At 42.1% G+C, this 72,089-nt stretch overlaps 1 protein-coding gene across 6 annotated transcripts; it reads left to right on the forward strand.

Annotated features, from left to right (window-relative positions):
- The first annotated feature begins 1,553 nt into the window (after nt 1-1,553).
- LOC106933925 (nesprin-2) lies at nt 1,554-21,714 on the forward strand. 6 transcript variants are annotated; one of them, XM_015013468.2, is made up of 12 exons: nt 1,554-1,690; nt 12,079-12,292; nt 13,643-13,793; nt 16,313-16,495; nt 16,662-16,796; nt 16,864-17,058; nt 18,512-18,827; nt 18,946-19,046; nt 19,927-20,142; nt 20,341-20,487; nt 20,739-20,794; nt 20,867-21,714. In XM_015013468.2, the coding sequence occupies exons 2-12, from the start codon at nt 12,096-12,098 to the stop codon at nt 21,039-21,041; spliced, it is 1,872 nt and encodes a 623-aa protein (XP_014868954.2). In that variant the 5' UTR covers nt 1,554-1,690; nt 12,079-12,095; the 3' UTR covers nt 21,042-21,714. The 6 variants fall into 6 exon arrangements, with proteins under 6 accessions (XP_014868954.2, XP_014868956.2, XP_087867624.1 ...); XM_015013470.2 differs by having other exon boundaries at nt 20,870-21,714; XM_088011498.1 differs by having other exon boundaries at nt 16,873-17,058.
- Nucleotides 21,715-72,089: the final 50,375 nt, after the last annotated feature.

Consider the following 72,089-nt stretch of genomic DNA (forward strand, 5'->3'; position numbering starts at 1 on the left):
TATGCTACGTCAAAGCTGTGCTACAGTAAAGCTATGCTACATTAAAGCTATGCTACAGTAAAGCTATGCTACATTAAAGCTGTGCTACATTAAAGCTGTGCTACAGTAAAGCTGTGCTACAGTAAAGCTGTGCTATAGTAAAGCTGTGCTATAGTAAAGCTGTGCTACAGTAAAACTATGCTACAGTAAAGCTCTTCTACATCAAAGCTGTGCTACATCAAAGCTGTGCTATAGTAAAGCTGTGCTACAGTAAAGCTATGCTACATTAAAGCTATGCTACAGTAAAGCTCTGCTACATCAAAGCTGTGCTATAGTAAAGCTGTGCTACAGTAAAGCTATGCTACATTAAAGCTATGCTACAGTAAAGCTCTGCTACATCAAAGCTGTGCTATAGTAAAGCTGTGCTACAGTAAAGCTATGCTACATTAAAGCTGTGCTACAGTAAAGCTGTGCTACAGTAAAGCTATGCTACATTAAAGCTATTCTACAGTAAAACTATGCTACATTAAAGCTGTGCTACAGTAAAGCTATGCTACATTAAAGCTGTGCTACAGTAAAGCTATGCTACATTAAAGCTATTCTACAGTAAAGCTATGCTACATCAAAGCTGTGCTACAGTAAAGCTATGCTACATCAAAACTATGCTATAGTAAAGCTATGCTACGTCAAAGCTGTGCTACAGTAAAGCTATGCTACATTAAAGCTATTCTACAGTAAAGATGTGCTACATCAAAGCTATGCTACAGTAAAGCTATGCTACATCAAAGCTGTGCTACAGTAAAGCTATGCTACATCAAAGCTATGCTATAGTAAAGCTATGCTACGTCAAAGCTGTGCTACAGTAAAGCTATGCTACATCAAAGCTATGCTATAGTAAATCTATGCTACGTCAAAGCTGTGCTACAGTAAAGCTTCATGTTTCTGGGCGCCGCCATGTTGGAATCCTGACCTTCTACTGGACACCGTTTCCTTGGCTGTGATGTCACACCTGGCTGTGATGTCACACCTGGCTGTGATGTCAGACCTGGCTCAGCGTCCCCAGGTAAGTGGAACACACCTCAGCCTCCGCAGCTCCGTGTTTGCTGAAGGTTTATGATTAACTCTGAGGTAATAATGATGCATTATGGGTACGAGCCAACAGAACCGCTTGACCCTGAGATCACATATTAATGTGTTCCTGTTTGCTCTCCTGGACTTCCTGTTTAGAGCTCAACAGCTTCAGGCCGCGTTCCATTTAAAACCGAACGCAAAAATACAAAGTCACAGAATAATTGAGACAGGAGCAAACGTTACATTTTGCTGAGAGCCATCACTAAATCAGCAATAATCATCTAATATATTGATCAAAGTTCATGTTATTACCGATCCGATGTGACCATTGAGGTTTATGGCCTTGATTTGAAGGATCTCAGGGTTTGTCCCTGGTCCAGGGAAGTTTTTCCAGATCTGTGTTACATAGAAGCTGAATGCTGCTTGGCTGTGGATCAGAAACGGGACGCGACCGCAGCAGCTCCGTGATGCAGGTGAGCTGCAGCAGGTGTGTGCGTCAGGGGGCGGGGCTTGTGGTCTACCTGGGACAGGTAGCCTCAGGTTTCCTGCATCTCTGTTCTTTCTGCTGTTCGGTTCGGATGGTTCTATTCAGCTGAGATCTTCAGACGGACCGGCTTCCCGCTGTCAGCTCAACCAGCAGGTAAACTCTGATGAGGTCACTTCCGCCTCCTCCTCACCTGTTCGGCTCACAGTTTGGACCTTTGGACGCTCCGAACCTGCTGCTTGGATCCGTGAAACTGCGCATTTAATCCGCGCAGCTCAGGAACCGGTTTCGGTCTGCGCGTGCAAGCGCCAGGTCTGACTCATATATGCGCGCGTGCACGCGGTCATTCATGGACAGAGGATCCAGTGTTTGAGACAGAAACAGGAGACACGCGGTGTGAGCTGCTCTCCTGTAGGAACACATCATCATCATCTTCATCTTCATCTGTTTGGCCTGAATAAAGTCAGTTAAACTGTAATAAACAACTTTCTCAGCTGCACAAAAAGTTCTGCAGATTAAAAACTGGCAGAAATGATCAAATATTGCAAAACAATCACATAAAAAAATAATTATAGGAAAAGAGGAAAAACATGACTTTTTTTTTAACTAACCCAAGTGACAAAAAGCCATAAATATGAAAGGAGTGGAAGATGAAAATGTTGGTGATGAGATTTATGATGAGAGGAAAACTGAGCAGACATTTTTCTGACAAACTGTAATAAATTTGAATATGAATAGAATGGACCAGAGTTAGCTGAAAATCGGTTCTGGTTCTGGACCGTTTGGACTCTTAAGAAGGTTCTGAGCAGATTCTGAATGATCTGATGTGAAGCGGATCAGAACCAAGGCTGGTACCGTCCACTAGCAGAACCCAGCTGGAGACAAGAACAAGAACCATGACCCAGTGACGGTTTCCAGCAGGAACAGATGACCTTCAGGAGGGTCAAAAGGTCAAACCGGAGAACAGAGACAGCAGAGGACGGTTTGGACTCCATGCAGAACCAGAACCTGGTGCTGGTTGTGAAGCTCGGTAGTGGCAGTGTCATGGTTTGGGAATCAGAAGATGGTCACCAATTGAGCCTAAAGTGGAGAGAAGTTCCTGGAATGGCCTAGTCAAAGCCCAGCCTTCTGCAGGTTTACTAGACTTTTCTGTTTCTGCTGCTGGGAGCCGTTTATTCTGGTGGTTTATCAGATTTTATTGATGATATTTATAAACATGTTGGCTTTGAATTAAGGATTCAGTTCTACAGTGTAAAACTGCTCCTATCTGGATGCAGGGTTTAACCCCTCACCTGGTTGCCATGGCAGCAGCTCATCATTGCTTCAGACTCAAACTTGGAAAACTCAGATTTAAAGAAGTTCTGGTTGTTATTAAAATAAATGAACATAATTCAGGGGCTGCTCACTCAGGAGTGTGTCTGTAGCCTGGTGATGGTGGAAACGGTTCTTTAACGGTTTTAGTTACACATAAAATAAATAGTTATTTCCAAAACCAGTCAGTTAGCTTTAGCAAAGATGGTTAGCTAAACCTGTTAGCTTTAGCACAGATGGTTGCTGATGAAAAGTAAAAGTGGTTAGCTAACAATATCATAAATAATGTCTGAGTTCCTCTTTTAATACTTTAGGCATTAAGAAGGTCGTTGTTTTATGAAACTTTTTGGTTTTTAAAAGTCATAGTTTAAGGCTTTATTCATGAGGTGGTTCCATCAGATTCTGCGTCGCGCTGAGGTTTCATCTCCGTTAGCTCCTGAGGTTCTTTCCAGATCTACTCTGTTCTCTGCAGCCTCCTGCTTCCTGCTTCCTGCTTCACTGGTTTAAAACTGATCTGGGTCATCAGATCAGGATCTGTTCAAGACTTCCTGACTTCTTTCACGTTCCACTAAGCGTCAATAATTACCTCTGGTATTGTTGTTCAGGTTCGGACTGAAATAATGTTGGGCTGTTTGATTTTAAAGCTTTTTAAGGCTCCGTAGTGAGAACTTTGGCCGGCTCACATTTCACCATGGCAGGTTGTGCTGATTCTTTCTGTTATGATGTAAACGCGGCTCAGCTTGCAGCGAGGGAGCCTTCCTGCTGGTTCCTGCTGTATTTTCACTCTAATGGCTGCCTTTGTGTCGCTGCTGAATAGATTTCAATCTTCAGTTTACTTTGCTTCCGTCTGGTTTGACTCGTTCCTTTATGAATATGAAGCATTAATCCTCCCAGCACAGCAGGGTGGAAAAGTTTACATCATTATAGATTCATTTTAAGTGTCATTTCTTTTATCTTTAACACAAAAAGTCCAGATATTACACAACAATACGAACCAATTCAATGTTTGGCTTTTTCTCAGCTGAGTTTTTATTGGCCTGAAGTTTCAAAATGAGTCAAATACTGGACTAACATTAAAATGTCAAAACTAGAGGTGGGACTCGATTAAAATGTTTAATGTTCATTTCAAGGTTTGCAATTAATTATTTCATGTTTTAACCAAACTATAGAAACAAAATAAGCAACATTTTCAAATCAAATTTTTCTGCGACATTATTGAATAAATAAAATATATTTCTTTAATCTTCAGGTTCTTCATCAGATTGGAACAAAGTTAATCTTTCCAGAGTTTCTCTGATCATTCATGAAGCCTCTTTGGAAATGTGGATGCTAACATTAGCAGCTACATGTTAGCATTGATATGTTATTTTAGGCAAGCAGAGCTTCTGCTAGGCTAACTGCTTCTAGCACAACTTGAACACAAAAACAGTTTTTTTCCCATCAGATCGTTTTGAAGCAGAAATTAAAGCAGCTTCATGCTGCTGTCAGCGGATGAAGCTGTGCGTCAGATTTACTGCTGTACCAGAAACAAACCAATAGAAAAGTTCCAGGAAACTGAGCTGCATAAATTAGCCTCCAGTTGGTGGTTTGATTCCCTCTAAGTTTTTGTTTGGTTGCTTTTGTCTTGGATGTTAAATAAAAGGTGAATTCAGATGTTCAGGTGAAGGTGAAGCTGACTGAAATGATACAGATAGCGTCTCAGTGTCAGAAATTTAAAGGCTGATTCTGTAAAACTGTAAAAACCTTCCTGAGTCTGTCTCAGTTTACCCTCCCAGCACTGACATCATCTCATGTCTCATAGAAGGACAGAGACACTTTTGTTCTCCATCTCACTGCTTTTGTTCAGGGAAGACAAAAGACCAACACTGGGGGGCAAATGAGGAAGAAGAGGATGAAGAGGAGGAGGAGGAAGATGATAGTGAGGAGAAGGACAGACGATAACTTTTAGCTTGCTAAAGCTGAGCTAAAAATGTTTGGAATAGCAGAGGAGCCTCTGCTGCTTGTAACTAAATGAACGTCAAAATGAAAAATTTTCTTCTTGAAATGTTTCATGACAACCAGAGGAAATTATATTTCATGAATCATTTTTACACTTTAACCTGATGAGTCAGAAAGTCAATTAGATTTAACAAAGATTGACTAGATCTAATTCATTAATTATATTCCAAGCTTCACATTGCAATAGTTAACTGGCTGTTGGTGCTGGTAGCAAAGTCTCCTTTAGCCTGTTGCTAACCGTTGCCATGTTGTTTGCTGGGTCGGCCAATCAGACGCGAGCTGCTGGTCATCAAGGCTTTAGTTGATCTGAACTTCCAGATCAGATCAGATGGGTCCATCGTGGTCCAGATCCTGGCTGGCACCAGATGGGCCCCTTTTCTTTATGGTCCATGGTCTCTGCTTTGGTCTCGGACGTTGTCCGCTCATCCAGCCAGGCTTTACCATGAAGCCGTTAGCCGTCAGTGGTTGGAAACGGTAAAACATCTCTGTGTTTCTGTCGGATGATGTCTGAAAGTTTTCTTCTTTACTCACAGCGGAGCGTTTCTGCATCGCCTGAGTTCACCCTCAAAGCTGCGAGTTTTAGTCGCTCTGTTTCATTTGGTCTGGAGATTTTCCCTGCATGGTGAAACCCGCCAGGGAGGAAATGACGAATCTTTAGGTTCAAAGTGAAATCAAACCCTCAGAGTGTGAAATGCTGTGGAGCTCAGAGAGGAAACGGAATCGAGACGAACAGAAGGCCGGAGACGGAGGACTGGATCAGCAGCTGGAGGGGATACACATGCTCCACGTGCTCCACATGCTCCACGTGCTCCACGTGCTCCACGTGCTCCACGTGTTCACGTGCTCCACGTGTTCACGTGCTCCACGTGTTCCACATGTTCCACATGCTCCACATGTTCCATATGCTCCACATGTTCCACGTGTTCCACGTGCTCCACGTGTTCCACGTGTTCCACATGTCCACATGCTCCACATGTTCCACATGTTCCACGTGCTCCACGTGCTCCACGTGTTCACGTGCTCCACGTGTTCCACGTGCTCCACGTGTTCACGTGTTCCACATGTCCACATGCTCCACATGTTCCACGTGTTCACGTGCTCCACATGTTCACGTGTTCCACGTGTTCCACATGTCCACATGCTCCACGTGCTCCACATGTTCCACGTGCTCCACATGTCCACGTGCTCCACATGTCCACGTGCTCCACATGTTCCACGTGCTCCACATGTTCCACGTGCTCCACATGTTCCACGTGCTCCACATGTTCCACGTGCTCCACATGTTCCACGTGCTCCACATGTTCCACGTGCTCCACATGTTCACGTGTTCCACGTGTTCCACATGTCCACATGCTCCACATGTTCCACGTGCTCCACATGTCCACGTGCTCCACATGTTCCACGTGCTCCACATGTCCACGTGCTCCACATGTCCACGTGCTCCACATGTTCCACGTGCTCCACATGTTCCACGTGCTCCACATGTTCCACGTGCTCCACATGTTCCACGTGCTCCACATGTTCACGTGTTCCACGTGTTCCACATGTCCACATGCTCCACATGTTCCACGTGCTCCACATGTTCCATATGCTCCACATGTTCACGTGTTCCACGTGCTCCACATGTTCCACGTGCTCCACATGTTCCATATGCTCCACATGTCCACGTGCTCCACATGTTCCATATGCTCCACATGTTCACGTGCTCCACATGTTCCATATGCTCCACATGTTCACGTGCTCCACATGTTCCACATGTTCCATATGCTCCACATGTTCACGTGCTCCACATGTTCCACATGTTCCATATGCTCCACATGTTCACGTGTTCCACATGTCCACGTGCTCCACATGTTCCATGTGCTCCACATGTTCCACGTGTTCCACATGTCCACATGCTCCACATGTGAACACGCTGGGACAGGATAACCTCCTGGACATGCAGCCAGGTGGAGCGGATCTAGGCTGGAAATGTTTTAGCTCAGGGGTTTTTCATCCGTCCTTCAATGATAAAGTTTTACTGCAGCAGCAATAAGGAAACGCTGATCCTCCTGTTGGCATGGCAACTGGAAACGAGCCGAGGGTAACTTCTCTGGTTTGGGGTAAAAACTGATCCCGGTTTTGGAAAAATCCTCACACCAAGATTCCCAGCAGAACAAATGAGCAGATAAACGTCGACAGCAGAGCAGACTTTGATGCAGTAAAAGATTTTATTCATTTTAATATCAAGGCAGTTCAAAGTGCTTTACCTCATAAAAACATCAGAATCGTATTGTGCAGTCACTCTGTCTCCAAAACGGATCCAATGCTGAGTAAATCCAACGCGTTTCATTCGGATACCTGAGCTTTTCCATCCGGTAGGACTGAAACACAGAGCTGAACTTTATGACAGTGAAATGCTGTTCGCCTCCTACTCTGAGGTCTGCTGCAGACTGAAACGTCAAGCAGCGTCTGAGGACTTACTTTAACTCTGTCATCGGTAATTAGCAGACCTTTACGACTTTTAGATTCCTTCAAAATTTCTAGACATTACGTTACTAACAGGAGTTTTTTCAATAATGTCACAATGGACAAAAATCACATTGATGTTGATTATTGGCAAAATTTCTATAATAAGACCAGGGGCCTCATGCATAAAACACTGTGCCGTTTTCAAACTAAAACTCAGCGAACGGAAAAATTTAGAAAAATGCGGCGCACAAAAAAATGGGATGCATAAAGTGGCGGCGCACCTTTCCTTTACAAATCCTGATTTGGGGGAAACAGAGCAGCTGCCGATTAATGTAAAATAGTATAAATACCTGGAAGTCTGCTGCCATGTGAAGCAGTAACCATGGCAACGGCCTTGTTTATAGCAGTATGAGTATTTGTAATAATAATTATAATAATTAATATATATTTTATTTCAAAACTGCTTTCAGGGCACAAAATTTCACCTGACAAAAATAAAAATAAGTAAAGCTGTCCGGGTCGGACCTGCTTCAGCAGAGCGCCCGGGTCGGACCTGCTGCAGCAGAGCGCCCGGGTCGGACCTGCTGCAGCAGAGCGCCCGGGTCGGACCTGCTGCAGCAGAGCGCCCGGGTCGGACCTGCTTCAGCAGAGCGTCCGGGTCGGACCTGCTGCAGCAGAGCCTCCGGGTCGGACCTGCTGCAGCAGAGCGCCCGGGTCGGACCTGCTGCAGCAGAGCGCCCGGGTCGGACCTGCTGCAGCAGAGCGCCCGGGTCGGACCTGCTGCAGCAGAGCCCCGGGTCGGACCTGCTGCAGCAGAGCGTCCGGGTCGGACCTGCTGCAGCAGAGCCTCCGGGTCGGACCTGCTTCAGCAGAGCGCCCGGGTCGGACCTGCTTCAGCAGAGCCTCCGGGTCGGACCTGCTGCAGCAGAGCCTCCGGGTCGGACCTGCTGCAGCAGAGCCTGCAGCCGGATTACAGACCAGAGAGGCTCTGAATGTGGACGTTTGCTCTGCAGACAGGAATCAGCAGCAGAAGCTGCATTCACAGAGTAGAGCTGCTTTCTGTCCATCAGGCGCTTTCACAAAGCGGGCGGCTCCACTGGAGGACGGCTGCAGCTGGACCGGTACCGGTACCGCTGGTACCGCTCTAAGTTCTGCTCAGAGCTCCAGGATGAATCTAAACGCTGATGGACCATCAGATGGATCTGATCTGTGATCAATCCTCCATCAGAGCCAAAGCTCCTCAGGTAGCGGCTCACCTGGATCAGCTGCTGATGGACCTGATCGTCTCCTGATCAGAACCGAACCTGGTGGATCCATCTGCTGATCGGCCTGTTTTCTCTCCAGTCAGAATGAAATGAGCCTCAGATGCTTTCAGACGATGAGACAAACTGAGGAAGTTATTATTCACTCAGAGGGAAGTTTTACCTTCATTTAGTTTCTTTATTTTGTGTGAGTGTTAGCTTACTGTCTGAGGATAAATGTGGCTCAGATTAATCGTTTAAACAATAAAATATTAAAATCATAAAAAGCATCTGGTTTGATTCCTGGTCTAATAACTGAATCAGGTATCAGTGGATTTATGTGAGTTTTGACTCTTTATAGTTTATTATTGTTCACAGGAAGTTTGTGTGGCTGCTGCACATTTTCACACCAGGTAAAAAGTGTCTATATTTACGCAAACTTTGACACAAAGTTCATTTTTATACCGACTTGTGCATAAAATATGGCGCTGCACATTTTTTGTGAGCACACAGCTTCATGCCTGAGGCCCCTGATCAGTGTCACTTTTGTTAGAAACTACAGATTTAACTAAGACACATGTTGACTCTTTAGGCGGAGGGACATCTAGTGGTGAACTGGCATTTTGCAGCCAGTTGAACTCCTTTATGCATAACCTTTGACCTTTCAACCAAATTGAATGAAAATCAGGCAAAATATGCAAACTTCAAGGCCAGTTCTTGGTTTGACCACAAACTAATGATTGTGCTAAAGCCCTAAACCAACATGGTGTTTAGCAGCAGCTTCACATTAAACCAGTCAGATTTTACGTTTTTACTAAATGTTTCCTTAAATATCTTAAAACTTTTAAACCTGGCATGTCTGCTGTGACCTGTGAGTTACAAACCAGCAGAGACTGAAGTTTTTCCCTTTGAGGGATCTGCTTTCTGGCAAAGTGCTGTGGCTCTGTCTCCACGGCAACCACTCTGACCATATAAGGCCAAGCAACAAACAACCTGAACAGGAAGTTCTCTGCTTACTGTAACCAGCAGTAACGCAGCAAACAGAGGGCAGAGTAACAGCAGAAGGAGAGCAGAGAGAAGCTGATGCCATCAGGGCTGTGGGGTGGGGCAACAGCAATGGGCAAACTTCTGACCTCTGACCTCTAACCTTAGGTCCAGTCCTCCAAAGCTGCCAACTCTGGAGAAGACTTTAATTGTTCCCATCAATTCAACCCGACTCCAGTTTGTCTGTCTATAAAGTCCAGTTTGGTTGGTGAGGTATGAACGCTAACTGACCTCTGACCTCTGGTCCTCCAAACCTCGGTCTGAGTTCGGTCAAAGTGAACTCTGGTTCAGTTTGAATGTGAACGCCAAGCAGACCAGAGACTCCTCCAAAAGCAGGAAGTGGACTACAGCGCAGGGCATTCTGGGTAAATCCAACCAAAGCTAACATGCTAGCCTAGCGCTAGCAGCAGAAATGGCTCCTGGTCTTTAGCCTAAAGAGAAATCCTCCAACACTAAAATCCTCCATCATGTTTCCATCTGGTGAAGCAGGAAGTTGCTCTCAGTGCCTTCAGAGGTTTTTGTGTCGTTTCCTTCAGTGGTTCTTGGTGCAGCGCCCCCACAGGCCAGGAGGGGAACAGGTTGGTTTGACTCAGCAGAGAGAGAGAACCACAGCAGCTGGAGGTGGAGCAGATGATGGAGTTCTGGTTCCAGTAGAACCGGGTCGACCGGTCCATCCGGTAAATGATCTTTGATGCTTCCCTGCTCCAACATCTGAATTTCCTCCTCAACATGGATTCTCCACCTTAGTGACGATCCTGTTTTGGGATCAGTTCTCAGTGGAAACTTTGTCTCGTTTTGTTTCTGAGTAATCTGAGGAACGCCCCAGTGACCGGCCCAATAAAACATGGAGGACCAGGCCTTGGCCTGTTGGCAGGAAGCGTTTGATTTACGAGTCTCAGCTGAAGGTTGTCAGGCGGACACACACCTCCACACATACTTCATGGAACTGATGGGGATGAAAGTAGACGACTCCAACCCGGAACAAAGACTAAAGTTTAGTGAGATCATCTGATCTGGGAGCACCTTGGAATACTGAAGGATGGTTGGATGGTTGGTTGGATGGTTGGTTGGATGGATGGTTGGTTGGATGGTTGGATGGTTGGTTGGATGGTTGGTTGGATGGATGGTTGGTTGGTTGGATGGATGGTTGGTTGGATGGATGGTTGGTTGGATGGTTGGATGGTTGGTTGGATGGATGGTTGGTTGGATGGTTGGTTGGATGGATGGTTGGTTGGATGGTTGGATGGTTGGTTGGATGGTTGGATGGATGGTTGGATGGATGGTTGGTTGGATGGATGGTTGGTTGGATGGATGGTTGGTTGGTTGGATGGATGGTTGGATGGTTGGATGGTTGGTTGGATGGATGATTGGTTGGTTGGATGGTTGGTTGGATGGTTGGTTGGATGGTTGGTTGGTTGGATGGTTGGTTGGATGGTTGGTTGGATGGATGGTTGGATGGATGGTTGGTTGGATGGTTGGTTGGATGCATGGTTGGTTGGTTGGTTGGTTGGTTGGATGGATGGTTGGTTGGTTGGATGGTTGGTTGGTTGGTTGGATGGATGGTTGGTTGGATGGTTGGTTGGATGCATGGTTGGTTGGTTGGTTGGTTGGATGGATGGTTGGTTGGTTGGATGGTTGGTTGGTTGGTTGGATGGATGGTTGGTTGGTTGGTTGGTTGGTTGGATGGATGGTTGGTTGGTTGGATGGTTGGTTGGTTGGTTGGATGGATGGTTGGTTGGATGGTTGGTTGGTTGGATGGATGGATGGTTGGATGGTTGGTTGGATGGTTGGTTGGCTGGTTGGTTGGTTGGATGGATGGATGGTTGGATGGTTGGTTGGTTGGATGGTTGGATGGTTGGTTGGATGGTTGGTTGGCTGGTTGGTTGGTTGGTTGGATGGATGGATGGTTGGATGGATGGTTGGATGGATGGTTGGTTGGATGGATGGTTGGTTGGTTGGATGGTTGGATGGTCAGATGAAAATGGTCAACATTGTTTAGGTGTTTTTATTTAGATTGTCCGATGGTCCCGTTTTCTGGATGTTCCTGAATGTGCCATGAGAGTGTTGGTAGGGAAGTCTCCTCTGGGTCGGAGCGACCCGTCAGAACCGGCAGGTTGGATCATCTCATGCTGTGCAGCATTTGGACCGGCTGGATTTGGACTTTAGCAGGTTGTTCTTCAGAACCAGAGTGGTTTTCCTTCAGGCTGAATTCAGATTCGAGTTTGGATCCGCCTGCTGTGACATAAAGTTCTGGTTCTGGTCCACCAGTTAATTGCATCAGAATGAGAGATTAGAGTCTGCTGTCACGTTTTAAAGAGGCCCTGCAGAATGTTGTCTTGCTGAAATTGGTTCCACATGTAAACGTTCTGCATGAGTTCTGGATTTGTTTGGTACCGGGCAGAACCGGGTCATTTCAGACCAACTCCTGGACCATCACCTCCAGTACCAGGTACAAACAGTTGGGATGGTGACATGACTTCCTGTAGCATTCTCCATCAGGTGGATCAGAGGATGAAATGATGTCTGGACCGAACCCATCCTCACAGCACCACTCAGACCCACTCTGCTGCTCCGACAACAACGCCGGGCCTGGAGACGAGTCCCTGGAGTCAGAACCGCTGCTGGATCTGAACCAGCAACCCGTCCTCTGCAGCTGGACGAGTCAGGGAGACAGCAGCTGGAGCCAAGATGGAGAACAGCCGAGATACGGGCAGTGAGTCCATTTCTTCACTGATGGTCAGTCAGTCAGTGAGTCAGTCAGTCAGTGAGTCAGTCAGTGAGTCAGTCAGTGAGTCAGTCAGTCAGTGAGTCAGTCAGTGAGTCAGTCAGTCAGTGAGTCAGTGAGTCAGTGAGTCAGTCAGTCAGTGAGTCAGTCAGTGAGTCAGTCAGTAAGTGAGTCAGTCAGTCAGTGAGTCAGTCAGTCAGTGAGTCAGTCAGTCAGTGAGTCAGTCAGTGAGTCAGTCAGTCAGTGAGTCAGTCAGTGAGTCAGTCAGTGAGTCAGTCAGTGAGTCAGTCAGTGAGTCAGTCAGTCAGTGAGTCAGTCAGTGAGTCAGTCAGTCAGTGAGTCAGTCAGTGAGTCAGTCAGTGAGTCAGTCAGTCAGTGAGTCAGTCAGTGAGTCAGTCAGTCAGTGAGTCAGTCAGTCAGTGAGTCAGTCAGTGAGTCAGTCAGTCAGTCAGTGAGTCAGTCAGTGAGTCAGTCAGTAAGTGAGTCAGTCAGTCAGTGAGTCAGTCAGTCAGTGAGTCAGTCAGTCAGTGAGTCAGTCATTGAGTCAGTCATTGAGTCAGTCAGTCAGTGAGTCAGTCAGTGAGTCAGTCAGTCAGTCAGTGAGTCAGTCAGTCAGTGAGTCAGTCAGTCATTGAGTCAGTCATTGAGTCAGTCAGTCAGTGAGTCAGTCATTGAGTCAGTCAGTGAGTCAGTCAGTCATTGAGTCAGTCAGTGAGTCAGTCAGTCAGTCATTGAGTCAGTCAGTCAGTCAGTGAGTCAGTCAGTCAGTCAGTCAGTCAGTCATTGAGTCAGTCAGTCAGTCAGTGAGTCAGTCAGTCAGTCAGTCAGTGAGTCAGTCAGTGAGTCAGTCAGTCACGTTTCAGTAATAAAGCAGTTCAAAGTGTTTACATCATAAAAACGCAAACATTCAAACTCATAGAATCAACAACTGGGAAAAGCAGGAAACATTTTGCCATCGTTACACATCAAAATGTTGATCAATGTTCCAGTTATTATTAATCAAAACAACTCTAACCAGCTGGTGTTTAGTGTAAATTGAAAGAAACTCAGTGTTTTGCCTGTTTTGCCGTTTTCTGGAAGTTTGTAGTTTATGAATGAATGCTGATGCCTCAACGATCTCCTGCAGTAAAGCACAAACATATTCCTTCTGAGTTGCTGGTTGCCTTGATTCATTGAAGAGAAACAAATTGTCTTTGGTAAATGTGAAAATCTGCACAAAGACAAATGCGCTTCTTAACGCTGAGAAGCGTTAGGAATTCATTTCTGAACTACGGAGCCCCACGGTTACTCTCAGAATATTTACAGTGTTTGGGTTTTCTTTGCCACTCCTTCCTGCAGGTTGGACAGGAAGTGGGTCCTCTGGCACGAGTTCATGCAGGAACACACCCACCTGGATGCCTGGCTGCGATTGGCTGAGCAGGCCATTAACAGCTTGAGCCCCGCCCACCTCACCTACAGCGCCTCCAAGGAGGAGCTGAGGAAGTTCCAGGTACTGCAGTGGGACAAAGTTGCTGAAAGGTCCTGATTTCTCCTGATTTTAGAAATTATTCTGATGGAGTGACAAACTATTATGTTTTCATTGAAAAAAATGGTTCAAATGAATTATTAAATATAAATCTAACATACATCGACATGGCGAGCAGTGGAGCTGCTGCTTTATGCTGATGACTTTGTGCCATATGTTCAGGGGCACCGCCAGGAATCTTGGGCCCCCTGACAAAAAATTAGATTGGGCCCCCCCGCGAAGCTGCTGTTACAATTTTTTGACCCATAAAAAGTGTCACAATTTTAAAGGCTTCCAATTGCCTTGCTTTATTTGGCCCAATACTGATAACTAGCACAATATTTACTGCTCATGAATTTAACATCCAACAGTCCACATCAGGTATGCAAGTAGGTTGTTTACATTTTTCTATTAGTTTTAGATACTGAAATGTCTCTACCAACAAGCAACCATCAAAAGCAACATGCAAAATACACATAAAACAATCCAGACTTCTCAAAATGTTATGTAGTTGCATTTTATTCAAGCTGCAGTACATAACTTTAATAAAAATATGTTTTCTCCATATTTGTTAAAGCTGTCACCATGTTGTAGCAGTTTGTTATGAGACAGATAATCTGTGAAAACAATCAATCTCCTCCATCTGCTTCCTGAATTACTATTACTGGTTAAAGTAATGAACCGTTCTGACCAAAACAACCAATCAGAACCAGGAGGAGGGTCTTAGCGCTGTCAATCATCCTCATTCACTCTCTGCTAAATGTGCTAATGGGGGAGAAACAACTTATTACAAGAAACTGTTTATCTGCCATCATTGGTAGCTATGCTAACTGAACTGAGCATTTACAACAGGCTATGCTAGTGGCAGAATAGCACAGAGCAAGGGGAGGAAGGATGAGCAGCAACATGAGATTGTGATTGACAGCACTAAAACTCTCCTGCCTCTGATTGGTTGTTTCTAGCACTGAGAGAAAGCAGAGGAAATAGATTTTCACAGTTTACCTCTCATACCAAACTGTCACAACATAATGACAGTTTTAAAATATTTTTTTTTATAAAAGTTACATACTGCAGCTTTAATTTCACTCAGGAGAGAACAGGTCAGGAGGGACGTGGGTTAGAGCTGCTGCTGACTGACTCGTCTGTTGTTAAGTGGTAAAAGGTACAAGGGACAAGTTAAATATATGAATATGTTGGTAATTTGTTTCCTTAACTCAGTGTTTCCCAAACATTTTCTTCGGCACCCCCCTATGGATTACAAATGGCTGTCTGGTTGAAACCAGCTTGTGCAGGGGGGTGGGGGGCATCGACTTTTTGGGGGCAAAATGAATGTACGTAGCTGAAAATAGACACCAACATCGGTAGCCTACAAGGTACTTGTTAAGCTTAAGGTTCTGTATTGATATTAGCTAGTCATCTTTTAGCTAACATTAGCTAGTCATCTTTTAGCTAACATTAGCTAGTCATCTTTTAGCTAACATTAGCTAGTCATCTTTTAGCTAACATTAGCTAGTCATCTTTTAGCTAACATTAGCTAGTCATCTTTTAGCTAACATTACCTGCATCCAGCAGCTTCACTCAACTCAGTCGGTTAGTTTGGAGGGAAAAACTGTGAAAAGTTCTTTGCGTTTTGCTGGTTTGCTGCCGTGATTCTAACACAAACCTACGTAGCTCCGCCCAGCAGCAGCAGGTCTCCTTCACAGGTGGAAACCCAGCGCGAGCGTCGTAGCGCTCATGTTGCGTTTAAAGGCGGCTCGGAAAAACAGGTTACAACATGTTAACAACGGATTAAACAGTTTTAACTGCTGATAAAAGTGACAGAGGACACAGATATGGGAAGTGAGGAAGCCTCTACTGTATCAAACTGACAGGAATAACAGAGAGTTGGTCATTCTAAGGTAAAAACCCAGCGCATACAGTGTTCATGTTTTGTTTTGTTTTTTCATCCAGACGGCTTCCCGCGCCCCCCTGCAATGACACGGCGCCCCCCCTAGGGGGCGAGCCCCACAGTTTGGGAACCTCTGTCTTAACTCATTTAATGCTAGTGAAATGGAGGCAAACAGTAGTCTGTAGCTAAGCTAACTGTGCTAAATGGTTGATAATCTCACACAGTCTACCCACCTCTTGGAGAAAAACTGGGTTATAAATTCACACTGGTCTTTTTCTCTCTTATCTCTCTTAGCAGCATAGTAACTGCCACAGTCGTTCTTGTTTCCTACTGTCTGCTGCTGAAAACGTCACCGTCAAGCAGGAACGAACCATTTCATGCAGGGGGGTTGGGGGGGTTCAGGGCAAATATGGATGTGTGTTTTTTGGTCTTGGAGAGGGAACATAAAAGTTTTACTGCTAAAAACAATCTTTGAAAATACAATATGATTAATTTTGTAATTGACAGGACCTCAATATTTTTTAATTTTTATGAACTAAAAATAAATAAATTGTGGAGGGCCCCCTGTCGGTCAGGGGCCCCTAGAATTGTCATCACTTTTACCCCTATGACTCAGAGGCTGCGGAGAGAGGCGGGATCCCAGCTGATCCGGTTGGACGGCCTGACCCGGAGGAACCGGATCCTTCCTCGGCTCTTCCAGGGCGCCGTCCAGGTTCGGCTGCTGGGGGCGGCACGGGAATGTGGGCGGCGATGGGACGAAGTGGACGCCAAACTGGAAACCATTACAGGACGACTGCAGGTCAGACTGAACTCTGACCAAAACCAGAACCAAACCACCTGGGTTCAGTAATAAATGATTTATTACTGAATAAAATAATAGAATTAATATCAAAGGAAAGCTGGAGGTTTTTTCAGATAGTTTTTGTGTTAAATGAGTTTTTTAGTGTTTTTATCTCTGTCTTCAGCTCTGTGTCTCAGAGTGGGAGGAGTTTGAAGCAGAGAGGGAGGAGCTTGCGCTCTGGTTGGCAGACATGGACGCTCGCCTCACAGAAATCGATCACATGACAGGAAGTAACTGTGAGAAGCTGAGAGAGCTCCAGGTGAGTTCCCGATGGCCCAGAGCATCACAGTAACACAACGGTCGGAGCATCATGACCTCTCCATCAGTCCTTCCAGCAGGTGCTGTGCGAGAACTCGGGTCGGGTCAACGACCTACTGCGGCGCGGCGAGGAGCTGATCCAGCGCCGTGAGCCGGCCGACGCTCGACGCGTGGAGAGCTACCTGCTGGAGCTGCTGCGCCGCTGCAGCCACGTCTACGACAACATCGCCCGCACGCACACCCGGCTGCTCAGCACCATGCTGGTAACCATGGAGACACTGAAACTGGGCCCAGGTTCTGGACTCTCAGGTTCTGGGTCTGGAGAGAATCCAAACTGGGACCAGTTCAGTTGACATTAAGTTGTTTGTTGGAAATTTTTGATGCGAAGGGGTGGCAGGATATGCCAGTGTGTATGTATAAAAAAAATTCCCTTCTCGCCCTCCGTGGGTGGTTTCTCTCTCTCTCTCTCTTTCATCCTCTGAGCTCGGGTCCTCTACCAGAGGCCTGGGAGCTTCAGGTTCTCCTCCAGTATCTTGGCTGTGCCTAGAACTGCACATTTCTGGACTGAGATGTCTGATGTTGTTCCTGGGATCTGTTTGAGCCACTGCTCCAGTTTGGGGGTGACTGCCCCGAGGGCCCCGATGACCACAGGCACCACTGTGGTCTTCACCTTCCAGGCCTTCTCCAGTTCCTCTCTGAGGCCCTGGTATTTCTCCAGTTGCTCCTTTTTCCTGATGTTGTGGTCACTTGGTATTGCTACATCCACCACAACGGCTTTCCTCTGTTCTTTATCCACCACCACAATGTCCGGTTGGTTCTCCATTACCATCTTGTCTGTCTGGATCTGGAAGTCCCACAGGATCTTAGCTCGGTCATTCTCCACCACCTTTGGGGGTGTCCCCCACTTTGACCTCGGGGATTCCAGTCCATATTCTGCACAGATGTTTGTGTACACCAGTGTTTCCCAAACATTTTCTGCGCCCCCCCTGTGGATTACAAATGGCTGTCTGGTTGAAACTACGCGTGTGACGGGGGAGGGGGGGCTTCGACTTTTCTGGGGGCAAAATGAATCGTAGCTGAAAATAGAGGCAGCGGGGGTTGATTAGCTGATTTAAACAGCTGCTCTACTGATGACGTGGTGGCGGGTTGACCTGTTTAATGCTAACGGAACCAAAACACACCGAACTGCGCAGCACATGCTAAGGCTATCAAAGCGGGCTAACCACAGTTAGGCTAGCATAACTGACCCACTGCTCACTTGTTCAATGTTTTCTCTAAATTAAAACTTTTTCCTCACCTGTGAAATGTGAAACTCTTGAACCTTGTTATCTATGGCTGTCATGGGGTTGAATTAACTGCTAAACACTTCGTCCATTTTTCAGATTCTTTGCGTGATTGTAGTATTTTCTTGACCAAAGGACAGCAATGGCGCACGTCATGTCCGGTCCAGTAATATATATCCATCCATATCAACGCTGCTGCCCGCTACTCAGGTGTCAGGTTACATTAAGGTGCATTCAATGTTATCGGAAAAAAGATTTTCCATAACTAGTTATTGAATTCATAGTCGCCAGCTGGGGTGGCAAGGCTAGGCTCTCATTTGCCACCCCAGTAGATCTGGCCCTGCTTCCTTTGTATTTCTTGGAGAAAAGAGGGCGGGGCAGACATGTCCAAACAGAAAGATGAAGATTCATCCTCATCCTCTTCCTCCTGCAGGTGTTCGAGGGTGACACGGTTCTGACCCGGCCTGCAGATTCTGGCTATCCTTCAGAGTCTGTCCTCCAGTCGGACCTGGACCCATCCTCGGTTCCGACCCCTCTCAGAAGTGAACCTTCAGAAAACCACCAGCTCTTTCCTTCAGATTTCAGACAGTCCATGAACGCAGCACCGACCGGGCTCGCCCATCGACCTCCGACACCTCCGTCATCGCCTACCCATGAGCACCTGGGGCTGGAGTGGGACCCTTCGGTAGACATCGGCCGCTCACTCTCTCACGACGATGCAGACTCTTCCTACTTCAGCGTCTGTACAGGTACTGACCCGACCCAGTTCCTCTCCAGTTCAGAACCCGTGATCCAACATGGCTGCCTCGATCTGAGGTTCTGACCTGAGGATGATGAAGGTCAGCTTCAGGACGCTCCTCTCTGCAGGTCTGTGCCAACCAGATGAGACCAAGAGGTGGAGCTACCTGAGCTCCTTCGACTCCCGCTCTGACATCAGTGCTGACATCACAAACCAGGAAGCAGCTCTGGTGAGTCACATGACCTCAATCGCAGAATCGGCCGGCTCAGGTTGGGGTCCGGGTCCGATCCTGGTCCGGGTCTGATCCTGGTCTGTGTCAGATCCAGGTCCAGGTCCAGGTCCAGGTCTGGTCCTGGTCTGGGTCAGATCCAGGTCCAGGTCCAGGTCTGGTCCTGGTCTGGGTCAGATCCAGGTCCAGGTCCAGGTCCAGGTCTGGTCCTGGTCTGGGTCAGATCCAGATCCAGGTCCAGGTCCAGGTCTGGTCTGGTCCTCAGAGTTGTCACCAGGTCTCCATTAGAAACTTGTTCACTCTGTCCCCTTAACATATTTGGACTCCAGAATCCAAATCAGTCCGACATCAAACCTTCAGTAAGAAACGCTCCAGGCTCCTCATGCCCACTGGGATGCATGGTGGAGGACCTGTGATGCTGTGGGTCTCTCTCCTAAGAAGCCAGATGCAATGACTGGAAACATGAACTGTTTGAAAACCAGAAGACTGGATGCAGAAATCTGGATTCTGGTAGAAAACTGCAGATGGATCTTTAGTCTCTTGGACTTCATGTCACATCAACCCAGAACTGTTTAAACCTTCTAGCGCAGTGGCCCCAGCGGTCCTGGAGGCCCGACATCCTGCGTGTTTTAGTTCTCTCCTGGTTTAACGCTGCTGGATCCAATGATGGCTCATTAGAAGAACACTGACCTGCTGAGGAAGAAGTTACCACCAGCAGGGAGAGAACTGAAACATGCAGGATGCCGGAACCCACTGTGGGCACCACTGGTCCTACAACTGACCACTGGTCCTACAACTGACCACTGGTCCTACAAACTGACCACTGGTCCTACAAACTGACCAAGCACATAACCATCTGACCAAAGTTACTTTTCCACAGGAATGGACGGACCAAACAGAACCAGGTCTGTTCTCACCGGTCACCATCAGACAGGAAGAGGACCAATGGGCCACCTCCAGTCCTAAAGCAGATCTCAACAAGCCAGTGAGGTTTGACGGAGGGCGGGTCAAGGCGTGGCTGAGGGTCCAAAGCTCCACCGCTGCAGAAATAATGACTTCCTGTTCCAGGGCGGTGCAGACGGACAGAGATGGGAAGGTGGGCTCGCTGACTGGAAGAGTTTTAGAGCAGGTTCTGAAGGTTCTGGTTCTGTTTCTGGTTCTAGATGAACCTTGGTGCTTTAGAGCTGGTTCAGCCAGAGATTAAATAATAATCCCTCAGTTTCATAGGCTGAAATCTGACCAATCAGAGCCCTCAATCCTCCCCTCGTGATTCTGATTGGATCTGTGTTTTCAGGACCCGCTCCATAGTGATGTTCTGACTCAGCAGGATCTTCATTTCGACAGCTGGCGTCGTCATGACGACAGACAGCATCCTATTCCTGTGCCCTCCTCCAGGGAACCAGCAGGAGCTGTGATTGGTTACCTGCAGTCAGCTCTACAGGTGAGTCCAGCAGGTTACAGGCAAAGATGTTCTGGTGGTGCTGCGGTTGAGCACAACCTACATGTGGAGGCCTCAGTCCTCAGCGTGACCGTCACAGGTTCGATTCCCGCCCTGGTGACCTCAGCCTTCTCTCATTACCCTCTGTCAAATAAAGGCCATTAGAGCCAATAAAACCTTACAGAAAAAGAGATGTTCGCTGTCAAGAGGCGTCACTCCTCCAGAATTCTGATGATCTGCTTCCTGTTGATCAGGAGGAAGAGGAGTCGTCTTGCTGTGATGAAGAGGAGCAGCTTCTCTCTGAGCCCAGGTGAGTATTCAGGTGTTCCAGAACCAGAACTTGATCCAGTTCCTGTTCTGCTCACACCCATTCCTCCCACAGTAGACCTTCCTCCTCCTCTTCATCAGCACTCCTCTTCCTCCTCCTGGCTGCTGCTCTCGTCCTGCTGGCTGGCCTCATCCTGGTTGCCATGGAGCCTCCCTGTCACCGTAGCAACAGGATGCCACGCTCCCTCCATCTGACACTGAGCTATGTCAACGGGCCGCCGCCCACCTGAAGCAGGTCAAAGGTCAACCCTCAGGGTCTCCCGCCCTTTCAGAACCAAACCCCAATCTCCTGAAGCCACTGCTGATCCAATCCGGTTTGATCCTGTCCAGTCCGACTCTTCCAAGAGACTGGCAGGGTTTCTCCTAACTTGGCAGCAGGAAGCGTTGGTCCCACATCCTGGATCTACTGGTTCTGGAGGTTCTGCATGATGAACCGGGTCTAGGCTCCTTAACTTCAGAATCGGACCATGAACAGAATGTGTTCGTTTGGATCTCTTGGTTCTGATCCAAGCTTGTGGAAAGCTTCCTGGAATCTGCATGATGAATTCCAGGATGTTTTCCCTCCAGCGAGTTTTCCGGCCGTCCCTTCTGCCTTGCTCTGAGTGTCTTTTTCAATATTTCTTGTTTGATGGTTTTTTTGTTCCAGGTTTGAATTTTTAAAATATTTTAAATTATTTTTAAAAAAAATTTAAAATAATTTTTAAAAAATTACTTTAGATGTCTATTATGTCTAGATTTCAGGAAGATTATCTGGGATTTTCAGGAATTCACACATGAATGTGGCTCTGCCATGTGGAACATTTCACTTTTTATATTTTGTTTCTATAAATTAAGAAAAATCATCTGGACTGTAGAAAAAAATTCTGTTTTTTGTAAAAGAATAAAATGAATAAAAGTTGTGAATTTGCTCCAGTTTTCACCTTGATAAAAAGATGGAATGTTTCCAGTATGATGAATGGCAGCGGTTCTGTTTGGACCCGACCACCCCGCCCTCAGCGGTTCTGTTTGATGGCCGGATCCGAATGGTCCGGTGATCCATGAAGATCCATCGGCTCCGGCTGCAGGGAGGATGGTTTAATGTGAGCAGAGAAAAGATTCCAGGGGATTTTAGATCACAGTTCAATCCCACACTGGAAAAATCCAGTTTCCACATTTAAGCGCTTCATGAGCTGCCTGGAAACACCTGGAAGTACCTGGAGAGGCCTGGAAGTTCTTAGCCTTGAGCGGGTTGGGCTCCAGGTGGTTCTGCCCAGCGAACCGGCTGCAGGTTCATTTTAAATCAATTGAGGAAGAAACCAGAATTTCATGTTTTCTGATCGACTGAAGGAAAATAAAACCTGCAGCTTCCAAACGTGCGGACATGTTGTGTCCATAGAACATGTTGGACCAGAACCAGCAGATTCCAGGAACATTCCAGAAGCGTTCCAGCTCCTCCGGCTCCAGGAATGTCAGGCCTGTCCTCTGTCAGAGGAACACTGGAAGCTTTGTTCGGTTCTGCTGAGACTCGGGAGGAGCTGCTGGTTGAAAACCGGCTGGGTCAAAATGGAGTCTGTGCTACGTCATAACAGAACCCCAGGAAACGGAGGCAGTCAGAAGTTCCCAAATAATAATGTTAAAGCCCCAATGTGAAAGATTGGGCCCAACAGGGGGTACTGTTGGTACCACTGGTACCGACCCAGTGGTACCGTCCTCAGAGGTTCTCCTGGTCACCACTAGGAGGGCCAGTGGATCACCTTAATGTTTATCTTTCATAAACAAACATTCATTACTATCTTCATTTGAACTGTAGCAACATGTCATAGTGTCTCCATGGTTACGGTCCCCAGTGTCTCCATGGTTACGGTCCCCAGTGTCCACTCAGTGCAGTATTCAACCTGCAATGAGCTCACTCAGCCACCGCTTCCCCAGGGCATTATGGGTAAACTCACAGTATTATGGTCTGTATTGACTCATGGGACTCACTCCAGAGACCTCACACACACACACACACACACACAGCCTTTTAATAAGGCTTAATAATTTGTCCACTGGGTGACATGAACCATAACTGGTCCCAGTCATTCCCAGTCTGAGTCCATCTGATGGTCCCACTGCAGTTCTGCTGGATTACTGGGCAGTCTTGATGGGACAGCTAAATCTGTCCAAGCAGCAGAAAACTAGGACATGTTTACCACCACCAGATTAGATCAGAGTGACCTTTGACCTCAGGAGTGCAGCTGACTCCAGTTGACCCAGATCCTGTTGGATCACTCATCAACTGATGGCTGATTGGCGATCCAGCCAGCCGGTTCTGGTTTGGCCTCCAGAACCGTCTGCAGATGTTTTTCCTTCAGTCCAGAGTAAAGATGGCGCCTGATAGAGGAACATCAGGACCTCCCAGTCTCCCCCTCCCGTCCACTTCCTGTTTCTGGTCCGCTTCCTGTTTCATGTCCTCTTTTCACACTGATCCCCTTTCCAGCTTTCCTGGAATCCAATTAGAGGAGATTCTTCCCAGCAACTGAGAACCTTAATCCCAGCTCCACCAATAGAGGTGAGAAGTGAAGATAAGTCAGGATCAGAGGCTTCACTGCTTCAGAGGATGGAGACGAAAACACTGCTGGCCCCAGCTAGCGGCTTCGGCTAGCAGCTTCAACTAGAGGCTTCAACTACCATCTTTAGCTAGCGGCCTTGGCTAGAGGCTTCAGCTAACGGCTTTGGCTAGCAGCTTCAGCTAGTAGTCCTGGAGTCTTGGTCCTGGAATAGTCAATAGTCTATTAGTAGTGTATTGGTAGTTAATGTGCTATTGTTAAACATTTTATTAAAATTTGCATTGTAAGCCATCATGCTAGTGTAAGTCAACATGATGATGACAGCATTAAAGCTAGCATTACCTTTTTAGCTAATTTTGACTAAAAAGGCAAAGTTGACTAAATTGATTAAATTAGTTCCTCAGCATGTTAGTGTAATCCAACATGATTATAATAGAATTTTAGCTAGTATTAGCATTTTAGCTAATTTTTCACACTAAAATGCAGTATGATACTGAATTGCAAAAATTGCTCTCTGCATGGTCTCGCCCGGAACGTGAGCTGGAGATAGGCACCAGCACCCCTCCCGACCCCACTGAGGGACAAAGGTGAAGGAAAATGGATGGATGGATGGATGGGCTCTCTGCATGGAGTGTTACCGAAGATGCTAGCATTTACTATAATTAATATTTTAGTTAGCTTTAGATTTTTAGCTAATTTAACTTTTAAATGTTTTTTTCCACACTACATGGAGTATGTTACTGTAGGTAGATGTTATCAATAGTATGTCAGCTAGCTTTAGCTTCTAGCTCCTTCTGCCTCAATCTGCTGTGACGTTAGCTTTGTAATCACTGTTCTGCACCACTTTCTGATGCTCTTTTAGGTGGGATTTTTGCATTGACTTAAAGCTTTTGCTCCAACTGTTTTTCTTTACACATCGTCCATCCTTTTGCTTTTTTCTGCTGCTTCTGTTGACTTCTTACATTTCTGCAAGTCTTCTGTTGTAGACTTCTAATGCTTCTGGCATTTTCACTAAAACCTTTCAGCTTACTGCTTTCACACTAGTTTTAGTTTATGTTGCTGTCCTTCATCTTTAAGTTAGCTGAGCTTCATTTATCTTATGTAGGACTTGCTTAACTTCTGATTTGAGCAAATCAGAGCAATAAAAAACTGCATCATCAGCAAGAAATATCCAGGAAAAACAGTAGTTTCCAAGTGAAGCTGCTGCTATTCAAACTGAACAGAGAATAACAGAAGACCATCAAATCAGCCAGTCAACTCTGCTGCAGCCATCTTCGAAGGAGAAGTTTATCTGTACAACACATTTCAGCAGCAAGGTGGGTCAATGTGCTTTACACAACAAAAACAGAAAATTACAAAATTATAAAGGAAACTGAACAAACATTGCAGTTTGATGAGTGGCATCACCAAAACCACCAACATCACCACACAAGGCGCCAAGTCCATCAACCATCAGAGACTGAAGGAGCGACGATCTGCTGCCGGAGGCGGGGCTACAGGAGGTTTCATCTCTACATCTTCATCTCTCCATCATTGACATCTCTCCATCTTTCCTTCCTATCTTCTCAGAGTGGGCAGGGCATCATAATGAGATCACTGCCCACTAATCAGCCGGAAGGCTTCTCATTGGCTGAGAGAGGAGGGACCGGCCCATGGCGGGGGTTGGCATGATGATGCAGATTGAAGCTGGCAGGTCGTTGCTGCACATAATGGGATTATGATGGAGCAGAGCAGCAGGCAGGACGTCTGGTGGTGAATGTCTCTGTCCCTCTGCGCTCACAGTGCCATGAAGACGATTGGTCTGAGCGCTGAAGCACACATCAGCGAGTCCTGGAGCTCCCAAGATGCTCCTTGGTTAAGGAGGGACGCCACCTTATAAATGTGACCTGATGTCAGCAGCAGTGATCAGGGAGGAGAACTGTTGGAACGGGAGCCATGCTAGCTATTTTAGGAGACGTAGCGACGACAGGGCAGCAGATATTATTACATCTTTACAGAGATTCTCAACAAGCATCTGGTCGAGGCTTCAAAGAAACAAACAATAAAATACAAGAAAAGAAAAAAGCAACTTTGGTTCTGTTAGCTGATATTACGGTTTATCTTCCTTTGGTTCACACTATGTTTGCTACTTTGGCTTTGCTAGCTAAGTTAGCTTAGCTTACTTTCTCCTGCCTTAGATCAAATTAGGTTAGCTGAGTTTATCATATCCTTTCTTATCTTAATTTCTGTAGCTTACTTTCTCATTAGTCCCTTAGCTTAGTGTAGCCGCCTTCATTGGACTTATCTGTTGTGTGTAATTGGTGAAAGGAACCAGCAGACGAGGACGCTGGGTGTATTGCAGCAGGTTTATTCTGTTTAAAACCAAAGTATTTTCAGCACAGCAGTTCTTGGGCTCTGGCTTCCCCACACACACCTTAAACAATCACAAGAACAAAAACAACCACGTTGGCACGGTAAACTCGATAAATGTTACTAGCGTGGGAATTAAATACCCAGTACAGTCCTGCGCTAAACATAAAACAATTTAACAACAATATATAAGAAGTTGCGAGTTTAGGAAACATACTGTTTAGGACATTTTGAAGATTTTAATACACAAACAGAAGACAGCTCTGTATGTTTACCTCTCCCCAGCGCAGCTCGGCCGAACTCAGGAGAGCAGCGGGAACACACAGGATGTGACGTGGAAAAGGGAAACAAGAAAATAAAAGCTTCTCCACCAAAATAAAATACAATTCGGAAACCTAGAAAAACAAATATAGATAATGAGGATGGACTTGGGGTGAAATATAAACATTTTTACACACTTGCTACATTAGCATAACTTAGCTTACATGTTTAACTTCAACAATGTTTTAGACTGATTTATCTTTGCTTACCTTAGTTACATTTATTCCACCTTTACATTATGAATTATATGAGCTAAATGTTTTCAAGTCAAGTCAACTTTATTATCAAAGATCTATGTAACAGGTTAACACAGAAGTTTGAAATTGCGTTTCACCAGGCTCCAATGTGCAATTAAATTAAACATATAAACATAAATAAGACATTGACAGTAACCCCCCCCCCCCCCACACACACACACACACACAGCAGAAGTGCAATCAGTGGACATACAGGAAATGTGAGGTAATGCAGATGCTGCAAGGTGTAAAGAGTAAAGTGCAAGTGGTGTGTGGTGTTTGTAGTTTATCTTCCTGTGGTTCATATTAACTTAATTTATGATTAGCTTCATTTAGATTTGATGATTGTAATTAACCCCAACTTTATTTCTCTTTCTGTAGTTTATGATCTCATTGCTACATAATCCAGTTTATGTTTCTGTAGCTTAGGGTTACAGGAGCATAGCCCTAAGCTTATCGTCGCTGTTTTCCAGGTGAGTGATGAGCCGCAGCCTGTTGTTCTCTGTGGTTCTGGTTTCCTTCCTGCTGAGGATGAGCGGTCAGCACAGACAAATCCTCCAGCAGAGGCTGAGCGTCGGAGCGCCGCATGAATCAGCAGCATGGGACACGGAGAGACGCATCCAGAGAGACAGCTCTGTCCAAAAATGAATCAGATTTACTGCAGAATAATCTCGCATCTCCTGATCACTGAAGAGCAAACACACATATTAAAGATGAATAAATATTTACACTCTGAAGCTGCATTCAGAGTTAGATCCGCTTCAGTTAAAATATTTAATCCGCTTCCATGAACATCAGATTAAAGCTGTGATGATTCTTCTTCCTCTTTTCTGGGATTCTCTGACCTGCTGGATGTCTGATGGCGACTTGTTCCTGTTTTCTGGAGCTTGGAGCTGATTTCTGTTTCAGTAGCGGTAAGATGGCAGCATCAACCCAGAAACATTCAGGAGAACACCAGAAGAAGAAGTGACATCAGGAAGGATCTGACAGAGCGCCAGACTGACAGGCTTCCACTCTGAGGAAGGGGATCGCTGGAGCGAATCAACAGATTATTGTAACTCAACCCAAACCTCTGAGACCGCAGTGTCAGGCAAACAGGAAGTGTTAGCAGACTGGAGGAAAAAGGAAGGAAGTGTGTTTTCTGCTCTTGTCTTCAGAAACCTGGAAGCTGATCAGCCTCATTCTGCTTTATTTTAGAGCTAAACTACAGATCTGTTACAGAAAGATTCTCCATTATGGAACACCGAAGAGATTAGCTTCAGGTTGGATGGAACAACAGCTGCAGCAGGATGGCTGTTCTGTACACTGGTTCTGATCCGGTTCTGAAGCTCCAGCGACGTTGGGTGACGACAGGATGACGGAAAATCAGGAGTGAGCGAGGAAGAGGAGATGGGGTGGAGGAAGGAGATGATAACGATAATGATCCGGATTAATGAGCCGAGAATCTCCTCCTCCTTATTCTAACATCTTTGTAGCTCCTGTCTAAATCTTTCCTGAATGGAAAACGATGTTCAGAACTGGACCAATCAGGACGCAGCTCCAGCCTGAGACCAGCTGCCATGATGGCGGCATGATGGCGGCCAGGCTGCCGGACGGCGGCGGAGCAGCCCAGAACTTTCCATGGTTCTGTTTCATAAAACCAGTCAGAGAGAAGAGGGAGGGGCGGGGGGGTAATCCTCTGTGATGAGTCACACTTCAGTGTTTTGGCGGTCTTTAGTTCAGAGACTGGCTGACACACACACACACAGCTTGTCTTCCTTGTGGATGGGGGTGCAGTGGGTCTTTGGGGGGTGGAGGACGCTGACATGCATCGCTGCACCACCACTGAAAGGAGAGAAGCTCCTCCCCCTCCTCATTCTGACCTTCATCTTTTCCCTCCATCCAGCCTCGTCTTCCTCAATCTGAGCCACACACACTTCTAAACCAGTGATGATGATGATGACGACGATGATGATGAAGTTGATAATGATGAAGAGCCAGAGGAAGGAGCAGTGACCAGATTCTCTAAGACATATAATAATAAATAACTAGAAAATTCCTGCAGAAATTTTAAGGGGCCTGCCAAGTGTGCCCATCACTTTAAACCCAGCGTTTCAAATTTGCCGTGAAAATTAGATATATGCAGGTCCGACATGCTTAACCCAACAACAGCACACAATAGCTGTAAATATTGTCAGGTGTGTTACGACGATATGAGACAATTTTTCAATTTTCAATTTTCAATAGTATTTATTAGTTCTTCACAAAGTAAAAAAAAACACTTTACTTTTTTTTGTAACAAAAATTACAATATCCCTTTAACATACATCACTTCCTTCTAAATAGGGGGAGTGAGACTTATACTTACAAAAACCCAAAACAATCTTTGGTGACATTTATAATCACATGCAGAGAGGGGAGGGGGGAAAGGGACTTGTTGACCTTCCGACCTTCTGCTCAGGCCTCTGTAGTAAAGTGTTCCATCGTGTTTAGAACTACAAAGATGGCGTTTTTGTAGTCCTAAGGAGCAGTTTGGCTTTTGTCTGTGTTCTGTTGCTATAGTGACCAAGCCTCCCCCTGTGTTTCTCCAGACAGGGGGAGAAACAATTCTATGTGTTTGAGCCAGCCAGTTTCACTCCAAAAAGCTGTTCGAACAACTCCTTTCCATTCGGGAACCGTGATACGTATTCGAAAACCGTTTGAAGCGTATGAGAGGGCTATTTGTCGTCTCATTTAGTACCGCGATTCATATCTGTAGCTCATTCACAGTAATTGCAGTGATGAGAGAAAAATGGTGTGCGCTGAGCTCAGAACTTTTTGCAGAAATGTATGTAAAAAGAGCAATTACATGATGTAAAAATTGTCAAGGCTTTTATTTTGAAAATCTTCAATAAGCTTCATTTGAAATTGCCACACTAATTTCATGTGTAATAGTGATCAGGTTAAATCAGTTATATAATGCTCAAAGCACAAGTTGTTTATAATACCAGCCAACTCCTCCTCTGTAATAACTGAGTGTTCCGCCATGTTGTAGTTCTGACATGCTGCTCAGGCCTCTGTTTTAACTGAGTCTTGGCCATAGATAGAACTACAGTTATGGCAGTTATGGCTGCTGGTTTGTAGTCCAAACCAGCAGATTTGCCTTTCTCTGGATTCTGTTGCTATAGCGATTGGCCCTCAGCCAACTGCTGTGTGTGTGAGACAAAAACCTGGGGAAGGATTTCAATCTTTGAGACAACCATGAAATGCTAATGTTAATGAACTGCCTTCACTATCCTGAGAAAAAAAACATAAAAAAAGATTTATATTATTTTGTGAGTGCAATTTTCAGAGTTTTATTTTGAAACTTTCAGTAAACTTAATTTTCATAACCACACTAATCCAATGTGTAACAGTGGTTTGGTTAATCTACCTGTATAATGCCCAAAACAGGAAGTAGTTCTAACTGCCAGCTCAGGCCTCCTCTGTAATAATTGAGTGTTCCGCCATGTTGTAGTTCTGACCTTCTGCTCTGCCCTCTGTATTAAAGTGTTCCGCCATATTTAGAACTACAGAGTATTTGTAGTCCAAACCCCAGCAGTCCTCCCTATCTCTGCATTCTGTTGCTATAGTGATGAAACTGCCCTGCGTGTGTGTCAGACTTATCTATCTTTATGAGACACCCAGTCAGTTTTAATGAAAAAAGCAGTCCGAACAACTGCTTCCCGTTCAGGATCCGTAAGCCCGATCCAAAAACCGTTTGAAGCATATGAGAGGGCTATTTGTCGTCTCATTTAGTACCGCGATTCATATCTGTAGCTCAATCACAGTAATTGCAGTGACGAGAGAAAAATGGTGTGCGCTGAGCTCAGAAATTTTTCAGAAAAGTCTGAAAATGAATGGTGGAGTGCCTGAAGGTACCCTGTCACTTGATTTTGCTTTGAAGCACCTTGACAGAAAACCGTAAGCCCTAGAGAAATTTTGAAGACATTTTACCGGAGCAGGCATGCGTATCAATGTCATGACCGAGTTTCAGACCGATAGACCAATTTTTGCACCCATGAGAGCGATTTCAAAATTATTTTGGGGTCAAAAATCCACTCTTTTTCTCACTCTAAAAAAGCGGCAGTTGGTGTCAGTTACACTCTGCGTTTCGGCAGTTGGAAATTTCGCTCGTTTTTCGCTTTTTACGTCGCCGTCGTAACTCCGATCCCCAATAAAAATAATAGCTCACTTGCCGGGATCGAGCCGCACGATTTGATACCACTTTTGTGGGTGGGCAGGCAGCGGTACGAGCCGCATTAACGGTAACGGAAGAATAATATATTATATTTATAAATAACTAGAAAAATAGCTGTTCCTAGCGAAACAGCCGTGAGAATGCATACTTGCAGAATGACTGCAGCAGAAATGCAAGAAAAAGTTGAGAAAAGCGTAAGAAGTAGGGAAAAGCAGAAGAAATTGAAATAGTTGAACAGTGATACGTAGCAAAGAGCAGAAATTAGCTGAAGAAGAAATTAGTACACAACCAGAAATATTTGATGGAGTGAAACTAAACATAAAGGGCCAAAGAAGCATATTTGCAGAATGATTTATGCAAAAATATAAGAAACTTGAGAACAAAGAGTAGGAAGTTGGAAAAAAGCATAAGAAAGCTACAGTCATATATTGTAAAAATCCTTTGCCCAGTAGTGGAACTTAGCAAAGGTGTTGCAGAATTCAGCTGAAGACGCAGAAGTTTGTGTGCAACCTGAATTATTTGAAAAAGTCAAAAAGTGAAACAGAGCATAAAAAAGACCATAGTTAGCTAAATTATGGTCTGTATAGATAGATAGATAGATAGATAGATAGATAGATAGATAGATAGATAGATAGATAGATAGATAGATAGATAGATAGATAGATAGATAGATAGATAGATAGATAGATAGATAGATATAAAATCAGAGATGTGCTGTCAGATGAGGCAGGAGAGCCAGAGCCACACCTGTCATCATGGAAAACTAATATATAACAATAACATAATTTATAAAGATTTTTTCACCCTGTGGTTTGTCCTATAAAGTCCCTATTTATCATTTGACTAAAATATGATGATGTTTTTTCTTCAAAATCGCTGAATTTTCCCATTAAAATGCTTGGAAGCGAAGCCGGTGAGGCAGCACCGAGCTGAGCCTCACCTGTGATTGCGCAACCTCTCGCTAAGAGCACCGGTTGCCATTCTATGAGAGCATGCTCCTCCTGTCTGTACGTCGCCAATAAAATGGTTAAAAACATTTAATGTATGAACCTATTTTCCATGATTTAGCTTATGTATTTAATGTACTGTGTTTTTATTTTCACCAACTGTGTGTGTCAACATGTTTCGTGTGCTGAGGAGCGATCATAAATGGCATATTATTTGAGACGGCAAACGCCATACAGATTAGAGGTGAGGCAGGCAGTTCTCATGCCTCATCGCTGGGGGCGCTCATGAACCCAGACATTGTGACTCCACAAGTGCAGAGTAAGAGATGGTAACAGCGAGCCGTCCAGCGAGCTAGCCACACAGTAGTTGTGCTGATACAGAGAGCGAGAAAGACGTGGTTTTGAGTTGCACTTTAACGGTTTCTCCCTTTGCTTTAAAGCACAGCACGAAATTAATAATATCTACATGTCTAAGTTTGATTGAGATCACGGAATCATGAATGGCATGTAAAGGAATAGCCTTTTTGCCCTCCAGCATTGTAGCATGCGAGAAATTTCCTTATGTAAACAATAACATGCAGGGGGTCTAGATTTGTAAATCCGATTATAAATAAGTAGGTGCCTCACCAGGTATGAACCTCACCGCAAGTCACTAATCTATCTATCTATCTATCTATCTATCTATCTATCTATCTATCTATCTATCTAGATAGATAGATCTATAGATAGATCTATCTATCTAGATAGATAGATCTATAGATAGATCTATCTAACTATGCTAAATAGATAGATAGATAGATAGATAGATAGATCTATGTATCTATGCTAGATAGATAGATAGATCTATGTATCTATGCTAGATAGATAGATCTATGTATCTATGCTAGATAGATAGATAGATAGATAGATAGATCTATCTATCTATCTATGCTAGATAGATAGCATAGATAGATGCTATCTATCTATGCTATCTAGATAGCATAGATATTTGAAGGAGTAAAACACAGCAAAACCAAAAGCAAAAAGGATGAGAAGAAGCAGAACATTTTCATATATTAATTGCTAAAATTGATTAAAAATTGCAGAAGACCTTAGAAGATAGTAAAAACCAGTAGAACCAGAAGGCAAAACAGAAAAGCAGACTTGCAGAATGCATAGAAAGAGATAAAAAAAGTGGAAGTTGAAGGCATAGAGAAAAGTTGAAAAGGTGAAAGGTAGTAAAACCAGTGGAAGGCAGTAGAAACCAGTAGAACCAGAAGGCAAAACAGAAAAGCAGACTTGAAGAATGCATAGAAACAGCTTAAAACAGAGCACAAGACAAAAATACATTGAAAGAATAGGAGAAAGTGTGACATGGTTGTACTCCAGAAGAGTTTGACAGAAAACAGTAAGACCTGTAGCAACAAAACTTATAATTCCATAAAGTAGACACACGTAGCTACATTTTAATGCATAAATTATTTCTCTACAGTGAAATATGTATGAACAGCATCATTTTGTTTGTCAAAAAGGAGAAAAAAGTTCAAAAACGGCAGTTACTACAGTGCACACTCTAGCAACTGACGTCTGTTAGTGAATTCCACCATAGGAATGAATGGGGCAAAAATTTGCACAAAAGGGCAATTATTTCAAAAAGTGCAATAGTGAAGTTTACCAAAAGTCATAGCAGAATTCTCCTGAAGAAGCTGAACGTTTTGATATATGAATTAGTACAATTAGTGAAAGATAGTAGAAGTAGTTAAAGGACGAAAAACGTACGGAAGCCAGAATAATAATAACTAGAAAAATAGCTGTTCCTAGCGAAACAGCCGTGAGAATGCATATTTGCAGAATGACTGCAGCAGAAATGCAAGAAAAATTTGAGAACAAAGAATAAGAAGTAGGAAAAAAGCATAAGAAAGCTACAGTCATATATTGTAAAAATCCTTTGCCCAGTAGTGGAACTTAGCAAAGGTGTTGCAGAATTCAGCTGAAGACGCAGAAGTTTGTGTGCAACCTGAATTATTTGAAAAAGTCAAAAAGTGAAACAGAGCATAAAAAAGACCATAGTTAGCTAAATTATGGTCTGTATATATATATAGATAGATAGGTAGATAGATAGATATAAAATCAGTGATGTGCTGTCAGATGAGGCAGGAGAGCCAGAGCCACACCTGTCATCATGGAAAAATAATATATAACAATAACATCATTTATAAAGATTTTTTCACCCTGTGGTTTGTCCTATAAAGTCCCTATTTATCATTTGACTAAAATATGATGATGTTTTTTCTTCATAATCGCTGAATTTTCCCATTAAAATGCTTGGAAGCGAAGCCGGTGAGGCAGCACCGAGCTGAGCCTCACCTGTGATTGCGCAACCTCTCGCTAAGAGCACCGGTTGCCATTCTATGAGAGCAGCTCCTCCTGTCTGTACGTCGCCAATAAAATGGTTAAAAACATGTATGAACTTATTTTCCATAATTTAGCTTATGTATTTAATGTAATGTGTTTTTATTGTCACCAACTAAGTGTGTAACGTGATTTGTGTGATGAGGAGCGATCATAAACGGCAGAGAACAGATGAGTGAGGCAGGCAGTTCTCATGCCTCATCGCTGGGGGCGCTCATGAACCCAGACATTGTGACTGCACAACTGCAGAGTAAGAGATGGTAACAGCGAGCCGAACAGCGAGCTAGCCACACAGTAGTTGTGCTGATACAGAGAGTGAGAAAGACGTGGTTTTCAGTGGTACTTTACGGTTTCTCCCTTTTCTTTTAAGCACAGCACGAAATTAATAATATCTACATGTCTAAGTTTGATTGAGATCACGGAATCATGAATGGAATGTAAAGGAAAAGCCTTTTTGCCCTCCAGCATTGTAGCATGCGAGAAATTTCCTTATGTAAACAATAACATGCAGGGGGTCTAGATTTGTAAATCCGATTATAAATAAGTCGGTGCCTCACCAGGTATGAACCTCACCGCAAGTCACTAAACTATCTATCTATCTATCTATCTATATATCTATCTATCTATCTATCTATCTATCTATCTAGATAGATAGATATCGCTGTTCTTGACATTACAAATTTGATGAGAGAACATCAAATTTTTTGTATAACTTAGTTTTTTTATTTGTAATGTCAAGAACAGCGATTTTTTTATGGCTATAGATAGATAGATAGATAGATAGATAGATAGATAGATAGATAGATAGATAGATAGATAATCAGTGATGTGCTGTGAGGCAGCAGCGAACTGAGCCTCACCTGTGATTGCACAACCTCTCGCTAACTGCACCGGTTGCCATGCTCCTTCTGTCTGTACGTTGCCAATAAAATGGTTAAAACATTTAATTCATGAACTGATTTTCCATAATTTAGCTTATGTATTTAATGTACTGTGTTTTTATTGTCACCAACTGAGTGTGTAACGTGATTTGTGTGATGAGGAGCGATCATAAACGACGGAGAACAGATGCGGAGTGAGGCAGGCAGTTCTCGTGTCTCATCGCTGGGGGCGCTCATGAACCCAGACAGTGTGACTGCACAACTGCAGAGTAAGAGACGGTAACAGCGAGTTGGCAATACAGTGGCTGCTCTTATACAGAGAGCGAGAAAGACGTGGTTTGAGTTGTACTCTCACGGTTTCCCCGTGAGAATCTATCTACAATCTATCTATCAAATTAGTACAGATCCAGAAATATTTGAAGGAGTGAAACTTAGTAAAGGTTTTGCAGATTTCAGCTGAAGAAGCAGAAGTTTTTGTGCAACATGAATTATTTGAAAAGTCAAAAAGTGAAACAGCGTAATAATATCATAATTAGCACAAGAGGAAATTCGTGCAAAACCATAAATAGTTTAAACAGTTGAACAGTGAAACAGCAATAAGCTTACATTAAGGGAAGCAGAAAAACCAGAAATATTTGAATTAGTAAAACAGCAAAACCAAAAGCAAAAAGGATCAGAAGAAGCAGAACATTTTCATATATTAATTGCTAATATTGAATAAAAATTGCAGAAGAAATTAGAAGATAGTGAAAACCAGTAGGACCAGAAGGCAAAACAGAAAAGCAGACTTGCAGAATGCGCAGAAAGAGATAAAAACAGTGGAAGATGAAGGCATCTTCATCTTGAAAAGGTGAAAGGTAGTAAAACCAGTGGAAGGCAGTAGAAACCAGTAGAACCAGAAGGCAAAACAGACAAGTACACTTGCAGAATGCATAGAAACAGATTAAAACAGAGCACAAGACAAAAATACATTGAAAGAATAGGAGAAAGTGTGACATGGTTGTACTCCAGAGGAGTTTGACAGAAAACAGTAAGACCTGTAGCAACAAAACTTATAATTCCATAAAGTAGACACACGTAGCTACATTTTATTGCATAAATTATTTCTCTACAGTGAAATATGTATGAACAGCATCATTTTGTTTGTCAAAAAGCAGAAAAAAGTTCAAAAACGGCAGTTAGTAGAGTGTCCCCTCTAGCAACTGACGTCAGTTAGTGAATTCCACCATAGGAATGAATGGGGCAATAAATTTGCACAAAAGGGCAATTATTTCAAAAAGTGCAATAGTGAAGTTTACCAAAAGTCATAGCTTGAATCTCCAGAAGGAGCTGAACGTTTTGATATATGAATTAGTACAATTAGTGAAAGATAGTGGAAGTAGTTGAAGGACAAAAAACGTACGGAAACAGAATAATAATAATAATAATAATAATAATAAAGGGAAACAGAAACACTAGTAGTGAGAATGCATTGAATGCATTCTCACTGACTAGAAAAATAGCTGTTCCTAGCGAAACAGCCGTGAGAATGCATATTTGCAGAATGACTGCAGCAGCAATTGAAGAAAATGTAGAGAAAAGCGTAAGAAGTCAGAGAAGGCAGAAGACATTGAAATAGTTGAAACAGTGAAATTAAAATAGTTAAAAGGAGAAAAACAGCAAAACCAAAAGCAAAAAGGATCAGAAGAAGCAGAACATTTTCATATATTAATTGCTAAAATTGAATAAAAATTGCAGAAGAACTTAGAAGACAGTAAAAACCAGTAGAACCAGAAGGCAAAACAGAAAAGCAGACTTGCAGAATGCATAGAAAGAGATAAAAACAGTGGAAGATGAAGGCATAGAGAAAAGTTGAAAAGCTGAAAGGCAGTAAAACCAGTGGAAGGCAGTAGAAACCAGTAGAACCAGAAGGCAAAACAGAAAAGTAGACTTGCAGAATACATAGAAACAGATAAAAATAGTGGAAGTTGAAGGCATAGAGAAAAGTTGAAAAGCTGAAAGGTAGTAAAACCAGTGGAAGGCAGTAGAAACCAGTAGAACCAGAAGGCAAAACAGAAAAGTAGACTTGCAGAATGCATAGAAACAGATTAAAACAGAGCACAAGAGAAAAATACATTGAAAGAATAGGAGAAAGTGTGACATGGTTGTACTCCAGAGAAGTTTGACAGAAAACAGTAAGAGCTATAGCAATAATAGTAATAATTCCATAAAGTAGACACACGTAGCTACATTTTAATGCATAAATTATTTCTCTACAGTGAAATATGTATGAACAGCATCAATTTGTTTGTCAAAAAGCAGAAAAAGTTCAAAAACGGCAGTTACTACAGTGTCCACTCTAGCAACTGACGTCAGTTAGTGAATTCCACCATAGGAATGAATGGGGCAATAAATTTGCACAAAAGGGCAATTATTTCAAAAAGTGCAATAGTGAAGTTTACCAAAAGTCATAGCAGAATTCTCCTGAAGGAGCTGAACGTTTTGATATATGAATTAGTACAATTAGTGAAAGATAGTGGAAGTAGTTGAAGGACAAAAAACGTACGGAAACAGAATAATAATAATAACTAGAAAAATAGCTGTTCCTAGCGAAACAGCCGTGAGAATGCATATTTGCAGAATGACTGCAGCAGAAATGGAAGAACCTTAAAGAGAAGCTTCAGAAGTAGAAGAAAATGAAATAGTTGAAATGTAGCAAACAGCATAAATCAGCAGAAGCAGAAATTTAGTAGAAGGAGAAATTAGTACACAACCAGACATATTTGAAAAAGTGAAGCTTAGCATAATGGGCCAAAGAAGCATATTTACAGAATGATTGATGGAGAAATATGAAAAATTTGAGAACAAAGAATAAGAAGTAGGAAAAAAGCATAAGAAAGCTGCAGTTATACATTGTAGAAATCCTTTGTCAAGTAGTGAAACTTAGTAAAGGTATGCCACTATTCAGCTGAAGAAGCAAAAGACATTGTGACTCCACAAGTGCAGAGTAAGAGATGGTAACAGCGAGCCGTCCAGCGAGCTACCCACACAGTAGTTGCGCTGATACAGAGTGAGAAAGACGTGGTTTTGAGTTGCACTTTAACGGTTTCTCCCTTTGCTTTTAAGCACAGCACGGAATTAATAATATCTACATGTCTAAGTTTGATTGAGATCATGGAATCATGAATGGCATGTAAAGGAATAGCCTTTTTGCCCTCCAGCATTGTAGCATGCGAGAAATTTCCTTATGTAAACAATAACATGCAGGGGGTCTAGATTTGTAAATCCGATTATAATTAAGTCGGTGCCTCACCAGGTATGAACCTCACCGCAAGTCACTAAACTATCTATCTATCTAGATCTATCTATATAGATGTATCTATCTATCTATCTATCTATCTAGATCTATCTATATAGATCTATCTATCTAGATCTATCTATATAGATCTATCTATCTAGATCTATCTATATAGATCTATCTATCTATCTATCTATCTATCTATCTATCTATCTATCTATCTATCTAGATAGAAATCGCTGTTCTTGACATTACAAATTTTATGAGAGAACATCAAATTTTTTGTATAATTTTTATTTGTAATGTCAAGAACAGCGATTTTTTTATGGCTATAGATAGATAGATAGATAATCAGTGATGTGTTGTGAGGCAGGAGAGGCAGAGCCTCACCTGTCATCATGGAAAAATAATATATAATAAAATCCTTTATAAAGATTTTTTCACCCTGTGGTTTGTACTATGAAGCCCCAAATGCAGGTGACTCTAAGAACGCCGCCTTAAGCCACTCAACTGCGCTCATACTGCTCCTCCCTTTCAAATGCTTGGAAGCGAAGCCCGTGAGGCAGCACCGAGCTGAGCCTCACCTGGGATTGCGCAACCTCTCGCTAAGAGCACCGGTTGCCATTCTATGAGAGCATGCTCCTCCTGTCTGTACGTCGCCAATGAAATGGTTAAAACATTTAATGTATGAACCTATATTCCATTATTTAGCTTATGTATTTAATGTACTGTGTTGTTATTGTCACCAACGTGTTTCGTGTGCTGAGGAGCAATCATAAATGGCATATTATTTGGGACGGCAAACGCCATACAGATTATAGGTGAGGCAGGCAGTTCTCATGCCTCATCGCTGGGGGCGCTCATGAACCCAGACATTGTGACTCCACAACTGCAGAGTAAGAGATGGTAACAGCGAGCCGTCCAGCGAGCTAGCCACACAGTAGTTGCGCTGATACAGAGAGCGAGACAGACGTGGTTTTTAGTTGTACTTTTAACGGATTCTCCCTTTGCTTTTAAGCACAGCACGAAATTAATAATATCTACATGTCTAAGTTTTATTGAGATCATGGAATCATGAATGGCATGTAAAGGAATAGCCTTTTTGCCCTCCAGCATTGTAGCATGCGAGAAATTTCCTTATGTAAACAATAACATGCAGGGGGTCTAGATTTGTAAATCCGATTATAATTAAGTCGGTGCCTCACCAGGTATGAACCTCACCGCAAGTCACTAAACTATCTATCTATCTAGATCTATCTATCTAGATCTATCTATCTATCTATCTAGATCTATCTATCTAGATCTATCTATCTATCTATCTATCTATCTATCTATCTATCTATCTATCTATCTATCTATCTATCTATCTATCTATCTATCTATCTATCTATCTAAACCAAAAGCAAAAAGGATCAGAAGAAGCAAAACATTTCAATATATTAATTGCTAAAATTGAATAAAAATTGCAGAAGAACTTAGAAGATAGTAAAAACCAGTAGAACCAGAAGGCAAAACAGAAAAGCAGACTTGCAGAATGCATAGAAACAGATTAAAACAGAGCACAAGAGAAAAATACATTGAAAGAATAGGAGAAAGTGTGACATGGTTGTACTCCAGAGAAATTTGACAGAAAAGAGTAAGACCTGTAGCAATAATAGTAATAATTCCATAAAGTAGACACATGTAGCTACATTTTAATGCATAAATTATTTCTCTACAGTGAAATATGTATGAACAGCATCATTTTGTTTGTCAAAAAGCAGAAAAAGTTCAAAAACGGCAGTTAGTAGAGTGTCCCCTCTAGTAACTGACGTCAGTTAGTGAATTCCACCATAGGAATGAATGGGGCAATAAAGTTGCACAAAAGGGCAATTATTTCAAAAAGTGGAACAGTGAAGTTTACCAAAAGTCATAGCAGAATTCTCCTGAAGGAGCTGAACGTTTTGATATATGAATTAGTACAATTAGTGAAAGATAGTGGAAGTAGTTGAAGGACAAAAAACGTACGGAAACAGAATAATAATAATAATAAAGGGAAACAGAAACACTAGTAGTGAGAATGCATTGAATGCATTCTCACTGACTAGAAAAATAGCTGTTCCTAGCGAAACAGCCGTGAGAATGCATATTTGCAGAATGACTGCAGCAGAAATGCAAGAAAAATTTGAGAACAAAGAATAAGAAGTAGGAAAAAAGCATAAGAAAGCTACAGTCATATATTGTAAAAATCCTTTGCCCAGTAGTGGAACTTAGCAAAGGTGTTGCAGAATTCAGCTGAAGACGCAGAAGTTTGTGTGCAACCTGAATTATTTGAAAAAGTCAAAAAGTGAAACAGAGCATAAAAAAGACCATAGTTAGCTAAATTATGGTCTGTATATATATATATAGATAGATAGGTAGATAGATAGATATAAAATCAGTGATGTGCTGTCAGATGAGGCAGGAGAGCCAGAGCCACACCTGTCATCATGGAAAAATAATATATAACAATAACATCATTTATAAAGATTTTTTCACCCTGTGGTTTGTCCTATAAAGTCCCTATTTATCATTTGACTAAAATATGATGATGTTTTTTCTTCATAATCGCTGAATTTTCCCATTAAAATGCTTGGAAGCGAAGCCGGTGAGGCAGCACCGAGCTGAGCCTCACTTGTGATTGCGCAACCTCTCGCTAAGAGCACCGGTTGCCATTCTATGAGAGCAGCTCCTCCTGTCTGTACGTCGCCAATAAAATGGTTAAAAACATGTATGAACTTATTTTCCATAATTTAGCTTATGTATTTAATGTAATGTGTTTTTATTGTCACCAACTAAGTGTGTAACGTGATTTGTGTGATGAGGAGCGATCATAAACGGCAGAGAACAGATGAGTGAGGCAGGCAGTTCTCATGCCTCATCGCTGGGGGCGCTCATGAACCCAGACATTGTGACTGCACAACTGCAGAGTAAGAGATGGTAACAGCGAGCCGAACAGCGAGCTAGCCACACAGTAGTTGTGCTGATACAGAGAGTGAGAAAGACGTGGTTTTCAGTGGTACTTTACGGTTTCTCCCTTTTCTTTTAAGCACAGCACGAAATTAATAATATCTACATGTCTAAGTTTGATTGAGATCACGGAATCATGAATGGAATGTAAAGGAAAAGCCTTTTTGCCCTCCAGCATTGTAGCATGCGAGAAATTTCCTTATGTAAACAATAACATGCAGGGGGTCTAGATTTGTAAATCCGATTATAAATAAGTCGGTGCCTCACCAGGTATGAACCTCACCGCAAGTCACTAATATATATCTATCTATCTATCTATATATCTATCTATCTATCTATCTATCTATCTATCTATCTATCTATCTATCTATCTATCTATCTATCTATCTAGATAGATATCGCTGTTCTTGACATTACAAATTTGATGAGAGAACATCAAATTTTTTGTATAACTTAGTTTTTTTATTTGTAATGTCAAGAACAGCGATTTTTTTATGGCTATAGATAGATAGATAGATAGATAGATAGATAGATAGATAGATAGATAGATAGATAGATAGATAGATAGATAGATAGATAGATAATCAGTGATGTGCTGTGAGGCAGCAGCGAACTGAGCCTCACCTGTGATTGCACAACCTCTCGCTAACTGCACCGGTTGCCATGCTCCTTCTGTCTGTACGTTGCCAATAAAATGGTTAAAACATTTAATTCATGAACTGATTTTCCATAATTTAGCTTATGTATTTAATGTACTGTGTTTTTATTGTCACCAACTGAGTGTGTAACGTGATTTGTGTGATGAGGAGCGATCATAAACGACGGAGAACAGATGCGGAGTGAGGCAGGCAGTTCTCGAGTCTCATCGCCGGGGGCGCTCATGAACCCAGACAGTGTGACTGCACAACTGCAGAGTAAGAGACGGTAACAGCGAGTTGGCAATACAGTAGCTGCTCTTATACAGAGAGCGAGAAAGACGTGGTTTGAGTTGTACTCTCACGGTTTCCCCGTGAGAATCTATCTACAATCTATCTATCAAATTAGTACAGATCCAGAAATATTTGAAGGAGTGAAACTTAGTAAAGGTTTTGCAGATTTCAGCTGAAGAAGCAGAAGTTTTTGTGCAACATGAATTATTTGAAAAGTCAAAAAGTGAAACAGCGTAATAATATCATAATTAGCACAAGAGGAAATTCGTGCAAAACCATAAATAGTTTAAACAGTTGAACAGTGAAACAGCAATAAGCTTACATTAAGGGAAGCAGAAAAACCAGAAATATTTGAATTAGTAAAACAGCAAAACCAAAAGCAAAAAGGATCAGAAGAAGCAGAAAATTTTCATATATTAATTGCTAAAATTGAATAAAAATTGCAGAAGAACTTAGAAGATAGTAAAAACCAGTAGGACCAGAAGGCAAAACAGAAAAGCAGACTTGCAGAATGCGTAGAAAGAGATAAAAACAGTGGAAGATGAAGGCATCTTCATCTTGAAAAGGTGAAAGGTAGTAAAACCAGTGGAAGGCAGTAGAAACCAGTAGAACCAGAAGGCAAAACAGAAAAGTAGACTTGCAGAATGCATAGAAACAGATTAAAACAGAGCACAAGACAAAAATACATTGAAAGAATAGGAGAAAGTGTGACATGGTTGTACTCCAGAAGAGTTTGACAGAAAACAGTAAGACCTGTAGCAATAATAGTAATAATTCCATAAAGTAGACACACGTAGCTACATTTTAATGCATAAATTATTTCTCTACAGTGAAATATGTATGAACAGCATCATTTTGTTTGTCAAAAAGCATAAAAAGTTCAAAAACGGCAGTTACTACAGTGTACACTCTAGCAACTGACGTCAGTTAGTGAATTCCACCATAGGAATGAATGGGGCAATAAATTTGCACAAAAGGGCAATTATTTCAAAAAGTGCAATAGTGAAGTTTACCAAAAGTCATAGCAGAATTCTCCTGAAGGAGCTGAACGTTTTGATATATGAATTAGTACAATTAGTGAAAGATAGTGGAAGTAGTTGAAGGACAAAAAACGTACGGAAACAGAATAATAATAATAATAATAATAAAGGGAAACAGAAACACTAGTAGTGAGAATGCATTGAATGCATTCTCACTGACTAGAAAAATAGCTGTTCCTAGCGAAACAGCCGTGAGAATGCATATTTGCAGAATGACTGCAGCAGAAATGCAACCAGTGGAAAACCAGTGGAAGTTGAAGGCATACAGAAAAGTTGAAAGGCAAAAAGATAGTAAAAACCAGTGGAAGTTGAAGGCATACAGAAAAGTTGAAAAGCTAAAAGATATTAAAAACCAGTGGAAGTTGAAAGCATACATATAAGTAGACAAGCAGAATGCACTGAAACATATAAAAACAGAGCACAAGAGAAAAATACATTGAAAGAATAGGAGAAAGTGTGACATGGTTGTACTCTAGAGAAATTTGACAGAAAACAGTAAGACCTGTAGCAATAATAGTAATAATTCCATAAAGTAGACACACGTAGCTACATTTTAATGCATAAATTATTTCTCTACAGTGAAATATGTAAGAACAGCATCAATTTGTTTGTCAAAAAGCAGAAAAAGTTCAAAAACGTCAGTTACCAGAGTGTACACTCTAGCAACTGATGTCAGTTAGTGAATTCCACCATAGGAATGAATGGGGCAATAAATTTGCACAAAAGGGCAATTATTTCAAAAAGTGCAATAGTGAAGTTTACCAAAAGATAAAGCAAGATTCTCCTGAAGGAGCTGAACGTTTTGATATATGAATTAGTAGAATTAGTGAAAGATAGTAGAAATAGTTAAACGACAAAAAACGTACGGAACATTATATAATAATAATAATAATAATAATAAAGGGAAACAGAAACACTAGTAGTGAGAATGCATTGGATGCATTCTCACTGATAACTAGAAAAATAGCTGTTCCTAGCGAAACAGCCGTGAGAATGCATATTTGCAGAATGACTGCAGCAGAAATGCAAGAAAAATTTGAGAACAAAGAATAAGAAGTAGGAAAAAAGCATAAGAAAGCTACAGTCATATATTGTAAAAATCCTTTGCCCAGTAGTGGAACTTAGCAAAGGTGTTGCAGAATTCAGCTGAAGACGCAGAAGTTTGTGTGCAACCTGAATTATTTGAAAAAGTCAAAAAGTGAAACAGAGCATAAAAAAGACCATAGTTAGCTAAATTATGGTCTGTATATATATATATAGATAGATAGGTAGATAGATAGATATAAAATCAGTGATGTGCTGTCAGATGAGGCAGGAGAGCCAGAGCCACACCTGTCATCATGGAAAAATAATATATAACAATAACATCATTTATAAAGATTTTTTCACCCTGTGGTTTGTCCTATAAAGTCCCTATTTATCATTTGACTAAAATATGATGATGTTTTTTCTTCATAATCGCTGAATTTTCCCATTAAAATGCTTGGAAGCGAAGCCGGTGAGGCAGCACCGAGCTGAGCCTCACCTGTGATTGCGCAACCTCTCGCTAAGAGCACCGGTTGCCATTCTATGAGAGCAGCTCCTCCTGTCTGTACGTCGCCAATAAAATGGTTAAAAACATGTATGAACTTATTTTCCATAATTTAGCTTATGTATTTAATGTAATGTGTTTTTATTGTCACCAACTAAGTGTGTAACGTGATTTGTGTGATGAGGAGCGATCATAAACGGCAGAGAACAGATGAGTGAGGCAGGCAGTTCTCATGCCTCATCGCTGGGGGCGCTCATGAACCCAGACATTGTGACTGCACAACTGCAGAGTAAGAGATGGTAACAGCGAGCCGAACAGCGAGCTACTCACACAGTAGTTGTGCTGATACAGAGAGTGAGAAAGACGTGGTTTTCAGTGGTACTTTACGGTTTCTCCCTTTTCTTTTAAGCACAGCACGAAATTAATAATATCTACATGTCTAAGTTTGATTGAGATCACGGAATCATGAATGGAATGTAAAGGAAAAGCCTTTTTGCCCTCCAGCATTGTAGCATGCGAGAAATTTCCTTATGTAAACAATAACATGCAGGGGGTCTAGATTTGTAAATCCGATTATAAATAAGTCGGTGCCTCACCAGGTATGAACCTCACCGCAAGTCACTAATATCTATCTATCTATCTATCTATCTATCTATCTATCTATCTATCTATCTATCTATCTATCTAGATAGATATCGCTGTTCTTGACATTACAAATTTGATGAGAGAACATCAAATTTTTTGTATAACTTAGTTTTTTTATTTGTAATGTCAAGAACAGCGATTTTTTTATGGCTATAGATAGATAGATAGATAGATAGATAGATAGATAGATAGATAGATAGATAGATAGATAGATAGATAGATAGATAGATAGATAGATAGATAATCAGTGATGTGCTGTGAGGCAGCAGCGAGCTGAGCCTCACCTGTGATTGCACAACCTCTCGCTAACTGCACCGGTTGCCATGCTCCTTCTGTCTGTACGTTGCCAATAAAATGGTTAAAACATTTAATTCATGAACTGATTTTCCATAATTTAGCTTATGTATTTAATGTACTGTGTTTTTATTGTCACCAACTGAGTGTGTAACGTGATTTGTGTGATGAGGAGCGATCATAAACGACGGAGAACAGATGCGGAGTGAGGCAGGCAGTTCTCGAGTCTCATCGCCGGGGGCGCTCATGAACCCAGACAGTGTGACTGCACAACTGCAGAGTAAGAGACGGTAACAGCGAGTTGGCAATACAGTAGCTGCTCTTATACAGAGAGCGAGAAAGACGTGGTTTGAGTTGTACTCTCACGGTTTCCCCGTGAGAATCTATCTACAATCTATCTATCAAATTAGTACAGATCCAGAAATATTTGAAGGAGTGAAACTTAGTAAAGGTTTTGCAGATTTCAGCTGAAGAAGTAGAAGTTTTTGTGCAACATGAATTATTTGAAAAGTCTAAAAGTGAAACAGCGTAAAAATATCATAATTAGCACAAGAGGAAATTCGTGCAAAACCATAAATAGTTGAAACAGTTTAACAGTGAAAGAGCAAAAAGCTTACATTAAGGGAAGCAGAAAAACCAGAAATATTTGAATTAGTAAAACAGCAAAACCAAAAGCAAAAAGGATCAGAAGAAGCAGAACATTTTCATATATTAATTGCTAAAATTGAATAAAAATTGCAGAAGAACTTAGAAGATAGTAAAAACCAGTAGAACCAGAAGGCAAAACAGAAAAGCAGACTTGCAGAATGCATAGAAAGAGATAAAAACAGTGGAAGTTGAAGGCATAGAGAAAAGTTGAAAAGCTGAAAGGTAGTAAAACCAGTGGAAGGCAGTAGAAACCAGTAAAACCAGAAGGCAAAACAGAAAAGTACACTTGCAGAATGCATAGAAACAGATCAAAACAGGGCACAAGACAAAAATACATTGAAAGAATAGGAGAAAGTGTGTCATGGCTGTACTCCAGAGGAGTTTGGCAGAAAACAGAAAGACCCAGAGCAATAATACTAATAATTCCATAAAGTAGACACACATAGCTACATTTTAATGCATAAATTATTTCTCTACAGTGAAATATGTATGAACAGCATCATTTTGTTTGTCAAAAAGCAGAAAAAAGTTCAAAAACGGCAGTTAGTAGAGTGTCCCCTCTAGTAACTGACGTCAGTTAGTGAATTCCACCATAGGAATGAATGGGGCAAAAATTTGCACAAAAGGGCAATTATTTCAAAAAGTGCAATAGTGAAGTTTACCAAAAGTCATAGCATAAATCTCCAGAAGGAGCTGAACGTTTTGATATATGAATTAGTACAATTAGTGAAAGATAGTAGAAGTAGTAGGACTTTGTAAAACGTACGGAAGACAGAATAATAATAACTAGAAAAATAGCTGTTCCTAGCGAAACAGCCGTGAGAATGCATATTTGCAGAATGACTGCAGCAGAAATGCAAGAAAAATTTGAGAACAAAGAATAAGAAGTAGGAAAAAAGCATAAGAAAGCTACAGTCATATATTGTAAAAATCCTTTGCCCAGTAGTGGAACTTAGCAAAGGTGTTGCAGAATTCAGCTGAAGACGCAGAAGTTTGTGTGCAACCTGAATTATTTGAAAAAGTCAAAAAGTGAAACAGAGCATAAAAAAGACCATAGTTAGCTAAATTATGGTCTGTATATATATATATAGATAGATAGGAAGATAGATAGATATAAAATCAGTGATGTGCTGTCAGATGAGGCAGGAGAGCCAGAGCCACACCTGTCATCATGGAAAAATAATATATAACAATAACATCATTTATAAAGATTTTTTCACCCTGTGGTTTGTCCTATAAAGTCCCTATTTATCATTTGACTAAAATATGATGATGTTTTTTCTTCATAATCGCTGAATTTTCCCATTAAAATGCTTGGAAGCGAAGCCGGTGAGGCAGCACCGAGCTGAGCCTCACTTGTGATTGCGCAACCTCTCGCTAAGAGCACCGGTTGCCACTCTATGAGAGCAGCTCCTCCTGTCTGTACGTCGCCAATAAAATGGTTAAAAACATGTATGAACTTATTTTCCATAATTTAGCTTATGTATTTAATGTAATGTGTTTTTATTGTCACCAACTAAGTGTGTAACGTGATTTGTGTGATGAGGAGCGATCATAAACGGCAGAGAACAGATGAGTGAGGCAGGCAGTTCTCATGCCTCATCGCTGGGGGCGCTCATGAACCCAGACATTGTGACTGCACAACTGCAGAGTAAGAGATGGTAACAGCGAGCCGAACAGCGAGCTAGCCACACAGTAGTTGTGCTGATACAGAGAGTGAGAAAGACGTGGTTTTCAGTGGTACTTTACGGTTTCTCCCTTTTCTTTTAAGCACAGCACGAAATTAATAATATCTACATGTCTAAGTTTGATTGAGATCACGGAATCATGAATGGCATGTAAAGGAATAGCCTTTTTGCCCTCCAGCATTGTAGCATGCGAGAAATTTCCTTATGTAAACAATAACATGCAGGGGGTCTAGATTTGTAAATCCGATTATAAATAAGTCGGTGCCTCACCAGGTATGAACCTCACCGCAAGTCACTAATATCTATCTATCCATCTATCTATCTATCTATCTATCTATCTATCTATCTATCTATCTATCTATCTATCTATCTATCTATCTATCTATCTATCTATCTAGATAGATATCGCTGTTCTTGACATTACAAATTTGATGAGAGAACATCAAATTTTTTGTATAACTTAGTTTTTTTATTTGTAATGTCAAGAACAGCGATTTTTTTATGGCTATAGATAGATAGATAGATAGATAGATAGATAGATAGATAGATAGATAGATAGATAGATAGATAGATAGATAGATAGATAGATAGATAGATAGATAATCAGTGATGTGCTGTGAGGCAGCAGCGAACTGAGCCTCACCTGTGATTGCACAACCTCTCGCTAACTGCACCGGTTGCCATGCTCCTTCTGTCTGTACGTTGCCAATAAAATGGTTAAAACATTTAATTCATGAACTGATTTTCCATAATTTAGCTTATGTATTTAATGTACTGTGTTTTTATTGTCACCAACTGAGTGTGTAACGTGATTTGTGTGATGAGGAGCGATCATAAACGACGGAGAACAGATGCGGAGTGAGGCAGGCAGTTCTCGAGTCTCATCGCCGGGGGCGCTCATGAACCCAGACAGTGTGACTGCACAACTGCAGAGTAAGAGACGGTAACAGCGAGTTGGCAATACAGTAGCTGCTCTTATACAGAGAGCGAGAAAGACGTGGTTTGAGTTGTACTCTCACGGTTTCCCCGTGAGAATCTATCTACAATCTATCTATCAAATTAGTACAGATCCAGAAATATTTGAAGGAGTGAAACTTAGTAAAGGTTTTGCAGATTTCAGCTGAAGAAGCAGAAGTTTTTGTGCAACATGAATTATTTGAAAAGTCAAAAAGTGAAACAGCGTAATAATATCATAATTAGCACAAGAGGAAATTCGTGCAAAACCATAAATAGTTTAAACAGTTGAACAGTGAAACAGCAATAAGCTTACATTAAGGGAAGCAGAAAAACCAGAAATATTTGAATTAGTAAAACAGCAAAACCAAAAGCAAAAAGGATCAGAAGAAGCAGAACATTTTCATATATTAATTGCTAAAATTGAATAAAAATTGCAGAAGAAATTAGAAGATAGTAAAAACCAGTAGGACCAGAAGGCAAAACAGAAAAGCAGACTTGCAGAATGCGTAGAAAGAGATAAAAACAGTGGAAGTTGAAGGCATAGAGAAAAGTTGAAAAGCTGAAAGGTAGTAAAACCAGTGGAAGGCAGTAGAAACCAGTAAAACCAGAAGGCAAAACAGAAAAGTACACTTGCAGAATGCATAGAAACAGATCAAAACAGGGCACAAGACAAAAATACATTGAAAGAATAGGAGAAAGTGTGTCATGGCTGTACTCCAGAGGAGTTTGGCAGAAAACAGTAAGACCCAGAGCAATAATACTAATAATTCCATAAAGTAGACACACGTAGCTACATTTTAATGCATAAATTATTTCTCTACAGTGAAATATGTATGAACAGCATCATTTTGTTTGTCAAAAAGCAGAAAAAAGTTCAAAAACGGCAGTTAGTAGAGTGTCCCCTCTAGTAACTGACGTCAGTTAGTGAATTCCACCATAGGAATGAATGGGGCAAAAATTTGCACAAAAGGGCAATTATTTCAAAAAGTGCAATAGTGAAGTTTACCAAAAGTCATAGCATAAATCTCCAGAAGGAGCTGAACGTTTTGATATATGAATTAGTACAATTAGTGAAAGATAGTAGAAGTAGTAGGACTTTGTAAAACGTACGGAAGACAGAATAATAATAACTAGAAAAATAGCTGTTCCTAGCGAAACAGCCGTGAGAATGCATATTTGCAGAATGACTGCAGCAGAAATGCAACCAGTGGAAAACCAGTGGAAGTTGAAGGCATACAGAAAAGTTTAAAGGCAAGAAGATATTAAAAACCAGTGGAAGTTGAAGGCATACAGAAAAGTTGAAAAGCTAAAAGAAATTAAAAACCAGTGGAAGTTGAAGGCATACACAAGAGTTGAAAAGCTAAAAGATAGTAAGAACCAGTGGAAGTTGAAGGCATACACAAAAGTTGAATAGCTAAAAGATATTAAAAACCAGTGGAAGTTGAAGGCATACAGAAAAGTTGAAAAGCTAATAGAAATTAAAAACCAGTGGAAGTTGAAGGCATACACAAAAGTTGAACAGTTAAAAGATAGTAAAAACCAGAGGAAGTTGAAAGCATACACAAAAGTTGAACAGTTAAAAGATAGTAAAAACCAGAGGAAGTTGAAAGCATACACAAAAGTTGAATAGCTAATAGATATTAAAAACCAGTGGAAGTTGAAGGCATACACAAAAGTTGAATAGTTAAAAGATAGTAAAAACCAGTGGAAGTTGAAAGCTTACATAAAAGTAGACAAGCAGAATGCACTGAAACATATAAAAACAGAGCACAAGAGAAAAATACATTGAAAGAATAGGAGAAAGTGTGACATGGTTGTACTCCAGAGAAATTTGACAGAAAACAGTAAGACCTGTAGCAATAATAGTAATTATTCCATAAAGTAGACACACATAGCTACATTTTAATGCATAAATTATTTCTCTACAGTGAAATATGTATGAACAGCATCATTTTGTTTGTTAAAAAGCTGAAAAAGTTCAAAAACGGCAGTTACTAGAGTGTACACTCTAGCAACTGACGTCAGTTAGTGAATTCCACCATAGGAATGAATGGGGCAATAAATTTGCACAAAAGGGCAATTATTTCAAAAAGTGCAATAGTGAAGTTTACCAAAAGTCATAGCTCAATTCTCCTGAAGAAGCTGAACGTTTTGATATATAAATTAGTGAAATTAGTAAAAGATAGTGGAAGTAGTTAAACTTTGAAAAAGGTACGGAAGACAGAATAATAATAATAATAATAATAATAAAGAAAAACAGAAATGCTATAAGTGAGAATGCATTGAATGCATTCTCACTGATAACTAGAAAAATAGCTGTTCCTAGCGAAACAGCCGTGAGAATGCATATTTGCAGAATGACTGCAGCAGAAATGCAAGAAAAATTTGAGAACAAAGAATAAGAAGTAGGAAAAAAGCATAAGAAAGCTACAGTCATATATTGTAAAAATCCTTTGCCCAGTAGTGGAACTTAGCAAAGGTGTTGCAGAATTCAGCTGAAGACGCAGAAGTTTGTGTGCAACCTGAATTATTTGAAAAAGTCAAAAAGTGAAACAGAGCATAAAAAAGACCATAGTTAGCTAAATTATGGTCTGTATATATATATATAGATAGATAGGTAAATAGATAGATATAAAATCAGTGATGTGCTGTCAGATGAGGCAGGAGAGCCAGAGCCACACCTGTCATCATGGAAAAATAATATATAACAATAACATCATTTATAAAGATTTTTTCACCCTGTGGTTTGTCCTATAAAGTCCCTATTTATCATTTGACTAAAATATGATGATGTTTTTTCTTCAAAATCGCTGAATTTTCCCATTAAAATGCTTGGAAGCGAAGCCGGTGAGGCAGCACCGAGCTGAGCCTCACCTGTGATTGCGCAACCTCTCGCTAAGAGCACCGGTTGCCACTCTATGAGAGCAGCTCCTCATGTCTGTACGTCGCCAATAAAATGGTTAAAACATTTAATGTATGAACCTATTTTCCATGATTTAGCTTATGTATTTAATGTACTGTGTTTTTATTTTCACCAACTGTGTGTGTCAACATGTTTCGTGTGCTGAGGAGCGATCATAAATGGCATATTATTTGAGACGGCAAACGCCATACAGATTAGAGGTGAGGCAGGCAGTTCTCATGCCTCATCGCTGGGGGCGCTCATGAACCCAAACATTGTGACTGAACAACTGCAGAGTAAGAGATGGTAACAGCGAGCCGTCCAGCGAGCTAGCCACACAGTAGTTGTGCTGATACAGAGAGCGAGAAAGACGTGGTTTTGAGTTGCACTTTAACGGTTTCTCCCTTTGCTTTTAAGCACAGCACGAAATTAATAATATCTACATGTCTAAGTTTGATTGAGATCATGGAATCATGAATGGCATGTAAAGGAATAGCCGTTTTGCCCTCCAGCATTGTAGCATGCGAGAAATTTCCTTATGTAAACAATAAGATGCAGGGGGTCTAGATTTGTAAATCCGATTATAATTAAGTCGGTGCCTCAACAGGTATGAACCTCACCGCAAGTCACTAATCTATCTATCTATCTATCTATCTATCTATCTATCTATCTATCTATCTATCTATCTATCTATCTATCTATCTATCTATCTATCTATCTATCTATCTATCTATCTATCTATCTATCTATCTATCTATCTATCTATCTATCTATCTATCTATCCATCTATCAAATTAGTACAGATCCAGAAATATTTGAAGGAGTGAAACTTAGTAAAGGTTTTGCAGATTTCAGCTGAAGAAGTAGAAGTTTTTGTGCAACATGAATTATTTGAAAAGTCTAAAAGTGAAACAGCGTAAAAATATCATAATTAGCACAAGAGGAAATTAGTGCAAAACCATAAATAGTTGAAACGGTTGAACAGTGAAACAGCAATAAGCTTACATTAAGGGAAGCAGAAAAACCAGAAATATTTGAATTAGTAAAACAGCAAAACCAAAAGCAAAAAGGATCAGAAGAAGCAGAACATTTTCATATATTAATTGCTAAAATTGAATAAAAATTGCAGAAGAACTTAGAAGATAGTAAAAACCAGTAGAACCAGAAGGCAAAACAGAAAAGCAGACTTGCAGAATGCATAGAAAGAGATAAAAACAGTGGAAGTTGAAGGCATAGAGAAAAGTTGAAAAGCTGAAAGGTAGTAAAACCAGTGGAAGGCAGTAGAAACCAGTAAAACCAGAAGGCAAAACAGAAAAGTACACTTGCAGAATGCATAGAAACAGATCAAAACAGGGCACAAGACAAAAATACATTGAAAGAATAGGAGAAAGTGTGTCATGGCTGTACTCCAGAGGAGTTTGGCAGAAAACAGTAAGACCCAGAGCAATAATACTAATAATTCCATAAAGTAGACACACGTAGCTACATTTTAATGCATAAATTATTTCTCTACAGTGAAATATGTATGAACAGCATCATTTTGTTTGTCAAAAAGCAGAAAAAGTTCAAAAACGGCAGTTAGTAGAGTGTCCCCTCTAGTAACTGACGTCAGTTAGTGAATTCCACCATAGGAATGAATGGGGCAAAAATTTGCACAAAAGGGCAATTATTTCAAAAAGTGCAATAGTGAAGTTTACCAAAAGTCATAGCATAAATCTCCAGAAGGAGCTGAACGTTTTGATATATGAATTAGTACAATTAGTGAAAGATAGTAGAAGTAGTAGGACTTTGTAAAACGTACGGAAGACAGAATAATAATAATAATAATAAAGAGAAACAGAAACACTAGTAGTGAGAATGCATTGAATGCATTCTCACTGATAACTAGAAAAATAGCTGTTCCTAGCGAAACAGCCGTGAGAATGCATATTTGCAGAATGACTGCAGCAGAAATGCAAGAAAAATTTGAGAACAAAGAATAAGAAGTAGGAAAAAAGCATAAGAAAGCTACAGTCATATATTGTAAAAATCCTTTGCCCAGTAGTGGAACTTAGCAAAGGTGTTGCAGAATTCAGCTGAAGACGCAGAAGTTTGTGTGCAACCTGAATTATTTGAAAAAGTCAAAAAGTGAAACAGAGCATAAAAAAGACCATAGTTAGCTAAATTATGGTCTGTATATATATATATAGATAGATAGGTAGATAGATAGATATAAAATCAGTGATGTGCTGTCAGATGAGGCAGGAGAGCCAGAGCCACACCTGTCATCATTGAAAAATAATATATAACAATAACCTCATTTATAAAGATTTTTTCACCCTGTGGTTTGTCCTATAAAGTCCCTATTTATCATTTGACTAAAATATGATGATGTTTTTTCTTCATAATCGCTGAATTTTCCCATTAAAATGCTTGGAAGCGAAGCCGGTGAGGCAGCACCGAGCTGAGCCTCACCTGTGATTGCGCAACCTCTCGCTAAGAGCACCGGTTGCCATTCTATGAGAGCAGCTCCTCCTGTCTGTACGTCGCCAATAAAATGGTTAAAAACATTTAATGTATGAACCTATTTTCCATGATTTAGCTTATGTATTTAATGTACTGTGTTTTTATTTTCACCAACTGTGTGTGTCAACATGTTTCGTGTGCTGAGGAGCGATCATAAATGGCATATTATTTGAGACGGCAAACGCCATACAGATTAGAGGTGAGGCAGGCAGTTCTCATGCCTCATCGCTGGGGGCGCTCATGAACCCAGACATTGTGACTGCACAACTGCAGAGTAAGAGATGGTAACAGCGAGCCGTCCAGCGAGCTACTCACACAGTAGTTGTGCTGATACAGAGAGCGAGAAAGACATGGTTTTGAGTTGCACTTTAACGGTTTCTCCCTTTGCTTTTAAGGACAGCACGGAATTAATAATATCTACATGTCTAAGTTTGATTGAGATCACGGAATCATGAATGGCATGTAAAGGAATAGCCTTTTTGCCCTCCAGCATTGTAGCATGCGAGAAATTTCCTTATGTAAACAATAACATGCAGGGGGTCTAGATTTGTAAATCCGATTATAATTAAGTCGGTGCCTAACCAGGTATGAACCTCACCGCAAGTCACTAATCTATCTATCTATCTATCTATCTATCTATCTATCTATCTATCTATCTATCTATCTATCTATCTATCTATCTATCTATCTATCTATCTATCTATCTATCTATCTATCTATCTATCTATCTATCTATCAAATTAGTACAGATCCAGAAATATTTGAAGGAGTGAAACTTAGTAAAGGTTTTGCAGATTTCAGCTGAAGGAGTAGAAGTTTTTGTGCAACATGAATTATTTGAAAAGTCAAAAAGTGAAACAGCGTAAAAATATCATAATTAGCACAAGAGGAAATTAGTGCAAAACCATAAATAGTTGAAACGGTTGAACAGTGAAACAGCAATAAGCTTACATTAAGGGAAGCAGAAAAACCAGAAATATTTGAATTAGTAAAACAGCAAAACCAAAAGCAAAAAGGATCAGAAGAAGCAGAACATTTTTATATATTAATTGCTAAAATTGAATAAAAATTGCAGAAGAAATTAGAAGATAGTAAAAACCAGTAGAACCAGAAGGCAAAACAGAAAAGCAGACTTGCAGAATGCGTAGAAAGAGATAAAAACAGTGGAAGATGAAGGCATCTTCATCTTGAAAAGGTGAAAGGTAGTAAAACCAGTGGAAGGCAGTAGAAACCAGTAGAACCAGAAGGCAAAACAGAAAAGCAGACTTGTAGAATGCATAGAAACAGATTAAAACAGAGCACAAGACAAAAATACATTGAAAGAATAGGAGAAAGTGTGACATGGTTGTACTCCAGAGGAGTTTGACAGAAAACAGTAAGACCTGTAGCAATAATAGTAATAATTCCATAAAGTAGACACACATAGCTACATTTTAATGCATAAATTATTTCTCTACAGTGAAATATGTATGAACAGCATCAATTTGTTTGTCAAAAAGCAGAAAAAGTTCAAAAACATCAGTTACTACAGTGTACACTCTAGTAACTGATGTCAGTTAGTGAATTCCACCATAGTAATGAATGGGGCAAAAATTTGCACAAAAGGGCAATTATTTCAAAAAGTGCAATAGTGAAGTTTACCAAAAGATATAGCATAAATCTCCAGAAGGAGCTGAACGTTTTGATATATGAATTAGTACAAATAGTGAAAGATAGTAGAAGTAGTTAAAGGACAAAAAACGTACGGAAGACAGAATAATAATAATAATAATAATAAAGAGAAACAGAAACACTAGTAGTGAGAATGCATTGAATGCATTCTCACTGATAAAGAGAAACAGAAACACTAGTAGTGAGAATGCATTGAATGCATTCTCACTGATAAAGAGAAACAGAAACACTAGTAGTGAGAATGCATTGGATGCATTCTCACTGACTAGAAAAATAGCTGTTCCTAGCGAAACAGCCGTGAGAATGCATATTTGCAGAATGACTGCAGCAGAAATGCAAGAAAAATTTGAGAACAAAGAATAAGAAGTAGGAAAAAAGCATAAGAAAGCTACAGTCATATATTGTAAAAATCCTTTGCCCAGTAGTGGAACTTAGCAAAGGTGTTGCAGAATTCAGCTGAAGACGCAGAAGTTTGTGTGCAACCTGAATTATTTGAAAAAGTCAAAAAGTGAAACAGAGCATAAAAAAGACCATAGTTAGCTAAATTATGGTCTGTATATATATATATAGATAGATAGGTAAATAGATAGATATAAAATCAGTGATGTGCTGTCAGATGAGGCAGGAGAGCCAGAGCCACACCTGTCATCATGGAAAAATAATATATAACAATAACATCATTTATAAAGATTTTTTCACCCTGTGGGTTGTCCTATAAAGTCCCTATTTATCATTTGACTAAAATATGATGATGTTTTTTCTTCATAATCGCTGAATTTTCCCATTAAAATGCTTGGAAGCGAAGCCGGTGAGGCAGCACCGAGCTGAGCCTCACTTGTGATTGCGCAACCTCTCGCGAAGAGCACCGGTTGCCATTCTATGAGAGCAGCTCCTCCTGTCTGTACGTCGCCAATAAAATGGTTAAAAACATGTATGAACTTATTTTCCATAATTTAGCTTATGTATTTAATGTAATGTGTTTTTATTGTCACCAACTAAGTGTGTAACGTGATTTGTGTGATGAGGAGCGATCATAAACGGCAGAGAACAGATGAGTGAGGCAGGCAGTTCTCATGCCTCATCGCTGGGGGCGCTCATGAACCCAGACATTGTGACTCCACAAGTGCAGAGTAAGAGATGGTAACAGCGGGCTGTCCAGCGAGCTAGCCACACAGTAGCTGCGCTGATACAGAGAGCGAGAAAGACGTGGTTTTGAGTTGCACTTTAACGGTTTCTCCCGTTGCTTTTAAGCACAGCACGAAATTAATAATATCTACATGTCTAAGTTTGATTGAGATCAAGGAATCATGAATGGCATGTAAAGGAATAGCCTTTTTGCCCTCCAGCATTGTAGCATGCGAGAAATTTCCTTATGTAAACAATAACATGCAGGGGGTCTAGATTTGTAAATCCGATTATAATTAAGTCGGTGCCTCACCAGGTATGAACCTCACCGCAAGTCACTAATCTATCAATCAATCAATCAATCTATCTATCTATCTATCTATCTATCTATCTATCTATCTATCTATCTATCTATCTATCTATCTATCTATCTATCTATCTATCTATCTATCTATCTATCTATCAAATTAGTACAGATCCAGAAATATTTGAAGGAGTGAAACTTAGTAAAGGTTTTGCAGATTTCAGCTGAAGAAGTAGAAGTTTTTGTGCAACATGAATTATTTGAAAAGTCTAAAAGTGAAACAGCGTAAAAATATCATAATTAGCACAAGAGGAAATTAGTGCAAAACCATAAACAGTTGAAACGGTTGAACAGTGAAACAGCAATAAGCTTACATTAAGGGAAGCAGAAAAACCAGAAATATTTGAATTAGTAAAACAGCAAAACCAAAAGCAAAAAGGATCAGAAGAAGCAGAACATTTTCATATATTAATTGCTAAAATTGAATAAAAATTGCAGAAGAACTTAGAAGATAGTAAAAACCAGTAGAACCAGAAGGCAAAACAGAAAAGCAGACTTGCAGAATGCGTAGAAAGAGATAAAAACAGTGGAAGTTGAAGGCATAGAGAAAAGTTGAAAAGCTGAAAGGTAGTAAAACCAGTGGAAGGCAGTAGAAACCAGTAAAACCAGAAGGCAAAACAGAAAAGTACACTTGCAGAATGCATAGAAACAGATTAAAACAGAGCACAAGACAAAAATACATTGAAAGAATAGGAGAAAGTGTGACATAGTTGTACTCCAGAAGAGTTTGACAGAAAACAGTAAGACCTGTAGCAACAAAACTTATAATTCCATAAAGTAGACACACGTAGCTACATTTTATTGCATAAATTATTTCTCTACAGTGAAATATGTATGAACAGCATCATTTTGTTTGTCAAAAAGCAGAAAAAAGTTCAAAAACGGCAGTTAGTAGAGTGTCCCCTCTAGTAACTGACGTCAGTTAGTGAATTCCACCATAGGAATGAATGGGGCAAAAATTTGCACAAAAGGGCAATTATTTCAAAAAGTGCAATAGTGAAGTTTACCAAAAGTCATAGCAGAATTCTCCTGAAGGAGCTGAACGTTTTGATATATGAATTAGTACAATTAGTGAAAGATAGTAGAAGTAGTAGGACTTTGTAAAACGTACGGAAGACAGAATAATAACTAGAAAAATAGCTGTTCCTAGCGAAACAGCCGTGAGAATGCATATTTGCAGAATGACTGCAGCAGAAATGCAAGAAAAATTTGAGAACAAAGAATAAGAAGTAGGAAAAAAGCATAAGAAAGCTACAGTCATATATTGTAAAAATCCTTTGCCCAGTAGTGGAACTTAGCAAAGGTGTTGCAGAATTCAGCTGAAGACGCAGAAGTTTGTGTGCAACCTGAATTATTTGAAAAAGTCAAAAAGTGAAACAGAGCATAAAAAAGACCATAGTTAGCTAAATTATGGTCTGTATATATATAGATAGATAGATAGGTAAATAGATAGATATAAAATCAGTGATGTGCTGTCAGATGAGGCAGGAGAGCCAGAGCCACACCTGTCATCATGGAAAAATAATATATAACAATAACATCATTTATAAAGATTTTTTCACCCTGTGGTTTGTCCTATAAAGTCCCTATTTATCATTTGACTAAAATATGATGATGTTTTTTCTTCAAAATCGCTGAATTTTCCCATTAAAATGCTTGGAAGCGAAGCCGGTGAGGCAGCACCGAGCTGAGCCTCACCTGTGATTGCGCAACCTCTCGCTAAGAGCACCGGTTGCCACTCTATGAGAGCATGCTCCTCATGTCTGTACGTCGCCAATAAAATGGTTAAAACATTTAATGTATGAACCTATTTTCCATGATTTAGCTTATGTATTTAATGTACTGTGTTTTTATTTTCACCAACTGTGTGTGTCAACATGTTTCGTGTGCTGAGGAGCGATCATAAATGGCATATTATTTGAGACGGCAAACGCCATACAGATTAGAGGTGAGGCAGGCAGTTCTCATGCCTCATCGCTGGGGGCGCTCATGAACCCAAACATTGTGACTGAACAACTGCAGAGTAAGAGATGGTAACAGCGAGCCGTCCAGCGAGCTACTCACACAGTAGTTGTGCTGATACAGAGAGCGAGAAAGACGTGGTTTTGAGTTGCACTTTAACGGTTTCTCCCTTTGCTTTTAAGCACAGCACGAAATTAATAATATCTACATGTCTAAGTTTGATTGAGATCACGGAATCATGAATGGCATGTAAAGGAATAGCCTTTTTGCCCTCCAGCATTGTAGCATGCGAGAAATTTCCTTATGTAAACAATAAGATGCAGGGGGTCTAGATTTGTAAATCCGATTATAATTAAGTCGGTGCCTCAACAGGTATGAACCTCACCGCAAGTCACTAATCTATCTATCTATCTATCTATCTATCTATCTATCTATCTATCTATCTATCTATCTATCTATCTATCTATCTATCTATCTATCTATCTATCTATCTATCTATCTATCTATCTATCTATCCATCTATCAAATTAGTACAGATCCAGAAATATTTGAAGGAGTGAAACTTAGTAAAGGTTTTGCAGATTTCAGCTGAAGAAGTAGAAGTTTTTGTGCAACATGAATTATTTGAAAAGTCTAAAAGTGAAACAGCGTAAAAATATCATAATTAGCACAAGAGGAAATTAGTGCAAAACCATAAATAGTTGAAACGGTTGAACAGTGAAACAGCAATAAGCTTACATTAAGGGAAGCAGAAAAACCAGAAATATTTGAATTAGTAAAACAGCAAAACCAAAAGCAAAAAGGATCAGAAGAAGCAGAACATTTTCATATATTAATTGCTAAAATTGAATAAAAATTGCAGAAGAACTTAGAAGATAGTAAAAACCAGTAGAACCAGAAGGCAAAACAGAAAAGCAGACTTGCAGAATGCATAGAAAGAGATAAAAACAGTGGAAGTTGAAGGCATAGAGAAAAGTTGAAAAGCTGAAAGGTAGTAAAACCAGTGGAAGGCAGTAGAAACCAGTAAAACCAGAAGGCAAAACAGAAAAGTACACTTGCAGAATGCATAGAAACAGATCAAAACAGGGCACAAGACAAAAATACATTGAAAGAATAGGAGAAAGTGTGTCATGGCTGTACTCCAGAGGAGTTTGGCAGAAAACAGTAAGACCCAGAGCAATAATACTAATAATTCCATAAAGTAGACACACGTAGCTACATTTTAATGCATAAATTATTTCTCTACAGTGAAATATGTATGAACAGCATCATTTTGTTTGTCAAAAAGCAGAAAAAAGTTCAAAAACGGCAGTTAGTAGAGTGTCCCCTCTAGTAACTGACGTCAGTTAGTGAATTCCACCATAGGAATGAATGGGGCAAAAATTTGCACAAAAGGGCAATTATTTCAAAAAGTGCAATAGTGAAGTTTACCAAAAGTCATAGCATAAATCTCCAGAAGGAGCTGAACGTTTTGATATATGAATTAGTACAATTAGTGAAAGATAGTAGAAGTAGTAGGACTTTGTAAAACGTACGGAAGACAGAATAATAATAATAATAATAAAGAGAAACAGAAACACTAGTAGTGAGAATGCATTGAATGCATTCTCACTGATAATAATAATAATAAAGAGAAACAGAAACACTAGTAGTGAGAATGCATTGAATGCATTCTCACTGATAAAGGGAAACAGAAACACTAGTAGTGAGAATGCATTGAATGCATTCTCACTGATAATAATAATAATAAAGAGAAACAGAAACACTAGTAGTGAGAATGCATTGAATGCATTCTCACTGATAAAGGGAAACAGAAACACTAGTAGTGAGAATGCATTGAATGCATTCTCACTGATAAAGAAAAACAGAAAAACTATAAGTGAGAATGCATTGAATGCATTCTCACTGATAAAGAGGCGTTCTATTGGGTGTAGAACAATAGGTGCCTGCCATGCAATGCATGGAGGCAGTGACTGACTTGCTTCGCAAGTCAGTCACTGCTCTCCCTATGCATTGCTTATGGCAGGCCCCAATAAAGAGACATTCTATTGGGTGTAGAACAATAGGTGCCTGCCATGCAATGCATGGAGGCAGTGTCTGACCTGCTTTGTCAGACTGGTTTCAGACTGGTGTCAGACTGGTTTCAGACTGGTTTCAGACTGGTTTCAGACTGGTGTCAGTCTGGTTTCAGACTGGTGTCAGACTGGTTTCAGACTGGTTTCAGACTGGAGTCTGACTGGTTTCAGACTGGTTTCAGACTGGTGTCAGTCTGGTTTCAGACTGGTGTCAGACTGGTTTCAGACTGGTGTCTGACTGGTGTCAGACTGGTTTCAGACTGTTGTCAGACTGGTTTCAGACTGGTGTCAGACTGGTTTCAGACTGTTGTCAGACTGGTTTCAGACTGGTGTCAGACTGGTTTCAGACTGTTGTCAGACTGGTTTCAGACTGGAGTCTGACTGGTTTCAGACTGGTTTCAGACTGGTGTCAGTCTGGTTTCAGACTGGTGTCAGACTGGTTTCAGACTGGTTTCAGACTGGAGTCTGACTGGTTTCAGACTGTTGTCAGACTGGTTTCAGACTGGTGTCAGACTGGTTTCAGACTGTTGTCAGACTGGTTTCAGACTGGAGTCTGACTGGTTTCAGACTGGTGTTAGACTGGTTTCAGACTGTTGTCAGACTGTTGTCAGACTGGTTTCAGACTGGTGTCAGACTGGTGTCAGACTGGTTTCAGACCGGTGTCAGACTGGTTTCAGACTGGTGTCAGACTGGTTTCAGACTGTTGTCAGACTGGTTTCAGACTGGTGTCAGACTGGTTTCAGACTGTTGTCAGACTGGTTTCAGACTGGAGTCTGACTGGTTTCAGACTGGTGTTAGACTGGTTTCAGACTGTTATCAGACTGTTGTCAGACTGGTTTCAGACTGGTGTCAGACTGGTGTCAGACTGGTTTCAGACTGTTGTCAGACTGGTTTCAGACCGGTGTCAGACTGGTTTCAGACTGTTGTCAGACTAGTTTCAGACTAGTTTCAGGCTCGTGTCAGACTGGTTTCAGACTGGTGTCAGACTGGTTTCAGACTGGTGTCAGACTGGTTTCAGACCGGTGTCAGACTGGTTTCAGACTGTTGTCAGACTAGTTTCAGACTGGTGTCAGACTGGTGTCAGACTGGTTTCAGACTGTTGTCAGACTGGTTTCAGACCGGTGTCAGACTGGTTTCAGACTGTTGTCAGACTAGTTTCAGACTAGTTTCAGGCTCGTGTCAGACTGGTTTCAGACTGGTGTCAGACTGGTTTCAGACTGGTGTCAGACTGGTTTCAGACTGTTGTCAGACTGGTTTCAGACTGGAGTCTGACTGGTTTCAGACTGGTGTCAGACTGGTTTCAGACTGGTTTCAGACTGGTGTCAGACTGGTTTCAGACTGGTGTCAGACTGGTGTCAGACTGGTTTCAGACTGTTGTCAGACTGGTTTCAGACCGGTGTCAGACTGGTTTCAGACTGTTGTCAGACTAGTTTCAGACTGGTTTCAGACTGGAGTCTGACTGGTTTCAGACTGGTTTCAGACTGGAGTCTGACTGGTTTCAGACTGGTTTCAGACTGGTGTCAGTCTGGTTTCAGACTGGTTTCAGACTGGAGTCTGACTGGTTTCAGACTGGTTTCAGACTGGTGTCAGTCTGGTTTCAGACTGGTTTCAGACTGGAGTCTGACTGGTTTCAGACTGGTTTCAGACTGGTGTCAGTCTGGTTTCAGACTGGTGTCAGACTGGTTTCAGACTGGTTTCAGACTGGAGTCTGACTGGTTTCAGACTGGTGTCAGTCTGGTTTCAGACTGGTGTCAGACTGGTTTCAGACTGGTGTCTGACTGGTGTCAGACTGGTTTCAGACTGTTGTCAGACTGGTTTCAGACTGGTGTCAGACTGGTTTCAGACTGTTGTCAGACTGGTTTCAGACTGGTGTCAGTCTGGTTTCAGACTGGTGTCAGACTGGTTTCAGACTGGTTTCAGACTGGAGTCTGACTGGTTTCAGACTGGTGTTAGACTGGTTTCAGACTGTTATCAGACTGTTGTCAGACTGGTTTCAGACTGGTGTCAGACTGGTGTCAGACTGGTTTCAGACTGTTGTCAGACTGGTTTCAGACCGGTGTCAGACTGGTTTCAGACTGTTGTCAGACTAGTTTCAGACTAGTTTCAGGCTCGTGTCAGACTGGTTTCAGACTGGTGTCAGACTGGTTTCAGACTGGTGTCAGACTGGTTTCAGACTGTTGTCAGACTGGTTTCAGACTGGAGTCTGACTGGTTTCAGACTGGTGTCAGACTGGTTTCAGACTGTTGTCAGACTGTTGTCAGACTGGTTTCAGACTGGTGTCAGACTGGTGTCAAACTGGTTTCAGACTGTTGTCAGACTGGTTTCAGACCGGTGTCAGACTGGTTTCAGACTGTTGTCAGACTAGTTTCAGACTGGTTTCAGACTGGAGTCTGACTGGTTTCAGACTGGTTTCAGACTGGAGTCTGACTGGTTTCAGACTGGTTTCAGACTGGTGTCAGTCTGGTTTCAGACTGGTTTCAGACTGGAGTCTGACTGGTTTCAGACTGGTTTCAGACTGGTGTCAGTCTGGTTTCAGACTGGTTTCAGACTGGAGTCTGACTGGTTTCAGACTGGTTTCAGACTGGTGTCAGTCTGGTTTCAGACTGGTGTCAGACTGGTTTCAGACTGGTTTCAGACTGGAGTCTGACTGGTTTCAGACTGGTTTCAGACTGGTGTCAGTCTGGTTTCAGACTGGTTTCAGACTGGTGTCTGACTGGTGTCAGACTGGTTTCAGACTGTTGTCAGACTGGTTTCAGACTGGTGTCAGACTGGTTTCAGACTGTTGTCAGACTGGTTTCAGACTGGTGTCAGTCTGGTTTCAGACTGGTGTCAGACTGGTTTCAGACTGGTTTCAGACTGGAGTCTGACTGGTTTCAGACTGGTTTCAGACTGGTGTCAGTCTGGTTTCAGACTGGTGTCAGACTGGTTTCAGACTGGTGTCTGACTGGTGTCAGACTGGTTTCAGACTGTTGTCAGACTGGTTTCAGACTGGTGTCAGACTGGTTTCAGACTGTTGTCAGACTGGTTTCAGACTGGTGTCAGACTGGTTTCAGACTGTTGTCAGACTGGTTTCAGACTGGAGTCTGACTGGTTTCAGACTGGTGTTAGACTGGTTTCAGACTGTTGTCAGACTGTTGTCAGACTGGTTTCAGACTGGTGTCAGACTGGTGTCAGACTGGTTTCAGACCGGTGTCAGACTGGTTTCAGACTGTTGTCAGACTGGTTTCAGACTGGTGTCAGTCTGGTTTCAGACTGGTGTCAGACTGTTGTCAGACTGGTTTCAGACTGGTGTCAGACTGGTATCAGACTGGTTTCAGACTGGTGTCAGACTGGTTTCAGACTGGTGTCAGACTGGTGTCAGACTGGTTTCAGACTGGTATCTGACTGGTGTCAGACTGGTGTCTGACTGGTGTCAGACTAGTTTCAGACTGGTGTCAGACTAGTTTCAGACTGGTTTCAGACTGGTTTCAGACTGGTTTCAGACTGTTGTCAGACTGGTTTCAGATTGGTGTCTGACTGGTTTCAGACTGGTTTCAGACTGGTTTCAGACTGTTGTCAGACTGGTTTCAGATTGGTTTCAGACTGGTTTCAGACTGGTTTCAGACTGTTGTCAGACTGGTTTCAGATTGGTGTCAGACTGGTGTCAGACTGGTTTCAGACTGGTGTCAGACTGGTTTCAGACTGGTTTCAGACTGGTTTCAGACTGGTGTCAGTCTGGTTTCAGACTGGTGTCAGACTGGTTTCAGACTGGTTTCAGACTGTTGTCAGACTGGTGTCAGACTGGTGTCAGTCTGGTTTCAGACTGGTGTCAGACTGGTTTCAGACTGGTGTCTGACTGGTTTCAGACTGTTGTCAGACTGGTGTCAGACTGGTGTCAGTCTGGTTTCAGACTGGTGTCAGACTGGTTTCAGACTGGTGTCTGACTGGTTTCAGACTGTTGTCAGACTGGTGTCAGACTGGTGTCAGTCTGGTTTCAGACTGGTGTCAGACTGGTTTCAGACTGGTGTCAGACTGGTGTCAGTCTGGTTTCAGACTGGTGTCAGACTGGTTTCAGACTGGTTTCAGACTGGTGTCAGACTGCTTTCAGACTGGTGTCAGACTGGTTTCAGACTGTTGTCAGACTGGTTTCAGACTGGAGTCTGACTGGTTTCAGACTGGTGTCAGACTGGTTTCAGACTGTTGTCAGACTGTTGTCAGACTGGTTTCAGACTGGTGTCAGACTGGTGTCAAACTGGTTTCAGACTGTTGTCAGACTGGTTTCAGACCGGTGTCAGACTGGTTTCAGACTGTTGTCAGACTAGTTTCAGACTGGTTTCAGACTGGAGTCTGACTGGTTTCATACTGGTTTCAGACTGGAGTCTGACTGGTTTCAGACTGGTTTCAGACTGGTCTCAGTCTGGTTTCAGACTGGTTTCAGACTGGAGTCTGACTGGTTTCAGACTGGTTTCAGACTGGTGTCAGTCTGGTTTCAGACTGGTTTCAGACTGGAGTCTGACTGGTTTCAGACTGGTTTCAGACTGGTGTCAGTCTGGTTTCAGACTGGTGTCAGACTGGTTTCAGACTGGTTTCAGACTGGAGTCTGACTGGTTTCAGACTGGTTTCAGACTGGTGTCAGTCTGGTTTCAGACTGGTGTCAGACTGGTTTCAGACTGGTGTCTGACTGGTGTCAGACTGGTTTCAGACTGTTGTCAGACTGGTTTCAGACTGGTGTCAGACTGGTTTCAGACTGTTGTCAGACTGGTTTCAGACTGGTGTCAGTCTGGTTTCAGACTGGTGTCAGACTGGTTTCAGACTGGTTTCAGACTGGAGTCTGACTGGTTTCAGACTGGTTTCAGACTGGTGTCAGTCTGGTTTCAGACTGGTGTCAGACTGGTTTCAGACTGGTGTCTGACTGGTGTCAGACTGGTTTCAGACTGTTGTCAGACTGGTTTCAGACTGGTGTCAGACTGGTTTCAGACTGTTGTCAGACTGGTTTCAGACTGGTGTCAGACTGGTTTCAGACTGTTGTCAGACTGGTTTCAGACTGGAGTCTGACTGGTTTCAGACTGGTGTTAGACTGGTTTCAGACTGTTGTCAGACTGTTGTCAGACTGGTTTCAGACTGGTGTCAGACTGGTGTCAGACTGGTTTCAGACCGGTGTCAGACTGGTTTCAGACTGTTGTCAGACTGGTTTCAGACTGTTGTCAGTCTGGTTTCAGACTGGTGTCAGACTGTTGTCAGACTGGTTTCAGACTGGTGTCAGACTGGTATCAGACTGGTTTCAGACTGGTGTCAGACTGGTTTCAGACTGGTGTCAGACTGGTGTCAGACTGGTTTCAGACTGGTATCTGACTGGTGTCAGACTGGTGTCTGACTGGTGTCAGACTAGTTTCAGACTGGTGTCAGACTAGTTTCAGACTGGTTTCAGACTGGTGTCAGTCTGGTTTCAGACTGGTGACAGACTGGTTTCAGACTGGTTTCAGACTGGTTTCAGACTGTTGTCAGACTGGTTTCAGATTGGTGTCTGACTGGTTTCAGACTGGTTTCAGACTGGTTTCAGACTGGTTTCAGACTGTTGTCAGACTGGTTTCAGATTGGTGTCAGACTGGTGTCAGACTGGTTTCAGACTGGTGTCAGACTGGTTTCAGACTGGTTTCAGACTGGTTTCAGACTGGTTTCAGACTGGTGTCAGTCTGGTTTCAGACTGGTGTCAGACTGGTTTCAGACTGGTTTCAGACTGTTGTCAGACTGGTGTCAGACTGGTGTCAGACTGGTTTCAGACTGGTGTCAGACTGGTGTTAGTCTGGTTTCAGACTGGTGTCAGACTGGTTTCAGACTGGTTTCAGACTGGTTTCAGACTGGTTTCAGACTGGTGTCAGTCTGGTTTCAGACTGGTGTCAGACTGGTTTCAGACTGGTTTCAGACTGTTGTCAGACTGGTGTCAGACTGGTGTCAGACTGGTTTCAGACTGGTGTCAGACTGTTGTCAGACTGGTGTCAGACTGGTTTCAGACTGGTGTCAGACTGGTTTCAGACTGTTGTCAGTCTGGTTTCAGACTGGTGTCAGACTGTTGTCAGACTGGTTTCAGACTGGTGTCAGACTGGTATCAGACTGGTTTCAGACTGGTGTCAGACTGGTTTCAGACTGGTGTCAGACTGGTGTCAGACTGGTTTCAGACTGGTATCTGACTGGTGTCAGACTGGTGTCTGACTGGTGTCAGACTAGTTTCAGACTGGTGTTAGACTAGTTTCAGACTGGTTTCAGACTGGTGTCAGTCTGGTTTCAGACTGGTGACAGACTGGTTTCAGACTGGTTTCAGACTGGTTTCAGACTGTTGTCAGACTGGTTTCAGATTGGTGTCTGACTGGTTTCAGACTGGTTTCAGACTGGTTTCAGACTGGTTTCAGACTGTTGTCAGACTGGTTTCAGATTGGTGTCAGACTGGTGTCAGACTGGTTTCAGACTGGTGTCAGACTGGTTTCAGACTGGTTTCAGACTGGTTTCAGACTGGTGTCAGTCTGGTTTCAGACTGGTGTCAGACTGGTTTCAGACTGGTTTCAGACTGTTGTCAGACTGGTGTCAGACTGGTGTCAGACTGGTTTCAGACTGGTGTCAGACTGGTGTTAGTCTGGTTTCAGACTGGTGTCAGACTGGTTTCAGACTGGTTTCAGACTGGTTTCAGACTGGTTTCAGACTGGTGTCAGTCTGGTTTCAGACTGGTGTCAGACTGGTTTCAGACTGGTTTCAGACTGGAGTCTGACTGGTTTCAGACTGGTTTCAGACTGGTGTCAGTCTGGTTTCAGACTGGTGTCAGACTGGTTTCAGACTGGTGTCTGACTGGTGTCAGACTGGTTTCAGACTGTTGTCAGACTGGTTTCAGACTGGTGTCAGACTGGTTTCAGACTGTTGTCAGACTGGTTTCAGACTGGTGTCAGACTGGTTTCAGACTGTTGTCAGACTGGTTTCAGACTGGAGTCTGACTGGTTTCAGACTGGTGTTAGACTGGTTTCAGACTGTTGTCAGACTGTTGTCAGACTGGTTTCAGACTGGTGTCAGACTGGTGTCAGACTGGTTTCAGACCGGTGTCAGACTGGTTTCAGACTGTTGTCAGACTGGTTTCAGACTGTTGTCAGTCTGGTTTCAGACTGGTGTCAGACTGTTGTCAGACTGGTTTCAGACTGGTGTCAGACTGGTATCAGACTGGTTTCAGACTGGTGTCAGACTGGTTTCAGACTGGTGTCAGACTGGTGTCAGACTGGTTTCAGACTGGTATCTGACTGGTGTCAGACTGGTGTCTGACTGGTGTCAGACTAGTTTCAGACTGGTGTCAGACTAGTTTCAGACTGGTTTCAGACTGGTGTCAGTCTGGTTTCAGACTGGTGACAGACTGGTTTCAGACTGGTTTCAGACTGGTTTCAGACTGTTGTCAGACTGGTTTCAGATTGGTGTCTGACTGGTTTCAGACTGGTTTCAGACTGGTTTCAGACTGGTTTCAGACTGTTGTCAGACTGGTTTCAGATTGGTGTCAGACTGGTGTCAGACTGGTTTCAGACTGGTGTCAGACTGGTTTCAGACTGGTTTCAGACTGGTTTCAGACTGGTTTCAGACTGGTGTCAGTCTGGTTTCAGACTGGTGTCAGACTGGTTTCAGACTGGTTTCAGACTGTTGTCAGACTGGTGTCAGACTGGTGTCAGACTGGTTTCAGACTGGTGTCAGACTGGTGTTAGTCTGGTTTCAGACTGGTGTCAGACTGGTTTCAGACTGGTTTCAGACTGGTTTCAGACTGGTTTCAGACTGGTGTCAGTCTGGTTTCAGACTGGTGTCAGACTGGTTTCAGACTGGTTTCAGACTGTTGTCAGACTGGTGTCAGACTGGTGTCAGACTGGTTTCAGACTGGTGTCAGACTGTTGTCAGACTGGTGTCAGACTGGTTTCAGACTGGTGTCAGACTGGTTTCAGACTGTTGTCAGTCTGGTTTCAGACTGGTGTCAGACTGTTGTCAGACTGGTTTCAGACTGGTGTCAGACTGGTATCAGACTGGTTTCAGACTGGTGTCAGACTGGTTTCAGACTGGTGTCAGACTGGTGTCAGACTGGTTTCAGACTGGTATCTGACTGGTGTCAGACTGGTGTCTGACTGGTGTCAGACTAGTTTCAGACTGGTGTCAGACTAGTTTCAGACTGGTTTCAGACTGGTGTCAGTCTGGTTTCAGACTGGTGACAGACTGGTTTCAGACTGGTTTCAGACTGGTTTCAGACTGTTGTCAGACTGGTTTCAGATTGGTGTCTGACTGGTTTCAGACTGGTTTCAGACTGGTTTCAGACTGGTTTCAGACTGTTGTCAGACTGGTTTCAGATTGGTGTCAGACTGGTGTCAGACTGGTTTCAGACTGGTGTCAGACTGGTTTCAGACTGGTTTCAGACTGGTTTCAGACTGGTGTCAGTCTGGTTTCAGACTGGTGTCAGACTGGTTTCAGACTGGTTTCAGACTGTTGTCAGACTGGTGTCAGACTGGTGTCAGACTGGTTTCAGACTGGTGTCAGACTGGTGTTAGTCTGGTTTCAGACTGGTGTCAGACTGGTTTCAGACTGGTTTCAGACTGGTTTCAGACTGGTGTCAGTCTGGTTTCAGACTGGTGTCAGACTGGTTTCAGACTGGTTTCAGACTGTTGTCAGACTGGTGTCAGACTGGTGTCAGACTGGTTTCAGACTGGTGTCAGACTGTTGTCAGACTGGTGTCAGACTGGTTTCAGACTGGTGTCAGACTGGTTTCAGACTGGTTTCAGACTGTTGTCAGACTGGTGTCAGACTGGTTTCAGACTGGTGTCAGACTGGTGTCAGACTGGTGTCAGACTGTTTCAGACTGGTTTCAGACTGGTTTCAGACTGGTGTCAGACTGGTGTCAGACTGAACTCTTCTCCTGTTTCTCCAGTGAAGTGCTGTGTGCTGCTGCTGGCTTTACGTTCTCTGGTTTGTTACTCGGTAGAAGCTGCATCTGCTCCGTATTTAGCACTGAAACCTGCTAGCTTAGCGCTTTGCTCCATTCTTTCATCCAAATTTTCAAACATCTTGAATTTCCTTTCTGAAAACTCCCAGTTCCTCTCAACAAACTAAATAGCTGTATCAGTGAATAAAATGTTTGATTCGGATCAGACAGTCAAACTGCTGAGTCATGTTGGCCATGAAGCATGATTCAGCAGTTATATTGATGCTCTGATGCAAAATATGGAAGGTTTGATTAATTGTAATGTTGGGAGATCAAACACAAGAGACACAGAAAGCTGAAGTAGAAATGGGAACATGAGCGAAAACGGTTTGCAGAAATTACATCATACCGTTAAAATTTCCATTCATGATGAGAATGCAGACCTGTCCAGGTGACCCCACCTGTCGCACGAAATGTCTCGCTGGAGAGACAGCAGCACCTCATCCATCCATTTTCTTCCACCTGGGACAAGGGTGGAAGAAAATGGATGGATGATGAGAAAATCTCACAGTAAGAGACGAAACATCAACTTACTGTGGAACACAAATGATGGCAGAGACACAGAACCTGCTAATATGTTCTCTTCCTCCTCCTCTTCCTCCTCCTCTTCCTCTTGATGGTGACCTGACCAGGTTGGTGTCAGATTGATGCTCCGTCTCTGTTTCACTGATCTGCCTTACCTTCTGACTGCTGTGGTTTGGCCTGTTAAATCACGCACACACACACACACACACACACACACACAGACACAGACATTGCTGTCACCAGAGCCTCTGAGCTCGTAGACACCTGGTGACATCATCTATCATCTGTACAGACAGACACTGGACCAGGATGGACATTTTAAAGATGAAACATGTCTCCCTGAAGGCCTATGTGTGTGTGTGTGTGTGTGTGTGTGTGTTGCTGCAGCCTAATTAGCCCTCAGCTCACACTCATTAGTGGGAAGAACCAGAGCTCTGGTTCTGCTCTGCCTCCTCCGACCCAACTGGGAGGCCAAACTGGGCCGACTGGTGAATCAGTAGCTCATCAAACTGGGCTGATCCGTTCTCCATGGATGAAGCAGGATTGATACCTGGAAAATGTTTGTACTTCCAGGGAACCGCTGAAGCCTAGGGACTGCTGTAACCACAGCAACACACTGGGTCAGAACCAGTCACTGGGTCAGAACCAGTCACTGGGTCAGAACCAGTCACTGGGTCCTGGACATATTTAAAGGGTTCAGCAGCTTCCAGGAGATCCAAACATTCTGGTTCTGGAGGCCAGTCCACTCAGATTCATGGTCCGGTGTGAGGATAACTGGACCAACAAAGTTATCTCAGTGGCTAACAACTAGCCTGGCTAAACTAACACATAGCATGGTTAGGCTAACAACTAGCATGGCTGAGTTGGTCACCTAATGCTGAATAAGAATTCAATCAGAAGCCAACTTCAGCTCTGTATTGAACATGTTGAACTGAGTCTCCAAAGCTAATGCTACCTAGCAAGTTTCCTAGTGCCAGCCAATCAGAATGGACACCACTTCAGTTAGTTAGCCAGGTGTTAGCGACAGTTCCTGGCTAACCCGGTTGGGCCCAGTCAGGGATCCGTGGATCTAATGGATCTACTGCAGGAACACTGAGGGCTTTACTGGACCAGAACAAAACTGTTTGGGTTTTTCCAACTGAAGATGCATCACCCCTCTCTCCTTCTGCCCCCCTCTCAGCGTTGCCCCATTGTTCCTGCCCCTCACCCCCCCATTGGGGCAGAACAAAGCCAGCTCCACAGGGGCACTAAGCTGCTGGGCTTAGACTCTCTGCTGCTGGTCGCCTTTGTTACCCCAAACAGCCCCTGCCCCCCTGCCCCCCTTCCTTGTTATAAACTT

This window comes from Poecilia mexicana, unplaced genomic scaffold (genome assembly GCF_051168715.1).
Source record: "Poecilia mexicana isolate PSO_F unplaced genomic scaffold, ASM5116871v1 scaffold_13, whole genome shotgun sequence".
NCBI classification, from domain to species: Eukaryota; Metazoa; Chordata; class Actinopteri; order Cyprinodontiformes; family Poeciliidae; genus Poecilia; species Poecilia mexicana.

Excerpts from the sequence above, each read along its gene's own strand:
- LOC106933925 (XM_015013468.2), top strand. The coding sequence starts at position 12,096 with ATGATGTCTGGACCGAACCCATCCTCACAGCACCACTCAGACCCACTC. Across the intron at positions 16,496-16,661 it reads CCATTACAGGACGACTGCAG|CTCTGTGTCTCAGAGTGGGA; the intron begins GTCAGACTGAAC and ends CTCTGTCTTCAG. Across the intron at positions 16,797-16,863 it reads AGAAGCTGAGAGAGCTCCAG|TCCTTCCAGCAGGTGCTGTG; the intron begins GTGAGTTCCCGA and ends CCTCTCCATCAG.